Raw genomic sequence first — 72,089 nt, 5'->3', positions numbered from 1 at the left:
ATGGACTGGCTGGCGGGGCTATTAGCAGACATCTTTAACCTCTCTTTACACCAAACCTTGGTCCCTATCTGCTTCAAGAAGACAACCATCATCCTGGTGCCTAAGAAAAGTCAGGTAACGTGCCTTAATGACTATCGTCCGGTGGCTCTGACATCCATCAATATGAAGTGCTTCGAAAGGTTAGTCATGGCCTGAACCAATTCCAGTTTCCCAGATTGCCTAGATCCACTACAGTTTGCCTACCACTTCAAAAGGTCCACAGCAGACGCCATCTCCCTGACCTTACACTCAACTCTGGAACACCTAGACAACAAAGACACCCATATCAGACTCCCATTTATTGACTACAGCTCAGCTTTCAACACCATTATTCCTGCAAAATTCATCTTCAAACTCCTGGGCCTCAGCATTTCCCTCTGCGACTGGATCCTGAATTTCCTAACTCACAGACCACAATCAGTAAGGATAGGCAACAATACCTCCTCCACAATCATCCTCAACACGGGTGCCCCACAAGGCTGTGTCCTCAACTCTTTACTATACTCCTTATGGACCTGTGACTGTGTGGCCAAATTCCCCTCCAACTCAATTTTCAAGTTTGCTGATGACACCACCATAGTTGGTCGGATCTCAAACAACAACGAGATGGAGAACAGAAAAAAGATAAAGAAACTGGTACGCCGACAATAACCTCTCTCTTGGTCAAGAGCTTCAAGTTTCCAAGTGTCCAGATCACCAACAACCTGCCCTGGTCCCTCCACACTGACACTATAGTTAAGAAAGCCCACTAACGCCTCTACATTTTCAGAAGCCTAAGGAAATTTGGCATGACCGCTCTGTCTCTCACCAACTTTTAAAGATGCACCAAAGAAAGCATTCTTGCTGGTTGTATTACAGCTTGGTATGGCTCCTGCTCTGCCCAAGACCGCAAAAAACTACAAAGGGTCATGAATGAAGCCCAGTCCATCACACAAACCAGCCTCCCATTCATTGACTCTATCTACACTTCCCACTGCCTCAGCAAAGCAGCCAGCATAATCAAGGACCCCATGCACCCCACACATAATCACTTCCGTCTTCTTCCATTGGGAAAAAGATACAAAAGCCTGAGGACATATACAATCAACTCAAGAACAGCTTCTTCCCTGCTGCGATCATACTTTTGAATGGACCTCATAATAAGTTGATCTTCCTCTACACTCTAGCTATGACTATTATACCACATTCTGCCCCTCTCCTTTCCTTCTCTATGTATGGTATGCTTTGTTTGTATAGTGTAAGAAACGATGCTTCTCACTGGATACTAATACATGTGACAATAATAAATTAAGTCAAAATCAAATCAAAAATCAAATATCCTATGTTCCTAATTAAGTCTGAAGTGTGTTGATGACAACTTAAGTCATAGAATCATAGAATCCCTACAGTGCAGAAGGAGGCCATTTGGCCCATCAAGCCTGAACCGACAACAATCCCACCCAGGCCCTATCCCTGTAAACCCATTGTATTTCCTCCGCTAATCCCCCTGATACTCATGGGCAATTTGCCATAGCTAGTCAACCTAACCTGCACATCTTTGGAGTGTGGGAGGAAACCAGAGTGCCCGGAGGAAACCCACGGGAAGGACGTGCAAACTCCACACAGTCAGTGATCTGAAGCCGGAATTGAACCCAGGTCCCTGGTGCTGTGAGGCAGCAGTGCTAACCACTGTGTCACCGCGCCACCCCAAGCGCCATTACATAACCAGGATATTTCAATTGGTCTTCTTCAATCCAAGGTGGGTGAACTGATATCTTTCTACATTGTGCAAAATTTTGCCATTTGACGTTCACTCAGTTAATCTATCAATGTCTCTTTGTAACAATTCCACAACATTTTCATAACTTACTGCGTCTCCTAACTTAATGCCTCCTGCCAACCTGAATATAAAACTCTGTTTCTTCATGACACCATTAAAACTGACACCCAATTTCAGACCCCTGGGTTACATTACTTGTCACATGTTGCCAGAGAGTATTTCCTTTTGCAACGTCCCAACTATTTACCATCATGTCACGAGGTTACCACCAATATCTTGCTAATACTCTCATAAGCTGAAGTTTGTCAAATACCTTCTGAAAGTCCAGATAAACAACATCAACACACACTCCCCTATCCACCATGCTAACGACCTCCCTGATAAATGTAACTAGATTGATTATACATGTATTACCCTTCTTAACTGTGTTTTGATTTGCTTTTATCAGATCATACAAGTTCTCTCATTCACTCCCACTGAGCTGGATAGTAGGGAAGTAGCTTTGGAGAAAAATGGTGGGGCTGACCATGTCAAAGACTGCACAGAGGCGTAGGAGGGATAATGCACCATGATCACTGTCAAAGGGTGTCATTTATGATTTTGATCAGAATAATTCCAGTACTATAGCAGGAGAAAATTGATTGGAAAGATCCCTGAAGTTGCAGGATTGATAGTATGGATTTTAAAGGTGATAACACGTTGACTATCTCTGAAGAGATCTGGGGGTTGGAATTGGAGCAGCTGGGAGGTTGGAGATGGGGGCGGCATGGTGACACAGTGGTTAGCACTGCTGCCTCACAGCACAAGAAACCCGGGTTCAATTCCGGCCTCAGATCACTGACTGCGTGGAGTTTGCACATTCTCCCCGTGTCCGCGCGGGTTTCCACTGGGTGCTCTGATTTCCTCCCACACTCCAAAAATGTGCAGGCTAGGTGGATTGGCCGTGCCAAATTGCCCCTTAGTGTCAGGGGGACTAGCAGGGTAAATATGTGGGATTATGGGGATAGGGCCTGGGTGGGAATGTGGTTGGTGCAGACCTGATGGACTGAATGGCCTCTTTCTGCACTGTAGGGATTCTATAATTCTATGATAAATTTGCAGGGACGTTCAGGGAGGGTTTGTTTTTGAGGTGAAGAGGCAGCTGGGGTCAACTCACTATCCATGAGCTGCAAAAGAAAAACACCATCTGAGCAATGACCCAACAGCAAAGCTCCCTGGCTTTGTCCTCCCTTGAAGACAGTGGACAACACTCAACCAATTCAACATAGAGTATGAACAACACAACTTGCTCCTAATTTTAGCACATCAAATGTTCTGCCAGAAATCAAAAACTGCATCAGATGTACTGTCAGTAAATTGCACAAAGATCAATATAACATGTCATCTCATATATATTTTTTAAGGTTTTTAATATTTTATGATCTTACAGCACAGAAGCAGATTGTAAGTTGGTACGTGTGGCCATTACTGTCACTATTTTTAACTGTAGAGCTAACATGGTTGTGTAAATGGATTAAAATTCCCATCTCTGCAAATTAGGTTTGAACCCATCTTAATGTAATGCTCTGCTGGTCACCCAAAAAGATTTGAAATGAAATCAATCCAAACAGTCTCTTATTGGAAATGAGTCAATAAAACTGCCAGTAATTCAGTACTAATTCAGTCTTGAAGCCACAAAGACAAGTGCTAGGAGAGAATAAAATATCATACTAGTGCAATAAGGGTGGGGTTAAAACATTGGGGAATAGCAGAATAACTTAAGTTAGCCATGCTAAGAGTTTATGTGACCTAAGCCTGGTTCATGTTGACAATGAGTGAATAATTTGGAGAAATGTTCTATTACCTAACACCACTGTTTTGAACAGTAAAAAAGAATTTCTTTACAGCTAGATTAATCAATGTCCTAGATTATAGAGAGGCCCGCATGCTTGTGATATCAATGGTAAAGTATTAACGATACAACTGCCTGTTGTCAGTTGTTTACACATTGATCAACCCTATCACTTTAATAGAAGAACAATGGCTGTAACAAGTGTAATAAAAATGCAGGCATTGCTATATAAATTGTAAACTTGCAAAGCTACACGTAACTTTGAGTGTCAATAAAAATGAGCACCAGATTAATAAGTGGTAATGTTTTTCAAGGATCCCCTTTGTTGCATTTCAACATTTCCCTTGTTTGAGCAGTCAGGGTTAAAATATGCTCATTGTGCCACTCATTTTCCAAACAAAAAGCAGACAGGAATGCACTTATCTGTCTTATGTACTTTGCTGGAAGTGTATGGTAACAAGAGTCATAGAAATGTAGCCATTACTGCATCAATAATGGATCTATCAGATGTAAACAACTTTGTGTCAATAGAAGGAGCAAAGCATCTGGAAACACTTCCAAAAATGAACATGGTAAAATTGGTAGTGTTTTTTGTGTACTATGAATAGTGTAAATGTAAAAAGCTAGTTCCTGTGTTTTAATGCTATATTAGTTGTGGATAGCTTTTACATGTCCTGAAAGGCAGGCTAAACGAGGCGGCAATGTATGCTTTAGTATTTCTCAGGGAAATGGCATTAATCCCTGCTTCACTCAGATTTTCAGGGTGTGGATACAGTGAACAGGCAGCCACAGCCACCAAAAGTACAAATCAAAATGTTATATTACATTAATATGGAACCAGAAGCGAGTATTCTTTGCAACGCCACAGCATGCCTCATAGTTACTTTGGGCCACACCTGAGATCACTCCCCACAACCCCCCCCGACCTTCCCCCATTCCCCCCCCCCCCCCCCACTCCTGAGGGCATTCTCAGTGAGGCAAACAGCCCAAAGTTCGTTTTCCAAAATGAATCTGTGGAAAAGGAACAGGTCCAGTAGCTCACCACACTTAGTGAAGTGTGGCTTGAGGCCCAAGTACTGGCTCTCCTCAGCCCTCACAGTTGGAGAAAGCACTGCCACCAATTTCATACCCACAGTTGAGCCCAGGTTGCCAAGTAGGTTATTCCCCTTGTGTTGGTTCTTTCACCCAGCTGCCACAGGCCCAGTCTGGTAGCAAAGCCCTTCAGGACTTGGCCAGCAGTGGTACTACTGAGCCACTCTTAGTGCTGGCATTTGAACCAAGGTACATTCCATGCCTTTGCTAACATCAGTGCTTTGTCTCAGCGGTGTTGGACAGGGAGAAGTACTAATTCGTGAGCTGAGGAAGAGAGAGAGAGAGTAACAAACAGGTTTCCTTGCGTATCTTTGACCTTGTTCCATGATGCTTCACGTCAACCAGAGTCAAAATTGAGAATTCCTTGAGATACTCCCTCCCCATTGTATACCATTATGCTGCCACCTCTAGTGGGCCTGTCCTATCGATGGAACAGGGCACAATCAAGGACGGTAATGGGACAGTGTTGAATGATTACTGAAAGAAATTTGTTTTCTCAATTGTTTTGTCATGAATGTGCCTAATAATAAGCAATACCAAGAATGTAACAAAACAGGTAGAAGCCATCAGCATTTCAAAAGGCATTTCACAGGACGTGAATTTCCCAGTAACAAGACTAGCAGGTTTTGATTTGATTTATTGTCACGTATTAGTATAGTGAAAAGTATTGTTTCTTGTGTGCTATACAAAGAATACCATACATAGAGAAGGGAAGGAGTACAGAATGTAGTGTTATAGTCATAGCATGAGTGTAGAGAAAGATCAACTTAATGCGAAGTATGTCTATTCCAAAGTCTGATGGCAGCAGGGAAGAAACTGTTCTTAAATCGGTTGGTACATGCCCACAGACTTTTGCATCTTTTTCCCGATGGAAGATAGTATATCGGAGGTGCGTGGGGTCCTTGATTATGCTGGCTGCTTTTCCGAGACAGTGGGGAGTGTAGACAGTGTCAGTGGATGGGAAGTTGGGATTGTGTGATGGACTGGGCTTCGTTCACAACCCTTTGTAGTTTCTTGTGGTCTTGGTCAGACCAGGAGCCATACCAAGCTGTGATATAACCAAAAAGAATGCTTTCCATGGTGCATCTGTAAAGGTTGGTGAGAGTCATAGTGGACATGCCAAATTTTCTTAGTCTTCTGAGAAAGTCGAGGCGTTGGTGGGCTTTCTTAACTATAGCGTCAGCATGGAGGAACGAGGACTGATTGTTGCTGATCTGGACACCTAGAAACTTGAAGCTTTTGGACAGACCAGAAGAATTCATTTTCATGCTAATAGGAAAAACCTTAATTAGATAATTGAAGGGGAGGCATACATATGCTAATTTCTTAGAGCCAGAAGTTGAAGGGACAAACAGCAAGTAAACAGAGAGAATGATCAAAGGGAAAATTTGTATGATTGCCAACACTCAGGGCAGCAGCAAAGCAGATTCCACCTAGAAGCTTGGAAACCAGTTCCAGCTAACAGACAAGAAACAAGAGTGCAGAAACCTTTGTGGAGTTATTTAAAATCATATCTTTGCTGAACCAGAAGAGACGTTTCCCAGAATAACTCAATCATATACAGTGTAGTAATTATAAGCTGGCATTTACTTACATACCTATTGGATTAAAATTTTTTAAAGTTTATTTATTAGTGTCACAAGTAAGCTTACATTAACACTGCAAAGAAGTTACTGTGAAAATCCCGTAATCGCCACACTCCAGCACCTGTTCGGGTACACTGAGGGAGAATTTAGCATGGCCAAACCAGCACTTCTTTTAAGCTGCAGGAGGAAACCGGAACATCCAGAGAAAACTCACACAGACATGGGGAAAATATGCAGACTCCGCACAGTGACCCAAGCCGGGAATCAAACCCAGATCCCTGGTGCTGTGAGGCAGCAGTGCTAACCAGTGTGCCACCGTGCCGGATTGGATGTTGTTTGGGAAGATGGAAGTTCTGAAAGAGTTCAGATCTTGTAAATGTACTTTGGATCAAAAAGGATAATTTCGACATAAACTGTGCGGGCATGTTTAGTAGTTCCTATGCATAACAGTCTTAGATCATTGTAGTCCAGTTCGTGTATATGTCTCTTTTCCTTATTGTAATAAATAATCTTTAAAGAGTGTTATACTATGACTGGGCTGGTTACTGTTCTCACTGGGTGACTCCTCACCCCATTCCCATAAACAAAATCATTCACCACTACAAACCATTGTTTGCAAGTTGGGACACCTCGCAGATAACATCAGTCAGGTTTGTGACAATGGGCGGGATTTTACGGCCTCACTCATCCCAAAACTGTAAAATCCCACCCAAGGTCAATGGACCTTCCCATTGTGCTCCGATTCCCGTGGCGAGCGGGGCGGTAAAATTCTAGTCAGTATTTCTTCATATATGTCTTTTCTCAATTGTTTAGCTTTTCCTTTCATTGACAATAACCACTGCTATCTAAATGTCATAAGGTTCTTGATTTCATTCTCCATTCATTCATTTAAATCTGGCCAAACTCTGAGGCACCAAATCCTGGTTCAGTAGAAAACAAAACAGCTCATGCATCATCACCCAGTTTCATTCATACATCACATCACTAAAGTGTTAATTCATAGCATTGTCACCTCCAGATTTCTCAAATCTCTCAACAACCTCCTTATATAAACACTACTTCCCACGCCTGTCCTAATTACCTATCGCCTGTATTTGCCCACCTCTACCTTAACCCTCAACATTATTTTCAAAACCTTCCTTAACAAATTGCTCCATGACTTTATCTCACCTCTACAACATCCTGCAGCTAAACACCCTCAATGTTTTTAAACTTTGGGTCCCTTCCTACTCCAACATATGTGGATAATTCTTCCATGTTCTCAGTAAGTATTTCATCAAGCAATCTCAAGACTAAGCAAGATCTATTCTGAGATACAAAACAGCTGTAGAGGTCCAGCAGAATATATTCCATGCACAAGTGGGAACGAAGCAGAGTCTGTTAACTCAAGTGACAAAGTGTTGAATACCTGGGTTTGAAACGCAACGTCAACTGTTATTTGATTGAGGTAATATCTGGCAGGTTAGTGCATGCGAATTCTTAGGCAGGTCAACAAACGATGGCAGAAATACACCCATCTCAAAAACAAACATTTTACAGTGCAATCTTTTGCATCCTAAGTAGTATCAGAACATTTCAAAGCTGGCTTAAAAGAACCACTCTGGTAAACTTAAGTACAGAAGAAAAGGTATTGGAGAAAGCAATTTTATATAGTCAACGGTATACAACTTACAACACTGACATAAACAATGCTCTCAGTTTTTAGAAAGTCACTTAAGCAATTGTGATCAGGTCAGGATATAGTGCATCAACTTCATCTAATAACAGAAATGATTTTCATTATTCGCTCAATGCAAAAACATTCAAAAAGACACATACCAAACAACATAAACTACAAGAACCATATTATGTTAACTCCATTGGACAAATCTTACAGGAAAATGCTGCACACATTGTCTTTTTTCAAATACACCAAAGAAGAATGAATGATTTTAAATCAGAATTTGGTCATCTTCTTGTGAGTGTCCGCTTTCTTTTGTTCTTGCGCCGCCCCTGATTCCTGAGTCTTTAGATAGGATAATTGCTTCTTTGCATTAGATAACTTCTCTTCCAGATGGGAGGTTACTGTTTTGTCTCTGTAATAGAACAGTAAAGAAAACTGAAACACAGACTGCCAAATGACATTGTGGAGACATGCCTGCTGAAACTCCTTAATGATGCGTTTGAATCTTAACCCTTACTCTGCAGAGCACCGAATATTCCTTTACTATACAAGTCCACCAAGGGACAAATTAGGATTCAACACTGAATAAATCAAACTTTAACACTGTTTCATTCATCTGCAGTAATTTAAAAACTGTCTTTGTAGAGGCTATCTACAAATCCAAACTAAATGACTTTGCTTTATATGTGGACTAAGAAATTACCCATATACAAAAAGAAGGCAACTTGCATTTTTATGTTCCCTATAGTCGCAAGTTGGAGATTCCGTGGAGACAGCAGGAACTGTGCACCAACAAAGAGTCAGGATGGGATGGGGAAAGTAGCAAACACAGGGTTCAGGCATGTGAGTCAATGCCAGGTAAAAGAAGCAGATCTTGAGGCGATGTAGTGAGATGAACGAGTTTGGAAAAGGAAATGCGGGTGGTAAGGGGATGTTGACTCTGCTATCAATGGGCAAGGTGCATGGGGGAACTGCAGTAAGTCCACATTTAGGAGAGCAGGCTGCGAGCTGGTGCACAAGAATACAGGAGGTTGCAGAAGGAGGGTTGTGAAGGATAGGAGGATTTCAGAATCAGTATACTGGGGAATGAGAAGCCTATGGAGATCATTGTAGATGGGAATGACGGGGTAGCAGAGTGAACAGCAGAATTGGGAGGGTGTTAGTTGAGATCAGGGCGCAATGAATATGTGGCTGTGAATCTCAATGGTCATCTGAGTGAGGCATAGATGCAGATGGGCAAGCAACAGGAGGCTGGAGCAGGAAGTCTTCAATTCAAAATGGGATTTCAAACCCAGCTCAGAGCAAAACAGGATGAGAGGGGGTAATTTTCACCTTCACCTTTTAGACACTAGCTTGCCTGTTTAATGGAAGAAAGTTAGGTGAGTTCCTACAATGGGTGAGCCATTCTTGCCAGTTTACTGTCCAGTAAAGGTCATAATTACTTCCCAGGTACCCCCGCCCTGCCCACCCTCAACTAACCCAGGTTGCACACTGAGGAGCTGACAAAGGGATAGAATGGGGGCCGGGGCGGGGGATGCAGGGTTTAAGTGTGGATTTTCCAATATGAATCAAACAGGATGCCCTTAAACCTTCCAAAAACTGAGCCTCACTTCCATTTTCAATAAGTTTTGTGATAACCCTCTACTACCATAAACAATACAATGTAATAACCACAATAGAATCAGACCCACCAAACTGAATTGAGCTCCAATTGTAAATAAATGACTAGATATGGTACCTTCCAACATTTCTTGCGAGTGCCTCCCTAATCTTTGCAATGTCCTTTTCAGTATGCTCAATTTTTTCAGTTATTTGAAAAAGTTGGATATTTAGAGCTTTCTTCGTGCTTTTAGTGCCCCTGTAACGTTCTTTGCTATTTTTTTCTCCCATGGGGAATCCGGTTTGACCTGATGAACTGCTAATCTGTCCAGTACTTCCAAGTTTGTCATTCAAAAAGTCAAACACAGTCTGGCGAGGTTTTCTTTCTTTAACAACACGTGAGCCTCCTTCGCTTTTCCTTTTGTGTTTCTTTTTGTGGAGATGGCTGAGTTTTCCTCCCTTCTTGTTTTGCAATATTTCAGCACATTGATCGAGGGATTTTCCAGGTGGTAAAACCACTGCTTGTACAGGTTCTACTCGACCATCAGCATTTTTCCCCAGACCTAAAAGAAATCACACCCTCCAAATCAGTTACAAGTCATTCTCTTTGAAATGTAGCCAATTAAGAAGCTAAATTCAAAAGAATATCAATAATATTTGCTTTAAAAGATGCATTTTCCTTATTAATATATTGCTTGTTCCCAAGACTACTCCCATACAGAAAATCTAGGATGCAGAAAATAGCAAGTAGATCCATTTGGGTGTGTCCTGACGAATAGGAAATTGCTTAGGCTGTAGGCATCAGAGTTCATTTTGGTTCTCAGCAAAGGCATTAAACACATGTTTTTTTAAAAATTCATTCATGGGCGTCGCTGGCTGGCCAGTATTTATTGCCTGTCCCTACTTGCCCTAGAACTGAGTGGCTTGCTAGGCCATTTCAGAGGGCAGTTGAGAGTCAACCACAATGCTGTGGGTCCTGGAGTCACATGTAGGCCAGACCAGGTAAGGATGGCAGATTTCCTTCCCTAAAGGACATTAGTGAACCAGATGGATTTTTCCAACAATTGACAATGGTTTCAAGGTCATCAATAGATTCTTAATTCCAGATTTGTTTTCTATTGAATTCAAATTCCACCATCTGCCATGGTGGAATAGCTGAGTTTCTGGATTAATAGTCTAGTGATAATACCACGAGGCCATCAGCTCCCCTGGGGATAAATTTTCCGATCCCGCCTACCACAGAAATTGTTGTGGGTGGGATGGAAAATTTGGCAGACCATTTAAAGGTCCGTTGACCCCCAAACGGGAATTTCCAGTCCAGTCTAGGTGCAGACTCAACCGGAAAATCCCACCCTTTAGTCCTTCTCTTCCAGAAGCTGGCGCTTCGACAGTAATACAGCAAGGCTAGTTCGTGTGCAGTCTTACCTTTCCCAAATTCATAGCCCAGTTTAATCATTAATTTGGATCCTATTCCCCGAGTGTGAGCTTCCCAACCAGCAAATGAAGAGCTGCAAGCTGGAGTCCAGTTTCCTATTTCCACAGAGTTTTCATCCAAGACTGTGAAATAAGATCATGGAAGACGAACAGTTACAACAACATAGCACACCATTTTGATTTTTAAAAATGTTTATGGCTTCAAGATGTTTGATTAAAATAACTTACATACATAGCAAATTAGCTCAAGGTATTTCACAGGAGGAAATGTGGGTGTCAAAAAGGAAGCAGGCAAAAACATTTGGGCAAGTGACAGAAAGTATGGTCAAATTGGTATGTTTAAAATAAGACTGCTTCTGGTGCCAATACTACACATACACTGTTCTAGTGTTAGGTCATTGCGAGCAACAGCTTAGGCAGTGGTCAGAACTAAAGGTCATGCTGCTCATGTCAACAAGGTTGTGTCTTAGGCTGCATTCTATAGTTACTAATTGAAGTTGATTGGCCAGAGTGCCTGACACTCTCAGAGAGGGTGTTGGTTTTCCTTCTGGGTCATTGCCACAGCCAGAGATGGGCCTTGGGCAATGAGTTTGATCAGAAGAATCAAGTAGGAGGCTGACAGAGGAGGACTTGAGTGGACGGGAATGAGGAAGGGGACTGGGGAGAGGAGGAGGACTGGGAGAGGAAGAGGACTGGTGTGAGGAGGAGGAATTGAATGTTAGACCCTTGGAGGACGAGAGGGGGGATTTAATAGTGGAAAATGAGGAAATGGCTGAGACTTTAAATAAGTTCTTTGTGTCGGTCTTCACGGTGGAAGACACAAATAGTTTACCGAATATTAGAGATTGAGAGTTGGTGGGAGGTGAGGTCCTTAATACAATTACTGTTACTAAAGAGATAGTGCTTGGTAGACTAATGGAACTGAAGGTAGACAAGTCCCCGGGCCCGGATGGAATGCATCCCAGGGTACTGAAAGAAATGGCTGAGGTAATAGCAGGTGCGTTAGTAGTTATTTATCAAAATTCACTGGACTCGGGGTAGTGCCGGCTGATTGGAAAACAGCTACTGTTACGCCGCTGTTTAAAAAAGGAAGTAGACAAAAGGCGGGTAACTACAGGCTGGTTAGTTTAACGTCCGTAGTTGGGGAGATGCTGGAGTCCATCATTAAAGAGGAAATAGCAGAGCACCTGGATAAGAATGGTTCAATCAAGCAGACGCAGCATGGATTCATGAAGGGAAAGTTGTGTTTGACGAATTTACTGGATTTTTATGAAGATGTGACTAGTGCGGTTGACAGAGGGGAACCGGTGGATGTGGTGTTTATAGATTTCCAGAAGGCATTCGATAAGGTGCCTCACAAAAGGTTGCTGCAGAAGATTGGGGTACACGGAGTTGGGGGTAAGGTGTTGGCGTGGATTGGGGATTGGCTTTCTAACAGGAAGCAGAGAGTTGGAATAAATGGGTGCTTTTCTGGTTGGCAGTTGGTGACCAGTGGCGTGCCGCAGGGATCGGTGCTGGGGCCTCAACTGTTTACCATTTACATAGATGATCTGGAGGAGGAGACTGAGTGTAGGGTATCAAAGTTTGCTGATGACACGAAGATGAGTGGGAAAGCGAATTGCGTGGAGGACGCGGAAAGTCTGCAGAGAGATTTGGATTGGCTGAGCGAGTGGGCGAGGATCTGGCAGATGGAATATAACGTTGGCAAATGTGAGGTTATCCACCTTGGAAGAAATAATAATAAATTGGAATATTATTTAAATGGAGAAAAATTACATCATGCTACTGTGCAGAGGGACCTGGGGGTCCTTGTGCACGAATCGCAAAAACTCAGTCTGCAGGTGCAGCAGGTGATCAAGAAGGCGAATGGAATGTTGGCCTTTATCGTGAGGGGGATAGAATATAAAAGCAGGGAGGTCTTGCTGCAACTATACAAGGCACTGGTGAGGCTGCAACTGGAGTACTGTGTGCAGTTTTGGTCCCCTTATTTGCAAAAGGATATATTGGCCTTGGAGGGAATGCAGAGAAGGTTCACCAGGTTGATACCGGAGATGAGGGGTGTAGCTTATGAGGAGAGATTGAACAGATTGGGTCTGTACTCGTTGGAGTTTAGAAGGCTGAGGGGTGATCTTGTGGAGACATATAAGATAATGAAGGGGCTGGATAGGGTAGAGGTAGAGAGATTCTTTCCACTTAGAAGGGAAACCAGAACTAGAGGGTACAGCCTCAAAATAAGTGGGGGCCGGTTCAGAACAGAGTTGAGGGGGAACTTCTTCTCTCAGGGTAGTGAATCTCTGGAATTCTCTGCCCATTGAAGTGGTGGAGGCTACCTCGTTGAATATGTTTAAATCACGGGTAGATAGATTTCTGATCGATAAGGGAATTAAGGGATATGGGGAGTAGGCGGGTAAGTGGAACTGATTTGCTTCAGATCAGCCATGATCTTGTTGAATGGCGGGGCAGGCTCGAGGGGCTAGATGGCCTACTCCTGCTCCTATTTCTTATGTTCTTATGTTCTCATGAAAAGCACCTCAACTTTCAGTTCATCTTGGACTCAACAATAAGTTCAACACCTTCAGATTACAAACTCTGTTCCTCTATTTTGTTTCCTTTCTCTTACTCTGATTTTTCACTTTCAGTCAACAGCTCACCTCTTACCCCATCACCATTCCCTTCGGCTCTGCAAGATTAACATCTTTGTCATTTAACATCTCTTGTCTTCCACCCTATCGTAGAACCCCTACAGTGCAGAAGGAGGCCATTTGGCCCATCGAGTCTGCACCAACCACAATCCCACCCAGGCCCTACTCCCACAACCCCACGTATTTACTCTGCTAATCCCTGATACTGGGGTCAATTTAACATGGCCAATTAACCTAACCCGCATATCTTTGGACTGTGGGAGGAAACCGGAGCACACGGCGGAAACCCACGCAGACACAGGGAGAACGTGCAAACTCCACACAGTGACCCAAGGCTGGAATTGAATCCCAGTCCCTGGTGCTGTGAGGCAGCAGTGCTAACCACTATGCCGACTATCCTGGACCTTCCTTTTGTCCTAGCCTCACCCAGCCCTTGCTCCAAAACCATTTCATCAGAATTGGTGAAAGTTAGTGATGTAATGTCATCAACCTGAGTCATTGACTCCATTTCTCTTCCATCAGGTGTTGCCAGACGCAAGATTTTGATAATAGTATAACATTTCTAGGGGTTTTGTGTAGGGTGGACTAATGTTTATGCACTTTTAAGTTAGCCACTTTTAAAAAGGTTCAGTTTGAATTTCTGCTGTTGGAATGCATTACAGGAAGGCAATTGTGAGTGAAGAAACAGAATTGTTTTTTAACTAAGTTCCTTTGCGTGTTGAGTTGAAGCAGCTACATACGGTTTTAATGGCCCACAACACAATTGGGTGTTTTTAAAATCAGTTTGAAGGAATGGCCAAAAGCAATCTGAATTTAGGATAACACGGTGTTTAAATAAACCATGTATTGCTTTAATTGATCTGTTCTAGAAGGAAGCCTTTATTTTCAGATACTATAGAATGAAGTGTTATTGACCAGAGAATATGACTTTATTTATGGTTTCTCTGTATCTGGAAGAAATGTGTGGTTTGTAATGGAATGCAAAGTCGGAGGGGATCAGGGGAAAAGGGACAAATACTTGTCTTTAGTCTATATGATTCTAGTTACAGAGGTGGGATGACACAGATGATTTGCACTTCATAGCCAATAGAAGAGATGAACTTGGACCATCTCCAAAAAAGGAAGAAGGAATGAGACTGAGGGATACAAGTTGAAAAATTGTGGTCTTTCTTGGCACTGTGATAAATGGCTTCTGGGGAATGGCTCTCCTGGACATAGTTCAACATCACTTCAAAGCCAAAGAGAGAGACATCAGTTGTGCTGGCAACACCAAGGATTCCTAGGGTCCTGAGAATCTTCTACGCTGTCTTCAATGCTTCTTATTAAGTACATGTAAAATTTTGCTTCATAAATTCTACGTGATTCATAAATACTACTTATTTGTACCTTTTAGGTCAAGCACAAATTCAGGACCCTAGCGTTAGAATTAATGTGGACCTTAGATTTTTTTATTTGAAGTGTTTTATACTTTGAAACCCTGTAATCTTACACAGACCTGCGATGTATTTCCAGCATTTTCTGTTTGTATTTCAGATTTCCAGCATCCACGGTATTCTGCTTTTCGATCAAGTTATCTGCCTGGTTATCTCCCAACAAACATTTGTCAGTGCAGTAATTACTAGCATTGTTACCTGGAATATCTTATGAGAACAGGTTGGAGAGACAGGGCTTGTTTTCTACTCAGGTTTTGAAGAGCGAGGGGTGATTTGATTAAAGTATACAAGATCCTGAATGGTCTTGACATGAAATGGATGCTTCCTCTTGTGGGTGAGTCCAGAACTAGGGGTACCCATTTTAAAATTAGGGGTCACCCCTAAGGGACAGAGATGAGGATAATTTTTTCCTCTGAGGGTTGTGCAACATTGGAATTCTCTGCCACAAGATTACAGTCTTTATAGGTCACAGTCCGCAGATACTCTCAGCTCACAATGGGCTCATTTCTTCCTATTTTGTCATGTTGTAAAGTCCAGTGACGTCAATCTTCCGAGAGGTCCCAAACCGACCTCTAGCAGCATGGCTCACTCTAATGATTTCCTCCTCCAGCCACACCAGGACAAATCTTTCAGAGCCCTTAGGTTCTTGCTGCTTTCCTTTCCCAGCCAAAGGACAAGCTTCCACCAGCATTCTGTACAGCACTTAACAAAGAAAAGTATTTTCCTGCTGTTCCCTTGTCCCATTTTCTCTCTCTTTTGTGCCCCAAAAACTTTGAGACTAAAAGTCTATTCAGTCAGCACAGCTGCCTTTGATTCCAGATGTGAAAACTTGCTCAGCAAGTATCTTGTCTGTGCCCCACCCTGCACCATCCCCTTGTCCCTATGGTAACCTGTTGCTAATCACAACTTTGCAACCTCTTACCAAACCTCTTTCCAGGGTATTCCGCTGTTTTATCTGGAATTAAAGAGGCAATCCCCCAAAATAATTCTCTCATAAAAACTCACATTCATAACTAGGTTTCCACACCCAAGACTTTCCAATATTAAATAAAAACAAAAAAAGCTGGAAATACTCAACAGGTTAGGCAGCATCTGCAGAGAGAAACAGAGTTAATGTTTCAAGTTGAGGTGACCTTTCATGAGAATGACTTCAGTTTAACAGAGTGCAGAAAACACAATGTTCCCGTGTATTCAGCAGGGTCCGGGAGTGCTGTCTAAATAACTAAATGGAGAATAAATCAGGCTCGAACACAACAACTTGTGGTCTCACTTTGTGTGAAACGTGAGACCACCTACCCTATCTGTTCAGCGGCAACAAGATCTATGTATGCATTTCAAAAAAATATTTAATACCAGAACTGAAGTTGTGGAACTAAAATTTGACAGTGTTTTAACTAAACAAATCATAGAACCCCTACAGTACAGAAGGAAGCCATTCAGCCCATGAGTTTGTACCAACAACAATACCCCCCCCCCCCCCCACATCCGTTCAAGGCCATATCCCCGTAACCCCAGTATTTACCCTGCTAATATCCCTGACACTAAGGGGAAATTTTATTATGGCCAATCCACCTAACCTTCATATCTGTGGACTGTCGGAGGAAACTTACGGAGACACAGGGAGAATGTGCAAACTCCACACAGACAGACACCCAAGGTCGTAATTGAACTCGGATCCCTGGCGCTGTGAGCCAGCAGTACTAAACACTGTGCCATCATGCGCCAATATATACAATATTACCAATCATCATCTCTTATTTTTACAGGCATTGCCTAATAATTTTTTAATATTGGCAATATTAGCCAAACAAAATGCCTATTGTTGGGAATGTGCGTGGTGAGGAAGATGTTAAGATGGTGATTTAGGTGGTTTAGACAAGTTGAGGGAGTGGGAAAGTACACTGCAGATGTAGTATAACATGGATAAAAGTGTATTATTTAAATGGTGATAAATTGGGAAATGTTGATGTACAAAGGGATCTGGATGTCCTAGTACATGAGTCACTCAAAGGAGGCATGCAAATACAGCAAATTGTATGTTGGCCTTCATTGCAAGAGGACTCGAGTACTGCAGCTGCATAAGGCCTAGGTGAGACCACATCTGAGTACTGTGTGCAGTTATGGTATCCTTATCTAAAAAAGGATAAACTTGCCATAGAGGGAATGCAGTGAAGGTCCACCAGACTAATTCCTGCGATGACAGGATTGTTGTATAAGGAGAGTTGGGTCAACTGGGCCTGTATTCACTGGAATTTAGAAGAATGATAGGGTATCTAATGGAAACGTATAAAATTCTGACAAGCTGGACAGACTGGATGCAGGGCTATTGTTTCCTCTCGCTGAGGGAGTCTCGAGCAAGGGGCCACAGTCTCAGAGTACGGGGAAGGCCATTTTAGGACAAAGATGAAGGTCTACCAGAAGTCAGCCAAACTGTCCATTGCTCTCTGCATCAGAAGGCTAAAGATCAGGAATGTGCAGGCAGAAATTGGGAAGCAAAGCCTTCAAAAAGTGAATGAGAGGCTGCAACCATTCACACTCAACATGAACATGAACTTCACCTGACCGCAGAAATTATAAGCAGAGCCCATGAATCTACTTAGTGACCTGTTGCCCCATGTAACACGCTGCATGCCAAATACGTGATGGACTACATTTTCTAAAGACAACTGAAATATACTTTATAGTGCTTACCTTTTGCATAACCAAGCTGCCCCTCATCCTCAGAGCTAGAAGATGAGGAAGACTCGTCAGCTCGAGGTATTGGCATAATCCCATCTCCCTCCACTACAATTTCCTTTTGAAGCAAGGAATCAAATTTTACTGTAAAATAACCGTTGTCAATGTCTGAAAAACAAAGTATTCCACACATTAGACAGATTTCATAAATATTAACTTCCTAAAATTGCACATTGTTGGTGAACCCTATCAGTTCAATCAGCACAGGCTTAGAGGGCCAAAGGGCTTTATTTCTGCACTCTCATCTCTTACCTAATCTTTGACAGGCCGCATTTTTGAGATTTCGTTATTACAAAAGTCAAAGCTAAAAACAGGCAGAATAGCAACCCAAGTTTCAACTTTTTTTACAGTTGGTACCAACACAGTCAAACATTCAAGAGAAGCTGTTTAGCAAAGCTGGAAATAGGGTCACTGTCTCAGGTGAAGGAGCTGGGAAGGAGGGGTGTGGTGGGGTAACCAGCTTTTCTCCCCCCCCATAGTGGGTGTGGAAACAAAACAAAAAGCACAGTAACAAGCCTCAAGAAAAAAAAACAGCTGACAAGAAAAATAAAGCTCAGATGCAAGTGGAAATGGCGACTTAATTATTTGTACATTTAAAAATGTTATTTGTACTTAAAAGCGTAATAGTGTCTGTTTGTCAAGGGGGATAAAAGTCAATGGGAAATATTTTAAAGTTTCGTTTTTAAAAAATAAAGCGTGCTTTTTAAAGCATAGCTCATCCAATAAAATCTATTTGCAGTCCAGGAATACGGTAACTTGCATTCTGACTTTTAGTGAATGAAACATTGATCTTTTGAAATGTAGCAATTTGTCCTAAAAATCAAAGCTAATCATACATATACAATTTAAGTTCATTTTCTCACTTAGACTATATACCAACATGTCGATGATTAGCAATTTTCCAGATGTTAAACTGTACAAGGTGATACATGCTGAACAAGTCAAGAAATGTAGATGTAGTGTACTTACCTAAGATTTTAGCTGGATACCAGATCTCATCTTCAGACTTAGCTAAACAGGGTGACCCCACCTCAAGTGAGCTGAGGTCTAGTTCTTCAAATTCCCGCAGTTCAGACAGAGCCACAACCTCTCCATGTGAGTATCTAGTCAGACACAATTATTTTCAGTATTGTAAACTTTCTTCGAAAATTGCATATTTCGCAAAAGTCTTTCGTCATATGTTTTAGTCTAATTTTCTCTCCTCCTCTTCTTTCACGTTTCTTTATTCATTTGTGGGACATGGGCATCGCTGGCCGGCCGGCATTTATTGCCCATCTCTAGTTGCCCTTGAGAAGGTGGTGGTGAGCTGCCTTCTTGAATCGCTGCAGTCCACATGTTGTGGGTTGACCCATTAGGGAGGGAATTTAGGCAGTAAGCATCTCTAGCACCTCACACATATAGCTATTTTTCATGTGATCCAAGACAGTGAGTAATCAACCACTTGGGGCATTAAAACCAGCATGCACATGCATTTTCATCAGTGCCCACTGAATAGAAAGAGAAAGTTCTGACTAATCTTGAGGTTAACTACAGAACTTCCTATGGTTGCTCTCAGGTTTCATGCCCAACATAGACTGGGAATCCTTAAAGAGACCTTCGGGGTCTACGTGGTTTGATTTAATCTACAATGTATTTTAACCACTAAAGGAGAGGGAGTTTCTTCTGGAAGGTTAACCATAATTCAGCTATAAAAACAAATCTTAAAAGTTGACCCTTTTCCTTAGATGCTGGCGGAGCAATCGGGACTAAACATCTTCATGTCCAGTCGCCAGAATACCCCTTATTTACACAGTGGACATGTAAAGAACAATGGCTGCAAATTTGTTGGACTCATTTCCTCCATTTAAGACAGAGAGTTTACGTCAGACATCCTTTGACCGGATGTTGGTACTGCAGTAATTCAAAACAGAGTGACACTGCAATGTGTTAGAATGTAACCAGTGACAAATTTGTTTTGGATGTAATGTGACCAATGGGAACAAGATGTAAGGGTCAGCTGATGGCGTAAAACATGGAACCAATCACAGAGTGATGTAATAGTTAGCTGACCAACTGATTTACTATAAATAAGAAACTATGTAGAATTGTGAAAAGCTTGGAGTGGTCCAGGGCAAGGCCCCAAATTTGGAATAATGATGTTTCTTTATTAAACCCTTTCTTTCATTTATAAGTTGGAGTAAGTTTTGTTGTTATTTCATTAGCTGCATTTTGAAGAGTTCTTCTTAAGAAACACAATGTGCCTCAGGACACAGTGAAGTGCTGGATGAATACGGACAAACACAGGCACACGCACTTTCAATTCTCAACAAGATTTTCCCCTCAAAACAGCAGCAATCAATGATTAAATATAATAAATGCCTGAAGTGAAATCTTACATTCATGAATTCTGTATGCAAAAATCAGCTAATAAGATATGCACAATTTACAACAACTAAATTTTTCAAGTCCCAGAGGAGAAATAGATGGGTAGTGAAGGGATGACCAAAGGCAATATTCCCAAGTCAGACTTTCAGAAAGCCTTTAAGGGCAGAGAAATAAAAAAGGTGGTGTTTAGGGACAGTGAAGTTGAGGCAGAGTTGTTTCCTCTCACATTCTGAAAGACATGCTAGTTAGATGCATTGACCCGAACAGGTGCTGGACTGTGGCGACTAAGGAAATTTCACAGTAATTTCATTGCAATGTTAATATAAGCCTTACTTGTGACTAATAAATAAATTTTACTTTAAACTTTATACAGCCCATTTAATGTAGTAAATCATCCTCGGCTGCTTCAGAGAAACATAACCAAAACTAAAATTGACATCAAGCTGAAGGAGACGGGTTTAGAATGTGACCAAAAACACAATTAAAAAGTTTTGGGGAGCATTTTAAAGGAGAACAGAATAGACTGATAGGTTGAGGGAGGGAATTCCAGAGCTTAGAGTCTAAATGCACAAAAGTGCTGCTACCAATGACTGGGAATTGGAGAACACACAAGAGGCCAGTGTTGGAAGAATGCAGAGTTTGTGATGAGCTGTAGAACTAAAGCAGATTACAGAAATAGAGTGGGGCAAGGCGAAGGATGAATTTGAATAGGAGATGCGATTGTTTTTTAAAATCAAGCCATTGGCAGACGGAGTTAATATGTCAGCAAGTTTTGGCAGGAATGGGTGGCTGAACAGAACTTGGTTTAGGTTAGGATGTGGGCAACAGAGTTCTGGGTGAGCTCACTTGTAGATGACACAAGATGGGAGACAAGCCAGTAAAGCATTGGAATAATTGATTCTGGAGGTATCAAAACATTGATGAGAATTTCAGCAGCAGATAAGAAAAGTTATCTGCAGGTTGTGCAAGTAGGGGTCTTTGTGTAGAAGAGGATGTTGTTGGAAACTCAGGTCACAATAAAGCACCAAAATCTGGTTTTGCCTCAGGAAGCTTCTGGCAAGGGCCAAGATATTTGCTGCCAAAGATATGGAAAAGGAAGGTGGGAATAATGCACAAAAGCATGGTATATGAAGACCAAAGGCTTACATTAACATTGCAATGAAATTACTGTGGAATTTCCTTAGTCGCCACAGTCTGGCATCTGTTCAGGTCAATGCATCTAACTAGCCTTTCAGAATGTGAGAGGAAACAACTTGTTGTTGCCTCAACTTCACTGTCCCTAAAAACCACCTTTTTTATTTCTCTGCCCTTAAAGGCTTTCTGAAAGTCTGACTTAGGAATATTGCCTTTGGTCATCCCTTCACTAGCCATCTATTTCTCCCCTGGGACTTGAAAAATTTAGTTGTTGTAAATTGTGCATATCTTATTAGCAACCTGGCTGATTTTTGCAGTATGAGAGGTATGGGATCAAGAATAGTTTAAATATGCCGGGGGTTTCTGGGGGGGGGGGGGGGTCGCTAGAGAGGTCAGTTAGGGGAAGAGTGGTGAGCAAGAGAGACATGAGATTTTAAACAAAGTCAATAAAAAGTGGGAACTTGGTGTGCAAGCATATCATTATGATAGTACAGTGATTCCCAAAAGGTGCGGCGCGCCACACTGGTGTGGCGAGAGAGGATGGCAAGTGTGGCGGGAAGATTCAAGGACAATCAAAGAAACATTTAAACATGGTTTAAACAAGCATTGTTTTATACTTTCTGGATGTCCCATGATCATATTATAAAGTAGTTGTGTTCTATGTTATGAATCAAGCACTGCTAGGAGTTGTTTTTTTTGGTTTTTGAATGTATTTCGTATCAATAAAAAATTTGGTGTGGCGCGAGCAAATTTTTATTCCGAAAGTGCGGCCCAGTGAAAAACGTTTGGGAACCACTGTGATAGTACCTATAGGTAAACTCATAAAAATAAAAGGAAAATGAAATCCTTGGTTTTGTACTTAAAAGGTGTAAAGCTCACAGCAATGATCGAATGCTGAAAATATATAACATTTTAGTTGGTACATCAACTACAGCCTATCTGCAATTTTGAATATGTAGTTACAGGAAGGATATAAAAAGTAGAAAATCTGTGGCATAGATTCAGCAACATGTTATCAGGGCCAACGGATTTCAATTATGAAGCAAGGTTTGAGAAGTTCGCTTATTTTCAACTGAGATCAATGTGGTTTTTTGACCTATATGTCTTCAAGGTTATGGATGTTTTGCTGAAGCAAGTAGTTACAAGTACACCACAAAAAGAATTAAGGAGAGCTAACAAAAAAATTTTTTACAAATGGTGGTTAGAAACTGGATCTCTCTGCTGCAAATTAATGTTTGGAGGCGAATCCATATTTTTTCTTTCAGGGGAAAAGATGGGATTCCCGAGTTTTCAATGTGCAAGGTTGTAGAGAAATTGAATCTGGAGATAATTAAAGTGTGGACAAAGGTTTCAATAACAGCAGGAGTGAGGCAAAAGCAATAGTTTAAATTTAAATTTAAGTTTATTTATTTATGTCACAAATAGGCTTACATTAACACTGCAATGAATTTACTGCGAAAATCCCCTAGTCGCCACACTCCAGTGCCTGTTCAGGTACACTGAGGGAGAATTTAGCATGGCCAATGCACCTAACCAGCACGTCTTTCAGTCTGTGGGAGGAAACCGGAGCTTCCAGAGGAAACCCACGCAGACATGGGGAGATTGTGCAGACTCCGCCCAGACAGTCACCCAAGCCAGGAATCGAACCCAGGTCCCTGGCGCCGAGAGACAGCAGTGCTAACCACTGTGCCACCGTGTGCAAAGGTGAAAGTTACAGATGATGGATAGGTATGGAGTTTGTAGCTTTGTCAATGATTTAACAGGACACCAAGGTTTTACATACACTCAGCGAGCACATTATGTAAAACAGTGACTGGATACAGGCAAGGGCAAGATACAGAATGTTTGGCTCATTGGTTTTCCCATTGCTCAACTGGAGGAAGTTTCAACCTATCCACAAATTGTCAGATAGTCTGGCAGTGAGGTGATGATCAAAAAAGCAAGGCCGATAGTGGAGAGGTACAATATGGTATCATTGATTTTAAAGCAACTGAATGTCACCAAGCTCAAACGTTAAAGAAAGAACCAAAATAAGAACGGTGTGATATTCCAGTGGCAAAAGGAGAAGCCAATACTAGGGGTGTCCTGGCTAACCTAGGGCAAGTAGAATCATGCATGGGCAATCCAAGGTGGAGCTCATGCTCCATCTGGGGGATGGGAACCAGAGTGCCAGAGCAGATAGTGAAGCAGGGGTAAAAAGACAGGTTAGTTCAAGCAAAATCACAAATGGAAGGGTTGAGTGTGGTGGAAATAATCTTTTGAGGTGTGTCTATTTCAATGCCAGGAGTATTGTGGGGAAGGCAGATGAGCTGAAGGTGTGGATAGACACATGGAAATATGACATTATAGCCATTAGTGAAACTTAGCTACAGGAGGGGCAGAACTGGCAGCTCAATGTTCCAGGGTTCCAATGTTTCAGGCGGGATAGAGGCAGAGGGACAAAAGGTGGGGGGGTGGCATTGTTGGTCAGGGAAAACGTTACAGCGGTACTCAGGCAGGATAGATTAGGGAGCTTGTCCACAGAGGCCCTATGGGTGGAGCTGAGAAACAAGAAAGGTATGACCACATTAATGGGGTTGTATTATAGACCACCCAATAGTCAGCGAGAATTGGAGGAGCAAATCAGCGGAGAGATAGCTGACAACTGCAAGAAACACAAAGTTGTGATAGTAGGGGATTTTAATTTACCACATATAGATTGGGACTCGCATACTGTTAAAGGTTTAGATGGGGTAGAGTTTGTAAAATGTGTTCAGGAGAATTTTCTACATCAGTATATAGAGGTGCCAACTAGAGAGGATGCGATATTGGATCTCCTATTGGGAAATGAGTTAGGGCAGGTGATGGATGTTAGTGTGAGGGAACACTTTGGATCCAGTGATCATAATGCCATTAGTTTCAACCTGATCGTGCATAAGGATAGATCTGGTCCTCGGGTTGAAGTTCTGAACTGGAAAAAGGCCAAATTTGATGAAATGAGAAGGGATCTGGGAAGTGTGGATTGGCACAGGCTGTTCTCTGGTAAGGATGTAAATGGAAAGTGGGAGGCCTTCAAAGGAGAAATTTTGACAGTGCAGAGTTTGTATGTTCCTGTCAGGATTAAAGGCAAAGTAAATAGGAATAAGGAACCTTGGTTCTCGAGGGAGATTGTAACACTGATTAAGAGGAAGAGAGAGTTGTATGAAATGTACAGGCAGCAAGGAACAGATCAGATGCTTGAGGAGTATAAAAAGTGCAAGAAGCTACTTGAGAGGGAAATCAGGAGGGCTAAAACAAGACATGAGGTTGCTTTGGCAGACAGAGTGAAGGAAAATCCAAAGAGCTTCTATAGGTATGTTAGGAGCAAAAGGATAGTGAGGAATAAAATTGGTCCTCTTGAAGACCAGAGTGGTAGACTGTGTATGGAACCAAAAGAGATGGGGGAGATACTAAATGGTTTTTTTTGCATCCGTATTTACTGAGGAAACGGGCATGGAGTCTACGGAAATAGGTCAAACAGGTAGGGAGGTCATGGAACCTTTACAGATTAAAGGGGAGGAGGTGCTCGCTGTCTTGAGGCAAATCAGAGTGGATAAATCCCCAGGACCGGACAGGGTATTCCCACGGACCTTGAGGGAAGCTAGTGTTGAACTTGCAGGGGCCCTGGCAGACATATTTAAAATGTCAGTATTCACGGGGGAGGTGCCGGATGATTGGAGGCTGGCTCATGTTGTTCCGTTGTTTAAAAAAGGTTCCAAAAGAAATCCGGGAAATTATAGGCCAGTAAGTTTGACGTCGGTGATGGGCAAGTTATTGGAAGGTGTGATAAGGGATAGGATCTACAAATATTTGGATAGACAGGGACTTATTAGGGAGAGTCAACATGGCTTTGTGCGTGGTAGGTCATGTTTGACCAATCTATTAGAGTTTTTCGAGGAGGTTACCAGGAAAGTGGATGAAGGGAAGGCGGTGGATGTTGTCTACCTGGATTTCAGCAAGGCCTTTGACAAGGTCCCTCATGGGAGGTTAGTTAGGAAGGTTCAGTCGCTAGGTACACATGGGGAGGTAGTAAATTGGATTAGACACTGGCTCAATGGAAGAAGCCAGAGAGTGGTTGTGGAGGATTGCTTCTCTGAGTGGAGGCCTGTGACTAGTGGTGTGCCACAGGGATCGGTGTTGGGTCCATTGTTGTTTGTCATCTATATCAATGATCTGGATGATGATGTGGTAAATTGGATCAGCAAGTTTGCTGATGATACAAAGATTGGAGGTGTAGTGGACAGTGAGGAAGGTTTTCAAAGCTTGCAGAGGGATTTGGACCAACTAGAAAAATGGGCTGAAAAATGGCAAATGGAATTTAACGCAGACAAGTGTGAGATATTGCACTTTGGAAGGACAAACCAAAGTAGAACGTACAGGGTAAATGGTAGGACTCTGAAGAGTGCAGTTGAACAGAGGGATCTGGGAATACAGGTACAGAATTCCCTAAAAGTGACATCACAGGTGGATAGGGTCGTAAAGAGTGCCTTTGGTACATTGGCCTTTATAAATCGGAGTATCGAGTATAAAAGTTGGAGTGTTATGGTAAGGTTATATAAGGCATTGGTGAGGCCGAATTTGGAGTATTGTGTACAGTTTTGGTCACCTAGTTACAGGAAGGATGTAAATATGGTTGAAAGAGTGCAGAGAAGGTTCACAAGGATGTTGCCGGGACTTGAGAAGCTGAGTTAGAGAGAGAGATTGAATAGGTTGGGACTTTATTCCCTGGAGCGTAGAAGATTGAGGGGAGATTTGATAGAGGTGTATAAGATTTTGATGGGTATAGATAGAGTGAATGCAAGCAGGCTTTTTCCGCTGAGGCTAGGGGAGAAAAAAACCAGAGGGCATGGGTTAAGGGTGAAAGGAGAAAAGTTTAAAGGGAATATTAGGGGGGGCTTCTTCACGCAGAGAGTGGTGGGAGTGTGGAATGAGCTGCCGGATAAAGTGGTAAATGCGGGGTCACTTTTAACATTTAAGAAAAACTTGGACGGGTTCACGGATGAGAGGGGTGTGGAGGGATATGGTCCAAGTGCAGGTCAGTGGGACTAGGCAAAAAATGGTTCGGCACAGACAAGAAGGGCCAAAAGGCCTGTTTCTGAGCTGTAATTTTCTATGGTTCATGGAAGTAGTGGTTGACCATGCTTCCACACGGAAATTAAGGGGCAATAACATGTCAAAGTTGCAATTGCAATGGATAAACCAGGATAGCCTCAGTGCTGTGGTAGAAGGGGATGTCTTCCTAACAGAATTTGCAGACAGCCAATTGTGGAAGAGATAAACAAGGAGCTTTGGTGGCAATAACATATTCAAATAACTTAAAAGAAAATAGAGGTGAGAAGACAGTTTGACTGGACAGTGGAATTTGTAACGCACTTTGAGGAAGTGGGCAATGACCACAATCTTGAAGGCAAGGAAAACAATTCCTTTCTAAAAGAACCTTAGACAAGCTAGTAAGTAAGGTCATTGAATGGAGAACGGAACAAGGAATCAGATACAGTAGCTAATGGGGTGACAGAGAGAAGCAAGCGACCATAAGGAATAGGGACAGGAGTAGGCGATTCAGCCCTTTGAGTCTGCTCCACCATTTAATATCATGGCTGACCTAACACTTACTAACTCAATTTTCCTGCCTTATTTCCGTAACCCTTAATTCCCCCTACTGATGAAAAACCTATCGATCTCAGCCTTTGTATCATAGGAGAATTGGGCAAAAGTGAAGCAGTAGCTAAGGGAAGCTTGGCACAAGGTAGGAAGCATGAGCTGCGAAAGCCATGTAAAGAGCTGCAATCTAGGAATTAGCTCAAATGTTTTAAATACATGGGTTGCTATTGTTTTGTCTTTCATCTTGAAATGCAATATAGGTAATTATTTCTTGTACCAGACAGAAAGAGCAACTGGAACACCTAATTTTCTTTGTATTAAATAAAGATTTGATTTATTGTCACGTATTGGGATACAGTGAAAAGATCAGTGTGATATGGATTGAATTAGGATTTCACCAAACTCCATTAATAAATTCCAGGGGTTATTTAGATGTTAATTTGTTCATTTTTTAAAATCCTCCTGAATTTGGGGCAAAACAAATTTTCCATTGTTTTCTTACTGTAAAACAGGTCTGGAGGTACACACATTTCACCCATGGCATCAGTGCAATTGTTAGCCATGCTGAAATGATGCATACACATTGTTTTAACTTTTGGAAGTAAAATAAAGTACAATGAGTTTGGGATTTTCTTTTAAAGGGATCTAGATCATATTTCACTAATATGAGGTTTAGATAGTTTGAAATGAAATAAACATTAACCTTTCATTCCTACCTACATTTGGAGCAAAATCCAATTTACGACCTACAATAATATAAAAGCAAAATTCTGTGGATGGTAGAGATATGAAATAAAAACAGAAAAACTTAACAGGTGCGGCAGCATCTCCAGAAAAAAGAATTAATGTTTTGAATCATTATCAACGTTATTGACTATTCAGCAGATTGAAGGTGCTCACAAAGTTATGGGCGGCACGGTGGCATAGTGGTTAGCACTGCTGCTTCACAGCGCCAGGCACCCGGGTTTGATTCCCAGCTTGGGTCACTCTCTCTGCAGTGTTTGCATGTTCTTCCCGTATCTGCGTGGGTTTCCTCCGGGTGCTCTGGTTTCCTTCCACATTCTGAAAGATGTACACTCTTCACATTTTTTTAGTGCGTATGGTTCTGCAGTCCCACATCCATTTAACCCTTTATTACATAAAAATTACAGGACAAAAGATGACATTTAACCACTATTTATGCTCCACATGAGCCTCTATTCCTTCCTCTCATCCCATCAACATATTCTTCTATTCCTTTCTCCATCATGTACTTTTCTAACTTAAAGGAATCCATGCTTCTTGTCTCAATTACTCCTTTTGGCAGCAAGATCCACGTTGTATCAAATCTCTTGGTAAAGAAGTGGGTCCTGGTTTCTCTACTGGATTTATTAGTGTTCAGCTGTCATCTATGGACCCTATAAATTATTTAATAACCAGGAGCAAAGAAAATATCAGAACCAAAGCTATATAACTCACTGCCTTATATTTGCATGACTTTTGCTGCCCAGGGCTTATTCTGTTCTGACACAAAAACAGAAAATGCTGGAAAATCTCAGCAGGTCTGACAGCATTTGTGGAGAGAAAGAATAGAGCCAATGTTTTGAGTCAGGATGACCCTTCGTCAGTTTATCCGCTTTTGTTGTTTATATTTCTTTCTAAACTTTTGGGTGCGTTCCCTCCCCCTCCCCCCCAATATTTTCTTAATCTCATGACCAACATGTGTTTCAGCTCCTGGTTCTTTGTCTCCTTTGTATTTCATGGGATGAGGTTTGACATTTAAATAATTAGCACTGCTGCCTCACAGCGCCAGGGGCCCGGGTTCGATTCTCGGCTTGGGTCACTGTCTGTGTGGAGTCTGCACATTCTCCTAGTGTCTGCATGGCTTTCCTCCGGGCGCTCCAGTTTCCTCCCACAGTCCGAAAGACGTGCTGATTAGGTGCATTGGCCATGCTAAATTCTCCCTCAGTGTACCCGAACAGGTGCCGGAGTGTAGCGACGAAGGGATTTTCACAGTAACTTTGTTGCAGTGTTAATGTAAGCCTACTTGTGACACTAATAAATAAACTTAAAACTTAACTTTTGAAAATGGCAGTCAGGGTTTCCTGCCCTCCCCTGTCCAGGTGAATCTTTTCAAAGCCTCTCTGTCAGGTTAGAATCATAGAATCCTACAGTGCAGAAGGCGGCCATTCGGCCCATCGAGTCAGCACTGGCCACGATCCCACCCAGGCCCTATCCCCATACATTTACCCTAGCCCAGTGGTTCCCAAAGGGTGCGGCGCGCCACACTGGTGCGGCGAGAGAGGATGGCAAGTGTGGCAGGAAGATTCAAGGATAATCAAAGAAACATTTAAACATGGTTTAAACAAGCATTGTTTTATACTTTCTGGATGTCCCATGATAATGTCAAGGACAGTAGTGGGAACTTGTGTATGGAGTCAGTAGAGATAGGCGAGGTGATGAATGAATACTTTTCTTCAGTGTTCACCAAGGAGAGGGGCCATGTTTTTGAGGAAGAGAAGGTGTTACAGGCTAATAGGCTGGAGGAAATAGATGTTCAGAGGGAGGATGTCTGGCAGTTTTGAATAAACTGAAGGTCGATAAGTCCCCTGGACCTGATGAAATGTATCCTAGGATTCTTTGGGAGGCAAGGGATGAGATTGCAGAGCCTTTGGCTTTGATCTTTGGGTCCTCGCCGTCCACGGGGATGGTGCCAGAGGACTGGAGGATGGCGAATGTTGTTCCTTTGTTTAAGAAAGGGAATAGAAATGACCCTGGTAATTATAGACCGGTTAGTCTTACTTCGGTGGTTGATAAATTGATGGAAAAGGTCCTTAGGGATGGGATTTACGATCATTTAGAAAGATGCGGATTGATCCGGGATAGTCAGCACGGATTCGTGAGGGGCAAGTCGTGCCTCACAAATTTGATCAAATTTTTTGAGGAGGTAACTAAGTGTGTTGATGAAGGTAGGGCAGTTGATGTCATATACATGGATTTTAGTAAGGCGTTTGATAAGGTCCCCCATGGTCGGCTTATGATGAAAGTGAGGAGCTGTGGGATAGAGGGAAAGTTGGCCGATTGGATAGGTAACTGGCTATCTGATCGAAGACAGAGGGTAGTGGTGGATGGAAAATTTTCGGATTGGAGGCAGGTTGCTAGCGGAGTGCCACAGGGATCAGTGCTTGGTCCTCTGCTCTTTGTGATTTTTATTAATGACTTAGAGGAGGGGGCTGAAGGGTGGATCAGTAAATTTGCTGATGACACCAAGATTGGTGGAGTAGTGGATGAGGTGGAGGGCTGGTGTAGGCTGCAAAGAGACATAGATAGGATGCAAAGCTGGGCTGAAAAATGGCAAATGGAGTTTAACCCTGATAAATGTGAGATGATTCATTTTGGTAGGAATAATTTAAATGTGGATTACAGGGTCAAAGGTAGGGTTCTGAAGACTGTGGAGGAACAGAGAGATCTTGGGGTCCATATCCACAGATCTCTAAAGGTTGCCACTCAAGTGGATAGAGCTGTGAAGAAGGCCTATAGTGTGTTAGCTTTTATTAACAGGGGGTTGGAGTTTAAGAGCCATGGGGTTATGCTGCAACTGTACAGGACCTTGGTGAGACCACATTTGGAATATTGTGTGCAGTTCTGGTCACCTCACTATAAGAAGGATGTGGAAGCGCTGGAAAGAGTGCAGAGGAGATTTACCAGGATGCTGCCTGGTTTGGAGGGTAGGTCTTATGAGGAAAGGTTGAGGGAGCTCGGGCTGTTCTCTCTGGAGCGGAGGAGGCTGAGGGGAGACTTAATAGAGGTTTATAAAATGATGAAGGGGATAGATAGAGTGAACGTTCAATGACTATTTCCTCGGGTGGATGGAGCTATTACAAGGGGGCAATACTATAGGGTTCGTGGTGGGAGATACAGGAAGGATATCAGAGGTAGGTTCTTTACGCAGAGAGTGGTTGGGGTGTGGAATGGACTGCCTGCAGTGATAGTGGAGTCAGACACTTTAGGAACATTTAAGCGGTTATTGGATAGGCACATGGAGCACACCAGGATGATAGGGAGTGGGATAGCTTGATCTTGCTTTCAGATAAAGCTCGGCACAACATCGTGGGCCGAAGGGCCTGTTCTGTGCTGTACTGTTCTATGTTCTATAATATTATAAAGTAGTTATGTTCTATGTTATGAATCAAGCGCTGCTAGGAATTGTTTTTTTTTTGTTTTTGAATGTATTTCTTATCAATAAAAAATTCGGTGTGGCACGAGCAAATTTTTATTCCAAAAGTGCGGCCCAGTGAAAACAGTTTGGGAACCACTGCCCGAGCCAGTCCCCTGACACTAAGGGACTATTTAACATGGCCAATCCACCTAACCCGCATATCTTTGGACTGTGGGAGGAAACCGGAGCACCCAGAGGAAACCCACGCAGACACGGGGAGAACGTGCAGACTTCGCACAGTGACCCAAGCCGGGAATCGAACCCGGATCCCTGGCACTGTGAGGCCTCAACCGGGATATTGGGTTCATGTCACACTATTTGTAACCCCCACAGTTGCCTGGACTTGCAGAGTCTCACTGGCTGTCTTGTCTGGAGACAATACACATCTTTTTAGCCTGTCTTGATGCTCTCTCCACTCACGTTGTTTTGTTTCTTAAAGACTTGATTAGTTGTAAGTATTCGCATTCCAACCATTATTCATGTAAATTGAGTCTGTGTCTTTATATGCTCTGTTTGTGAACAGAATTCCCACTCACCTGAAGAAGGGGCTTGGAGCTCCGAAAGCTTGTGTGGCTTTTGCTACCAAATAAACCTGTTGGACTTTAACCTGGTGTTGTTAAACTTCTTACTGTGAGGCAGCAGTGCCAACCACTGTGCCACCCAAAGTTGCCCTCAGAGTTTTACCTGCAGGAATCCAGGAAGCGGCAGCTGCCACTCAGGTAGAAGGGACAGGGTTTCATTGCTCTCTGGGTGGGGTGGATCCACAGGACGCGGACCCTGGCCTCGGGGGTCTGCTCGCTCTCCACCCCCACCACCATGGCGTTGTGATACTGCAGCGGCCCCCAGGCGGGCCGATAGGGAGCCCGGACCTTGGTGCCACCGATCTCCCCGGCCTCAGTCTCCTCGCCGCTCCCCTCGGCCTCCGGCCGGCCCTCCTGGGCGGCCTGCCCGCCATCCAGGGCCGCCTGGAAAGCGGCGTACTCAGCGTCCAGCAGCAGCCGAGCTCCGGGCCCGTCCTGAGGTCTGGGCGGGGAGCCGGAGGAGGAGGAGCCCGAGGCCTGGCGGTGCAGCTGCTCCAGCAGCTGGCTCTTGCGCACCGACAGCAGGCTGGACTCGGTCAGGGCCACCAGCTGCCGCAGGTCGGCCTGCAGCTGGAGCAGGTCGGCCCGGGCCTCGGCCTCGGCCTCAGCCTGGGCGCCGGCTCCCAGCGCCGCCTCCACCTGCTGCAGCTGGGCCTTGTAGACCTCGATGGCCGTCTCCAGACTCGCCTCATCCATGGCCGGCACTCCAGGCTGGGAGTGAGGGCAGTCAGACAGCCTGAGCTACCACCTCCATCCCTAACAACACAGCACTCCGGAAGGAGAAGGTAGCAAGCGAGCAGCCTTTGACCCTGCAGCTGGCTGGGTTTACACTGCCTCAAACTCCAGACAAATGGTTAACTTCCCATCAGCAAAGACAACAGGAGCAAATAAAACACCAGAACCAAAGCTATCAGTCTAGCAATTGCATAAGATTTATGCTGTCCAGAACTTATTTTGTATTTTAAAAATTTATTTCCAAACATGTTTTTCAATGTACATTTGATTTGATTTATTATTGTCACATGTATTAGTGTACAGCGAAAAGTATTGTTTCTTGCACGCAATACAAAGCATACTGTACGTAGAGAAGGAAAGGAGAGGGTGCGGAATGTGGTGTTACAGTCATAGCTTTTGATTTGATTTATTATTATCACATGTATTAATATACAGTGAAAAGTATTGTTTCTTGCGCGCTATACAAAGCATAGTAAAGGAAAGGAGAGAGTGCGGAATGTAGTGTGAAAGTCATAGCTTTTGATTTGGTTTGATTTATTGTCACATGTATTAGTGTACAGCGAAAAGTATTGTTTTCTGCATGTGATACAAAGTATACCGTACATAGAGCTTTGATTTGATTTATTATTGTCACATGTATTAGTGCACAGTGAAAAGTATTGTTTTTTGCACGCTATACAAAGTATACCATACATAAAGAAGGAAAGGACAGAGTGCAGAATGTAGTGTTACTGTCAGAGTTAGGGTGTAGAGAAAGGTTAACTTAATGCAAGGTAGGTCCATTCACTGTTAGAGAGTTTAAAGGAGTTAGAATGAAGTTTTAGAAGCATAGAACGAGAGTAAAAGATAGAAGGTATGCTGGACACAGCTTGCAAGAAGTCACCACACTCCAGCACCATCTTGGGTTAGCTGGGATGTAGAGGAAGATCATGAGGTAGGTCCATTCAAAAGTCTGATGGCACCAGGGAAGAAGTTGTTCTTCAGTCGGTTGATACATGACCTCAGACTTTTGTATCTTTTTCCCGAAGGAAGATGGAAGAAAGCCTGTCCAGAGTGCGTATGGTCCTTCATTGGCTGGCTGCTTTTCCAAGGCAGCAGGATGGGAAACTGGTTTGCGTGATGGACGGGGCTTCACAACCCTTTATAGTTTCTTGCGGTCTTGGACAGAGCAGGAGCCATACCAAGCTGTGATACATCCTGATAGGATGTTTACTATGGTGCATCTGTAAAAGTTGGTGAGAGTCGTAGCAGACACGCCTCCTGAGAAAGTACATGTTTTTATCTCCAACCTGTATTTCAAAGTAACTTCATTGCAGCGTTAATGTAAGCCTACTTGTGACACTAATAAATAAACTTTAAACTTTCAATTATATTATTTCTGTCACCCAGTTCCTTGGATAACCTTTTATATAAATAAGTGCATTTGAAAAGCATCTCTCATATTCCCAAGACATCATAACATTTAGTCAGTCAGCTACTTTTTTGAAGTGCAGTTTCAAAAGGCAAAACAATTTGCCCACAGCTAGGCACTGCAAACAAACAAGAAATAGAAGATCAATCATTTGAAACAAAAATAAAAAACACTTGAAAACACTCAACAGGTTAGCCTGCATATACGGAGTGAAGAGACAAGTTGATGCTTTGGAAGTAGACCCATCGTCAAAACTGGCTCTGTTAAGAAGCAATTGCATTTTGGAAAATGTTGCTGAAATCACACAGAACAAAAATGTTATATAAATATAAGTTATTTCTTTAGTCAAGGGATAAACGTTTGGTTAGGACCAGAAGGCTCCTCCCTCTGTGACTGGATCCTGAACTTCCTAACTCACAGAACACAATCAGTAAGGATAGGCAACAACACCTCCTCCACGATCATCCTCAACACCGGTGCCCGACAATGCTGTGTTCTCAGCCCCCTATTATACTCCTTATACACCTATAACAGTGTGGCCAAATTCTCCTCCAACTCGATTTTCAAGTTCGCTGACGACGCCACCGTAGTGGGTCAGATCTCAAACAATGATGAGACAAAGAACAGGAATGAGATGGAGAATCTGGTAAACTGGTGCGGCAACAATAATCTCTCCCTCAATGTCAACAAAACAAAGGAGATTGTCATCGATTTCAAGAAGTGTAATGGAGAACATGCCCCTGTCTACATCATAGAACCATAGAAAATTACAGCTCAGAAACAGGCCTTTTGGCCCTTCTTGTCTGTGCCGAACCATTTTTTGCCTAGTCCCACTGACCTGCACTTGGACCATATCCCTCCACACCCCTCTCATCCATGAACCCGTCCAAGTTTTTCCAGCATTTACCACTTTATCCGGCAGCTCATTCCACACTCCCACCACTCTCTGCGTGAAGAAGCCCCCCCTAATATTCCCTTTAAACTTTTCTCCTTTCACCCTTAACCCATGCCCTCTGGTTTTTTTCTCCCCTAGCCTCAGCGGAAAAAGCCTGCTTGCATTCACTCTATCTATACCCATCAAAATCTTATACACCTCTATCAAATCTCCCCTCAATCTTCTACGCTCCAGGGAATAAAGTCCCAACCTATTCAATCTCTCTCTCTAACTCAGCTTCTCAAGTCCCGGCAACATCCTTGTGAACCTTCTCTGCACTCTTTCAACCATATTTACATCCTTCCTGTAACTAGGTGACCAAAACTGTACACAATACTCCAAATTCGGCCTTACCAATGCCTTATATAACCTTACCATAACACTCCAACTTTTATACTCGATACTCCGATTTATAAAGGCCAATGTACCAAAGGCACTCTTTACGACCCTATCCAACTGTGACGTCACTTTTAGGGAATTCTGTACCTGTATTCCCAGATCCCTCTGTTCAACTGCATTCTTCAGAGTCCTACCATTTACCCTGTACGTTCTACTTTGATTTGTCCTTCCAAAGTGCAATATCTCACACTTGTCTGCGTTAAATTCCATTTGCCATTTTTCAGCCCATTTTGCTAGTTGGTCCAAATCCCTCTGCAAGCTTTGAAAACCTTCCTCACTGTCCACTACACCTCCAATCTTTGTATCATCAGCAAACTTGCTGACCCAATTTACCACATTATCATCCAGATCATTGATATAGGTGACAAACAACAATGGACCCAACACCGATCCCTGTGGCACACCACTAGTCACAGGCCTCCACTCAGAGAAGCAATCCTCCACAACCACTCTCTGACTTCTTCCATTGAGCCAGTGTCTTATCCAATTTACTACCTCCCCATGTATACCTAGCGACTGACTAACTAACTAACCTCCCATGAGGGACCTTGTCAAAGGCCTTGCTGAAATCCAGGTAGACAACATCCACCGCCTTCCCTTCATCCACTTTCCTGGTAACCTCCTCGAAAAACTCTAATAGATTGGTCAAACATGACCTACCACGCACAAAGCCATGTTGACTCTCCCTAATAAGTCCCTGTCTATCCAAATATTTGTAGATCCTATCCCTTATCACACCTTCCAATAACTTGCCCACCACCGACGTCAAACTTACTGGCCGATAATTTCCCGGATTTCTTTTGGAACCTTTTTTAAACAACGGAACAACATGAGCCACCCTCCAATCATCCGGCACCTCCCCCGTGAATACTGACATTTTAAATATGTCTGCCAGGGCCCCTGCAAGTTCAACACTGGCTTCCCTCAACGTCCGTGGGAATACCCTGTCCGGTCCTGGGGATTTATCAACGGGGACGAAGTAGAAAAGGTCGAGAGCTTTACGTTTTTAGGTGTCCAGATCACCAACAACCTGTTCTGGTCCCCCCATGCCAGTACTATAGTTAAGAAAGCCCACTGAAACCTCTACTTTCTCAGAAGACTAAGGAAATTTGGCATGTCAGCTATGACTCTCACCAACTTTTACAGATGCACCATAGAAAGCATTCTTTCTGGTTGCATCACAGCTTGGTATGGCTCCTGCTCTGCCTAAGACTGCAATAAACTACAAAATGTCGTGAATGTAGTCCAATCCATCACGCAAACCAGCCTCCCGTCCATTGACTCTGTCTACACTTCCTGCTGCTTTGGCAAAGCAGCCAGCATAATTAAGGACCCCACCCACCCTGGGCATTCTCTTTCCACCTTCTTCTGTCGGGAAAAAGATACAAAAGTCTGAGATCACGTACCAACCAATTCAAGAATAGCCTCTTCCCTGCTGCCATCAGACTTTTGAATGGACCTACCTTGCATTAAGTTGATCTTTCTCTACACCCTAGGTATGACTGTAACACTACATTCTGCACTCTCTCTTTTCCTTCTCTATGAATGGTATGCTTTGTATAGTGCGCAAGAAACAATACTTTTCACTGTAACAAACCCGTGGGAGGCTGGTTTGCATGTTGGATTGGGCTACGTTGACGACCTTTTGTAGTTCCTTGCGGTCTTGGGTAGAGCAGGACCCATACCAAGCTGTGATACAACCAGAAAGAATGCTTTCTATGGTGCATCTGTAAAGGTTGGTGAGAGTCGTAGCTGACGTGTCAAATTTCCTTAGTCTTCTGAGAAAGTAGAGACGTTGGTGGGCTTTCTTAACTATAGTGTCGGCATAGGGGTACCAGGACAGGTTGTTGGTGATCTGAACACCTAAAAACCTGAAACTCTCGACCCTTTCTACTTCATCCCCATTGATGTAGACAGGGGCACGTTCTCCTTTATGCTTCCTGAAGTCAATGACAATCTCCTTCATTTTGTTGACATTGAGGGAGAGATTATTGTTGCCACACCAGTTCACCAGATTCTCTATCTCATTCCTGTACTCTGTCTCGTTATTGTTTGAGATCCGACACACTACAGTGGTGTCGTCAGCAAACTTGAAAATTGAATTGGAGGGGAATTTGGTCGCACAGTCATAGGTGTACAAGGAGTATAGTAGGGGGCTGAGAACACAGCCTTGTGGGGCACCGGTGTTGAGGATGATCATGGAGGAGGTGTTGTTGCCTATCCTTACTGATTGTGGTCTGTGAGTTAGGAAGTTCAGGATCCAGTCGCAGAGGGAGATGCTGAGGCCCAGGCCACGGAGTTTGGAGATGAGTTTCGTGGGAATAATAGTGTTGAAGGCTGAGCTGTAGTCAATAAATAGGAGTCTGACATAGGTGTCCTTGTTATCTAGGTGTTCCAGGGTTGAGTGCAGGGCCAGGGAAATGGCTGTGGACCTGTTGCGGCAGTAGGCAAACTGTAGTGGATCCAGGTAGTCCAGGAGGCTGGAATTGATTCGTGTCATGACTAACCTTTCGAAGCACTTCATAATGATGGATGTCAGAGCCACCGGCCGATAGTCATGAACAACATCACTGAAATTATCATAGAATCCCTACAGTGCAGAAGGAGGCCATTCGGCCTATCGAGTCTGCACCGACCACAATCCCACACAGGTCCTAGCCCTGTAACCCCACATATTTACCCTGCTAATTCCCTGACACTAGGGTCAATTTAGCATAGCCAATCAACCTAACCCGCACACCTTTGGACTGTGGGAAGAAACCAGAGCACCCGGAGGAAACCCGCATAGGCACAGGGAGAATGTGCAAACTCCACACAGACAGTGACCCGAAGCCAGAATTGAACCCATTATTGAACCTAAATCATTGGCTGTGAAGCACTTGGGGACAGTAAGAGGTCTCACAACAACAAATTTAAGTCCAACAGATTTATTTGGTATCAGGAGCTTTCGGGGCAGGTGATGAAGGAGCAGCACTCCAAAAGCTTGTGATACCAAATAAATCTGTTGGACTTTAACCTGGTGTTGTGAGACTTCTTACTGTGCCCAACTCAGTCCAATGCCGGAACCTCCATATCATCACTTGAGGACATGAAAGGGTGCCTTTCAAATACAAGTTTTTCTTGTATGTATGTGAATTGTAAAGTATTTGTACAATTCTGCTTCAAATGTGCAGAAATATTCAATAGGTTTCAATCACTTATTTTGATTGGTTTATTGTTGCATAAAACGTAGAGTACAGAAACAGGTCATTCAGCCCAACTAGCCCATACAGGCCTCCTCTCATCCTACTTCATTGAATATTATTTAAGTACAACTTTACGTTCCTTTCTCTCTCATATGCTTAACTAACCTTTCAATGCATTTACGATATTTGCCTCAAACATTCATTTTGCACTTTCTGGACTAAGACATTTCTCCTGATCTTCCTATTGAATTAATCACCCCTTACTTTTGGTCTGCTACACACATGGAAACATCTCCACATAAGCTCTAAATTGAAGTTATTTTTTATCAAATGCTGCTTTCATACCAGCTTGTTTCAAGCTGGCACCCATTTGTGATTAAGGGGCGAGAGGTCTGTAAATCCAATATCATCACCGAAGAAACTCTATAATTTAGTATAAAAGCAAGACTATGGATGCTGGAATCTGAAACAAAAGCAGAAAATGCTGGAAAATCTCAGCAGGTCTGGGTGCACCTATGGAGAGAGAATAGAGCCAATGTTTCAAGTCAGGATGACCTTTCAATGGCTCACCCTGACTCGAAATGTTGGCTCTATTTTCTCTCCACAGATGCTGCAAGATCCATAATTTAGTAGTTTAACTCTGGAACGCATTGTCTGACAGTGTGGCAGAGACAGCAGGGTCAATTGAGGCTGCTAAAAAGGAATTGGATCATTATCTGAAAAAGAGGGAAAGAAATTGCAGGGCAATGGTGAAAATAAAACCAGGGGAGTTGCAATAGGTGAGATGTTTCTTTCCAAAGCGAATGTCCTCCTTCTGGGTTGTAACCATTTCATGATTCTAATTTCAAGATTGCAGAAAGGGCTATGACTTTGTGCCACATACAAAATCAATCTGCGAAGAGCATAAAAGCGGAAATTGCTGGAAATGCTCTGCCGGGCAGCACGATGGCACAGTGGTTAGCACTGCTGCTGCCTCACAGGACCCGGGTTCAATTCCAGCCCCGGGTCACTGGCTGTGCAGAGTCTGCACATTCTCCCCGGGTCTGCGTCGGTTTCCTCCCACAGACTGGAAGACAGGCTGGTTAAGTGCATTGGCCATGCTAAATTCTCCCTCAGTGTGTCCAAACATCAGAGTGTGGCGACTAGGGGATTTTCACAGTAACTTCATTGCAGTGTTAATGTAAGCCTACTCGCGGCGCTAATAAATAAACTTAAGCAGGGCAGGCGGCCTCTCCGCAAAGAGTGAAACGGTCAGGGCTGTCACCTTTCACAATCTAAAAATGGCTACCGGTTAGCTCTGCGCATGTGCATTCCCCATCCCCCCTCCCGCGGTGCTGGCGCCAGGGAGTGTGGGTATTGTAGTTTTAAAGCGCCGCCTCCTGTCACAGGGCAGCGCCGGAAAGACTACAACTCCCAGGAGGAGGTTCGCTGCAGATCCGGCCTGAGCAGTGGATGTTGCCGGACAGAGTGGAACTGGGGGTTTCGCTGCACAATTTGGAGTGCGACCCCAGCTCAGAGGAATTTAAATGGATAGAGAGACTTGAAGGTAAGAGTCCTCCCTGGCAGAGGTTACCGGCGGTGAAAGGGTGACCCTTAAAATCGAAAAACGTTGGAGTATAGAAGAGGCAGTGAGGGCAGTTGGAAGTTTCATATCTCGTTGCTGCCATTAAATACAGAGAGGATTGACATATGGCAACTTTATGGGTTAAGGGCTGCCTTGCATTTCTAAATACTAAGAATTGAAAACTGTTCTCTGTTCCTTTTGTTTGGGAACTTCAACTTCTGTAAAGACAGATGGTACATTTTTCAGAACTGTAGATTTTTTTTGTCCAATTAGACTTTTACTGATATTGTCAAGATTAAATGAGAGTTCTCATCTAAAATAGGCAGGCATAGAATCCCTGCAGTGCAGAAAGAGGCCATTTGGCCCATCATGTCTGCACCGACCACAATCCCACTCCTATCTCTGGAACCCCACATATTTACCCTGCTAGTCCCCCTGACACTAGGGGGCAAGTTGGCATGGTCAATCCACCTAACCCACAGATCTTTGGAGTGTGGGAGGAAACTGAAGCACCCAGACACATGCAAACTCCACATGGTTACCCAAGGCCAGAATTGAAACAGGTCCCTGGCGCTGTGAGGCAGCAGTGTTAATCACTGCCACAGTGCTGGCTGATAGTCTGGGGAATAATTAGAACTAAATAATAGTAGCTAAATTATTTGAACATAATTTGGGTTAAAGCACGCTGAATCAGGTGTGACTACATTATGTCTTGAGGCAACCTTACTTAACAAGCAGGATACAACAATTGAAATGATATCTCTGTCCTGGGAACAATTCCAATTGACAGTTGCTACACCTTAAGTACTTAATTGGCTGCAAAATGCTTTGAAATATTTGGTGGGCATGAAAGGTGCTATATAAATGCAAGTCCTCCTTTTGGTGGAGGACACTTGCACAGTAGTTTGACTCCAGGTTGCAGCTATACAATTTCTTATCACCATTGTGCTGTGACTCTCATCTCATTAATTGTATTCCCCTTTGATTCCTGGAATTTACATGAACTCTATTGCATTTTCCTGGGCAAACATGGGCCTTGAGCTGAAGAAACATTTTAAGCCTTTGTGCCCCAGCACCTTATCATCTAGCACATTCTAATTTGGCCTCGGAAGCCTGTTTTCACAGCTACTGCATGCTTGGTAAACAAATAACTCTTCACAGTCCAATCCAGTACATTCATTCAGACTTATTATTCAAACTGTGTCAGACTGAAGTTACAGAACAATCTAAAACAGTGCGGAGAGAAGGGAAAGGGAAGTGGAATGGTAGAGCTAGATTGAGGGGTGGGTATGGATTCATCCTGATGTTAGAAATGGCACCCATAATTTTTTTAAAAAGCAATATTTTTCAATGTTATATATATAATTTTTATGTTGATACTTCTAAAATATGAGTGGGATTAATGACGTAGGAGGATGGGTATTGGTAGAGAAGGCCATATTGGGGACAGGCACCATGATCGTGGCTGAAGCGAGGGACAACAGCTTTGAGGTGGGGTGGGGAGTAAGATGATGATGGGCAATTGTGACCTTAGGGGCACAGTTAACTATATATATATTCATACAATCCTAGAGTTTTACAACACAAAAATAGGCCCTTTGGCCCATCATTTCAGTGTCAGCAATCAAGCACCTATCTATTCTAATCCCATTTTCCAGCACATCTGTAGCCTTGTGTCCTATGGCATTTCAAGTGCTCTTAAATGTTGAGGGTTTCCGCCTCTCTCACCCTTTCAGACAGTGAGTTCCAAACCCCCACCAGCCTTTGAGTGAAAATGCTTTTCCTCAAATCCCCTCTAAAACTATGCCTCCTGGTATTGGCCACTCTGCTAAGGGGAAAAAGTTCCTTCCGTCTACCCTATCTATGTCCCTCATAATTTTGTACACCTTGATCAGGTACCCCTCAGCCTTCTATGCTCCAAGGAAAACAACCCCAGCCTCTCTCCATAGTTGAGGAAGCAGCTATTGGGGGAGGAGGAAAGGCAGACATTGAATGGTGAGAGTGAGTCGGGAAGGTAGTGCCACTGGAACGAGACTAACTAAGTCAGTGAGGGGAGATGGCAGTGTTTGCTGCAAGTAATGCGGTGTGAATGAGTGGCTCAAGTAGCGATAGTGGAAATATTATTTTTAAATATAGGATTGTGGGATGTCAGAATGGAACAGTAAGAATATTTATAAATCATAGAATCCTACAGTGCAGAAGGAGGCCATTCAGCCCATTGAGTCTGCACCAACCACAGTCCCACCCAGGCCCTATCCCCATAACCCCATGCATTTACCTAACTAGTCCCCCTGACACTAAGGAGGAATTTAGCATGGCCAATCCACCTAACCTTTACATCTTTGGACTGTGGGAGGAAACCGGAGCACCCGGAGGAAACCCATGCAGACACAGGGAGAACGTGCAAACTCCACGCAGACAGTGACTCAAGCCAGGAATCGAACCCGGGTCCGTGACGCTGTGAGGCAGCAGTGCTAATCACTGTGTCACCGTGCCGCCCTTATTTACATTTATTAAAAGTGATTTGATTTGATTTATCGTCACATGTATTAACATACAGTGAAAAGTATTGTTTCTTGCGCGTTATACAGACAAACATACTGTTCATTGAGAAGGAAATGAGAGAGTGCAGAATGTAGTGTTACAGTCATAGCTAGGGTGTAGGGAAAGATCAACTTAATGCAAGGTAAGTCCATTCAAAAGTCTGACAGCAGCAGGGAAAAAGCTGTTCTTGAGTCGATTGGTACGTGACCTCAGACTTTTGTATCTTTTTCCCGAAGGAAGAAGGTGGAAGAGAGAATGTCCGGGGTGCGTGGGGTCCTTAATTATGCTGGTTGCTTTGTCGAGGCAGCAGGAAGTGTAGTCAGAGTCAGCGAATGGAAGGCTGGTTTGCGTGATGGATTGGGCTACATTCACGACCTTTTGTAGTTCCTTGCTGTCTTGGGCAGAGCAGGAGCCATACCAAGCTGTGATACAACCAGAAAGAATGCTTTCTATGGTGCATCTGTAAAAGTTGGTGAGAGTTGTAGCTGATATGCCAAATTTCCTTAGTCTTCTGAGAAAGTAGAAGCATTGGTGGGCTTTCTTAACTATAGTGTCGGCATGGGGGGACCAGGACAGGTTGTTGGCGATCTGGACACCTAAAAACCTGAAGCTCTTGACCCTGTCTACTTCTACAAAGTGGCACATTGCAACCAAAAAAAGGCAAAATTCAGATCAGAAATTTCATTTCAATTGATTGGCTTAGTGAATAGGTTGTGACTCTGACCCCTGTAGTACGTTACTGAAAGTACAGTACCCTCACAGACAGCATACTTAGACTGGTAGCTACACTTGGTTGCAGCCGTGATTACAGTATTTCTCGATATATATGTATAAATTCCTTTATTGTTAAAGCTATTGTGTATTATTAGCAATACCAGCAATGGTACTTTTTACAGAAAGTATTCATGCCAAAGTATTTGTATAAAAACACTGCTGTCAGAGTCCAAGTTTCTCTGTGAAATTGCTGTAGTACCGGGTATATAACTTTGACATTTATTTATAATGGAAATATTTGAAAAGCATATCTATTTTGTTTTGTAGGATGTACACACTACTATCTGGCCTGTGGAAGTACATGTTCCAGAAGGATGAGTATTGCATTCTGATCTTGGGATTGGACAATGCAGGCAAAACTGTGAGATGATATTTGTGGCATTTGGCATGCCTTCATAATAATTGACTTTGTGATTAGTTAATGTTAAAAATGCGTGTCTCACTTTTCTATTTTCTTTATCTCTCTCGCTCTTTCTTTCATGTTGCACATATTCATACTTTTACCCGGGCACATGCTTCTGTACTCTCTACCTCTCATCATAACTCCTCTTCTGTGTCAACGTCGTTACATTGGTTAAAATGGCACATTTCTGTCTGTAGTGGCGTGAGGTTTTCACCCCCTTTCTTCCCTTTGATACTATAGAGTTCTTGATTTTTGAGTCTACCACAGAAGTCTGTGGAGGCCAAATCACTGAATATATTTAAGGAGGAAATAGATTGATTTGACATTGGCTTGCAAATGTTGGTAAATTTTATTGAAAAAAGCTTCAAGTCAAGTTCGCACAGTGCTCTAAAGTAATGTAGGAGTTGACAGAAACCAGATACCATATTATTCCCATTTTTTTTGCACTAAAAATGATGTAGTACAGTATTTCAAATTAATCATATAAGTGCAGCAGGAAAGCAGTGTTTAAAAACTGAATTCGATAATCAGATGAGTAAATGGTCTTGTGTTAAGAGGAGTGAACTGTAATGTTGTTTCTGGTAATAGACTATTGAAGAGGCTAAAGAATGATCTTATGGATTCAGCTTGTGTTCATAACAGGCACAGTTTGGGAACGACATTCTCTTTTGTGTGAATCTTTACATCTGTGATGTATGTAGTAACAAAATTAGAATCAAGAATCTAATATTGTCACATGGATTGAGAAATTGGTTAGCAAACCGGAAAGAGAGAGCAGGAATAAATGGTATTTTTTAAAGTAACAGGCAGTGACTAGTGGAGTCCCACAAGGGTCAGTATTTGGGCCCCAGGTATTCACCATATACATCAATGATTTGGATGAGTGAACCAAAAGTGATGTTTCCAAATTTGCTGATGGCACAAAACTTGGTGGGATGGTGAGTGGTGAGGAGAATGTTAAGAGGCTACTAGGTGATTTAGACAAGTTGAGTGAGTGGAGAAAATCAGTGTAATGTAGATGAATGTGAAGTTACCCACTTTGGACGGATAAACAGAATGGCAGAGTATTATTTAAATGGTGATAGACTGGGAAATGTTGACGTTCAAAGGAACTTGGGTGTCCTCGTACACCAGTCACTGACAGCAAGCATGCAGCTACAACAAGCAATTAGGAAGGCAACGATATGTTGGCCTTTATTGCAAGAGGACTCTAGTACAGGGGCAGGATGTCTTACAGGGCCTTGGTGATACCACAGCTGGAGTACTTTGTGCAGTTTTGATCTCCTTATCCAAGAGAGAATATACTTGCCATAGAGGAAGTGCAGCGAAGGTTCACCAGACTGATTTCTGGGGTGGCAAGATTGTCATATGAGGAGAGATTAGGTCAATTGATCCTCTATTCAGTGGAATTTGGAAGATTGAGAGGGGATCTAATTGAAACATAAAATTCTGACAGGGCTGGACAGACTGGATGCAGGGATGTAGTTTCCTCTGCCTGGAGGATCTACACGAGCGTCATGGTTTCAGGATACAGAGTAGGTCATTTTGGATTGAGATGAGGAGAAATTTCTTCTGAGGGTGATGAACCTATAGAATTCTCTACCACAGAAGTCTGTGGAGGCCAAATCACTGAATATATTTAAGAAGGAAATAGATTTCTAGAAGATGTCAAGGAGTATGGGGATAGAGTTGAGATAAATGATCAATCATAATCGTGTTGAATGGCGGAGCAGGTTTGCAGGACCAAATAGCCTATACCTGCTCCTATTATCTATGTTTTTATGTGATAATATTCTGTAGATCACTGCTGTTGTAGAGGTGTCAAAGGCATCAAATAGCTCAATTATGATGAAAAAAATGATTTGGAAAAAGAAGTGCCTTTTGTTTTGTGGTCTTGAAATTTCATTGTGATCTAATTTTATTTTAACTTTTTGTTGTTTGACCAACATGTACAGACCTTCTTGGAGCAGACAAAAACCAAGTTCAACCGAAACTACAAAGGAATGAATTTATCAAAGATCACTACTACAGTAGGCTTAAACAGTAAGTTTGTAGCTTAATTATGTGTTTAAGTAGTCTTTTTCCATAGAATATCTACATGTTGGCATTGATGCACTGTGACTATGTACGAGAGCTTTACAGCATATAGTATAGAATTTTGCCTGACCAAAGGTCTGAAATCTGTGCAGCAAATATAGTCTACTTTTTCCCTCAAAAGGCAAATCATGTATTGCAGGAGTGAAACAGTAAGAATATTCCAAAAAGCTAATCATAAGATACCAAACTCAGATTGTAAAACAGTTAAGTCTTTAACAATTAGCAGAGATCAGTACAAATATACATCGAGGTATCTCGAGATTCAATCTGGAGCCAGTCTCTTCAGAGGCTGGGTTCGTATCCCACTGTTGCAATATAGAAACTTTAGGGGAGGCAATGGCCTAATGATATTATCGCGAGACTATTAATGTTCTGGGGACCCAAGTTCGAATCCTGCCACGGCAGATGGTGGAATTTGAATTCAATTAAAAAAATCTGGTATTAAGAATCTACTAATGACTATGAAACCATTGTTGATTGTAGGAAAAACCCATCTGGTTCACTAATGTCATTTAGGGAAGGAAATCTGTCGGCCGTACCTGGTTTGATTTGATTTTTATTGTCACATGTATTAGTATACAGTGAAAAGTATTGTTTATTGCATGCTATATAGACAAAGCATACTGTACATAGATAAGGAAAGGAGAGAATGTAGGGTTACAGTCATAGCTAGGGTGTAGAGAAAGATCAACTTAATGCGAGGTAGGTCCATTCAGAAGTCTGATGGCAACAGAGAAGAAGCTGTTCTTGAGTCGGTTGACACACTTCCTCAAACTTTTGTACCTTTTTCCGGATGGAATAAGGTGGAAGAGAGTATGTCCAGGGTCCGTGGGGTCGTTCATTATGCTGGCTGCTTTTGCGAGGCAATGGGAAGTGTAGACGGAGTCAATGGGTGGGAGGCTGGTTTGAGTGATGGACTGGGGCTTCATTCACAACTCTTTGTAGTTGTTGCAGTCTTGGATATAGCAAGAGCCATACCAGGCTGTGATACAACCAGAAAGAATGCTTTCTATGGTGCATCTGTAAAAGTTGGCGAGAGTCCTAGTGCACATGACAAATTTCCTTAGTCTTCTGAGAAAGTAGAGGCGTTGGTGGGCTTTCTTAACTATAGCGTCGGCATGGAGGGACCAGGACAGTTTGTTGGTGATCTGGACACCTAAAAATTTGGAAGCTCACGACCATTTCTACTTCATCCCCATTGATGAAGACAGGGGTATGCCCTCTATTACGCTTCCTGAAGTTGATGACTGTCTCCTCGTTTTGTTGACATTGAGGGAGAGATTATTGTCATTGCACCAGTTCACCAGATTCTCTATCTCTTTCCTGTATTCCGTCTCATCATTGTTTGAGATCCGACCCACTAGGGTAGTGTCATCAGCAAACTTGAAAATCGACTTGGAGGGGAATTTGGCCACTGATCTGGCCCACATGTGATTCCAGAGCCACAACAATGTGGTTGAATCTCAACTGCTCTCCAAGGGCAACTAGGGATGGGCAATAAATGCTGGCCAGCCAGCGATGCAATGTCCCATGAGTGAATAAAACAAGGAGCACTCTTGAAGAATAAATACTGAGAGTACAGCATGCATAAGGAAAACTTTAGGAATCTAAATGAATAAACTTAGAAGAAAAGTGGTGAACTTTTAATTAAATTACCAACGGTTATGGGGAACAGTGACAGGGCATATTGCATGAGAAGAGAGTGCTGATTGGTTGACAAGTAGAGTCTGATTGGTGGAGGCATTGCCATGAAGAATGCAGCAAGGAACAGATATTTGCCCAACTTTGTTCAAATTCAAACCGGACAGGTCAACTCTAGTCAAGGCATTGTCCTGGGGAATGACCCAGTGAGTAATATTTTCTAAGCTTTTGTTTAGTTGAAGAAGGCGCAATGTCTGGACATGTTCCTTCTGTCTGCACAGGACAGGGCCCTGTTTGTGAATATATGTGCTTCTAGCATGAATATGTGAGCCACACTGCTTACGAACCAATGATTCGTGGATCATATCAAGAAGCATGTTCCTTTGACTATTCACAACAGACGAAGTACCGAGTATGCAACCAGTCATGCTTGCAAACCATGGTGTTCAACATTAGATCTGATTCTAGTAAAATTTCTCTGTATTTGCATCTTTCCTTAAAGAAACCAATACTGTACACTGTAATCTCACCAATAACTGAAGCATAACCTCCCAACTCTTGTATTCAATCCCCTTTGTTATGCTAACATTCTATTAACTTACTCACTGTACCTACATACTCTTTGGTGATTCATACACTAGAACACTCAGATCCCTCTGCATCTCAGGGCTCTGCAATCTGTCACCATTTTTTTTTGTCCTGTCAAAATGGACAACCTTACATTTTCCCATGTCTGTGCCAGGTGGAATGTCATGGGCTCTCATGCACACAATCAATTAGAAATTATGAGAATTGCTGGCATTTGTCTCCATTTCTCATCTGAAATGTTATTTGAGTTATTAATACAAGATTACTCCACTAGATTTATAACAAACATGCAATAAAGCTTAAATAAAAACAGAAAAAGTGCTGGAAATGTTCAGCTGGTCAGGCCGTATCTGTGGAGAGAGAGGAACGCAGTTAATATTTTGTATATTTTTACCAGAACTGAAAAAAGTTAAAAATATAATAGGTTTTACATAGATGAAATGGAGGAGGGTGGGAAAGGGACAGAAGGGAACGTCTGTGGCAGGGTGGAAGATGGGGGACATTAAATGACAGAGTTGATGGTGCAGCAAGGGGCAAGTAAAGAAATGAAAGGTGGATCCAGAGGAGGTGCAAAGGGCAGAATAACGAAAAGCAAGATTAAACCTGACACATGCAATGAAAAGAAAACACAATGGGGGAAACAAAATGACTCCATGAATAGGGAGGTTGATGGGGCCGAGTGTGAGGACAGGGGATGCCCAATAATGTTTCTGGGAGTGGTGGTTGCAGAAGTGCAGGTAATGGGTCAGACATGATCAAGGACCCTGTGCCTATTTATGTTTATTTTGAAGTTGGCAAGTGACCAATGAAGTCCAAAAACTGATGAAAGATGTTGTGATGTGATACTTTGGTTGTGTGATGATGCCTGGTGTTTGGCAATGTGTTGTGTCACTTTATAAAGTGTTGTCCTTCCTGCTAATAATTACTTCAGTTTACAAACGTGAAGCAGTCAACCACAGTAGTGCTCAGCAATTTTATTACTCACTGGTTCATACAAGCTCACTAAACAGACAAAATTCAATTTTGTTCATTTTTGAAGTTGGCACCATTGGCGTTGGATCAGCACGTCTAATGTTCTGGGATCTTGGAGGACAGGAAGAGCTCCAATCATTATGGGACAAGGTATTGTTGGTTAAAACTTTGTCAATAAATGTTGTGCTTGAAATGTGCTTGAATCAAAAAATAGATAAACTGATTGGAAAGCAACCAGTATTCAACTGCAGTACCTCAATATGTTTTATAAGGGAAATGGAACCAGTGCTGAAGAAGAGACATATTGGACTCGAAACATCAACTCCGTTTCTCTCTCTACAGATGCTCTCACACCGCTGAGGTCATCACAAATCTGACACTGTTCTTGTCCAACACTCCCGTGCATACAAGTTCTAGCAGGGGTTTCCAGAATCCTCGGGAACAGGAATAATGTTTGCATTCTATTCATTGACTAACTGGAAATCAAATTATAGTGTCCTTATAACTTCCCTCACTGAGATCTGCTAATTCAGTACTGAAATTGCATACAGTTCAGTGTTATACCTTTAGCCTCAAAGCCATTGAGGAGGGCAGAATCTGTGAAAAAATCTAATACTGCGATTCTACCATCATACGAACATACAAATTAGGAGCAGGAGTTAGTGACTTGGTCCTTCAAGCCTGCTCTGCCAATCTATAAGATCATGGCTGATCTGATTTTTTAACCACAGCCTCTCATTCCTGCCCACTGCTGAAAACTTTTCATCCCCTTGCTTATCAAGAATCTCTCTACCTCTGCCTTAAAGATGTTCAAGGACTCTGCCTCAACCATCTTTTGAGGAAGGGAATTCTAAAGTCTCTCACCCTCTGAGAGAAGAAATTTTTCCTGCTCTCTGTTCTAAATGGGTAACCCCTCATTTTGACCCTTTCTAGACTCTCCCAAAAGAGGAAACATCCTTTCCACATCCACCCTATCAAGTCTCCTCAGGGTCTGGTATGTTTCAATCAAGTCATCCCTTACTCTGCAAACCTCAAGTGGATACAAGCTTTTTCTGTTCAACTTTTCTTCATATGACAACCCTTCCATTTCAGGCATTAATCTAGTAAACCTTCTCTGAACTGTATTTGCATCTTTCCTTAAATAAATAAACCAATACTGTACACTGTACTCTAGATGTAGGAGGCGATTCTAACATCCCACTGTGTTAACAAATTAGCGCAGTGGGCTGGGAGATTTCAGCAAGGCTGGATTAACGTGGTCTGCGCTAGGCATCTGGCCCCGATCGCCTCTCCCAGCACCAGATTTCTGGGCCGTCAGCTCCACGCCGGAAATGGGCGCAGAGCTATGTTAGGTATGCAGGGGGGGGATGTTAATGTTATTTAAATGTGATTAGCGGGCCCAGGACTGAAGTCTCACTCCAGTGGAGTTTAGAATAGCTTCCCACTTTCGGGGAGGTAGTGGCCCTACCCCGCTAGAGTGAAGAGGGGCAATCTTGAGGGTTGGGCATGGGCGGGCAGGGTACCTCCCTGGGCATTGGCACCCTGGCAGTGTCTGTCTGTGCCCTTAGGTGCTGCCTGGGGGCACCTTGGCAATGCCTTTTGGCCATGGGGCAGTGCCAAGGGGGAGACAAATGGGAGGCCCGCTGCCACTCTGCATAGGGATCAGTGAGGGAAGGAAGGAGGCCGGTGATCAGGGTGGGCTGGGGAGAGCAGTCAGCTTACTGGGGGGTTGGCTCTGCTGGGGGGAGGCAGTCGGAACTGATGGGGGGGGGGGGAAATCGGTGGTGAGGGGCTGGAGATTGTGGCGGGCCAGGAGAGGTGGGGGGAGTTTCAGCTCGGCCTGGGAATGGTCAGGGGGCCAGCAATCAGGTTGTGTGGGCGGATCGGCGCATGCGCAGTGACCTGCTCAGTGACCTGCTCAGTGTGCTGATTTCAACCTCTCCTGCGGGAATAGGCCCCACCCCCTGAAATTTAATGATGTTTACACTGGTGGCCTGTGCAGTGCAGAGTGTGGGAGATTCTTCACTGAGCTCCCACTGAAAAAACCCGTGTGAGTTATGCCAGTTTTCACGCAAATTCAAAACTTATAATTTTTCTGGGAGAATTTCAGCCGTAATCTCACCAATAATTGAAGTATGACCTCCCAACTCTTTTATTCAATCCCCTTTGTAATAAATGTTAATATTCTATTAGCTTACTCACTGTGCCTACATACTCTTTGGTGATTCATACACGCGAATACTCAGATCCCTCTGCATCTGATTTCTGCAATCTCTCACCATTTATATAATTATTTTTTTTGTCCTGCCAAAGTGGACAACCTCACATTTTCCCACACACACCATTGGCCAGATCTGTGCCCACTCACTTAATCTACCTATATCCTTTTGTCACCTATTTATGTCCTCTTCACAACTTACTTTCCCACCTATCTTTGAGTCATCAGCATCCTTAACAACCATACCATTGGTTCCTTCATCCATATCGTTTATATAAATTATAAAGAGTTGAGGGCCCGGCAATCATTGCTGAAGCACATCACTTGTCACATCCTGCCGACCAGAAAATGAGCCATTTATGTCTACCTTCCGTTTCCTTTTCGCTAGCCAATTTTCTATCTATGCCAATATGTTAGCCACTACATCATGGGTTTTTATTTTCCACAGTAACCTTTGAGGCACCTTATCTAATACCTTTTAAAAAATCAATGCAGCACATTCACAGCTCCCCCTTATCCACAACACTTTGTTACTTTAGATAACTTCAATAAATTGGTTAAATATGATACCCCTTTCACAAGACCATTTTGGCTTTGCCTGATTATCTTGAACTTATTCAAGTGTCTGTTATAATGTATTTAACAATGCTTCTAATATTTTCCCTGTGACAGTTGTTAATCTAACAAGCCTATACTTTACTCTTTTTGAATAAAATGAATTACATTAGCTATTTTCCAATCTAATGGAAGGCAGTGAATTTTGGAAAATCAAAACCAATGCTTCATCAATCTAACTAGCCATATTTAGGACCCTAGGATGAAATCTATCAGGACTTGTGAACTTGTCAACCCTCATTCCCAACAGTTTACTAAGTACCACTTCCCTGGTGATTGTAATTTTCTTGAGTTCTTCTGTCTCTCCCAATTCCTGTCTTTCAACTATTTCTGGGATGTTATTTCTAATCCCTATGGTGAAGACTGATGCAAAATATTTATTCAATTCATCTGCCATCTCTTTATTTTCCATTAACTCCCCAGACTCCCTTTCTATAGAATCAGTATTCACTTTGTTAAAACTTCTGTTTTACGTATCGATAGAAACTTTTACTATCTGTTTTTATATTTCTAGCCTTCTTTCCCTCGTACTCTAATTTTTCCCTCCCTATTAATCTTTTCATTGTTCTTTGCTGTTTTTTTATATTCGGTCCAATTATCTGACCTGCCACCCATCTTTCCACAATTTATATGTATTTCGTTTAAGTTTGATGTTCTCTTTAACTTTTCTAGTTAACCACAGAAGGTGGATCCTCCCCTTGGAATTTTTATTTCTCATTGGAATGTATCTATTCTGTTTATTCTGGGCAAAGGCAGCATTTATTCTGAAATGTCCCCTTAAATGTTTGCCACTGCAGCTCTATTGACCTATTCCTTAACCTAAATTGTCAGTTCACTTTCACTAGCTCTGCTTTCATACCCTTGTAATTGCCCTTATTTAAGTTTAAAATACTAGTCTTAGACCCACTCTTCTCTCCCACAAGCTGAATGTATACTTCAATCATATTATGATCACTGCTCTCTTGGGCACATCCACTTTAAGGTCATTAACTAATCCTATCTTGTTGCGCAATACAGGGTCTGATATAGTCTGCTCCTAGGTTGGTTCTAGAACTTGCTGATCTATGAAATTATCCTGAAAACATTCTATGAATGCATCATTCACGGTACCTTTGCCCATCTGATTGTTCCAGATTATATGAAGGTTAAAATTCCCCATGATAATCTCTATACCCTTCTTACAAGCTCCCACTTTTTATTCTTTAATGCCCGTCCTATCTTGTAATTACTGATAGAGGGCCTTGACATCATCCCCACAAGCAACTTCTTGCATTTATCATTCCTCACCCCTACCAAAGTCTCTTCCATATCCTGGTTTCCTGAACTTGGGTCATCAGTTTCTAACGTGATAATGTTATTTATTTAACAGAGTCACCCATCCACCCTTTCCCAACTTCCTATCCTTCCTAAAGAAATCCTTCAGTACTCTGATCCCAATCTATGTCATCCTGCAGCCATGTTTCCATAATGGCTCTTAATGTGAATAGGGGTAAATATGTGCATTCAATTCATCTGTTTTATTTCAAATGCTGTGTGCATTCAGGTACCGAGTGTTAAGTTTTGTCCTGTTATTTATTACCTTTGTAACCTCTAGCCTTATCTATTGGTTTATTCTTAAGGCTTGTACTCTGTCTCTTCCTATTATCATCTGTTTATCATTTCCCACATTAATATCTTTCTCTCTTTTCTTGTCTCTACCCTTTTGATATTTGACATTTGATCCCTTGCCCTCACTATTTTGCTTGGAACCCTATTTCTCTAGTTAAGCAATTCATATGAACGTTCAGGTGTACACTGTCCCAACAGTACAGTTACATCTGTACTGTGCTAGTGCCCCAGGAACTGGAACCCACTTCTCTCCCATCTGTCTTTGAGCCACGCATTCATCTCTGTAATCTTATTTGTCCTATGCCAATTTGCATGTGCCTCAGATAATAATCCAGTGATTATTAGCTCTGCTTCTTAATTAGCTCCTCATACTGATTATGTAGGACCTCTTTATTTGTCCTGCCTGTGCCATTGGTACCAACATGGACCATGACAACTGGATCCTCCTCCCCCACCCACCGTAAGCACCTCTCCAGTCCTGAGCTGATGCCCTTAGCTGTCTGAACTCTTGCTCTTTGCTGCAGAGACCAGTTTCTGTTCCCCTCACTATATGGGCTACACTGCTGCCTCACAGTTCCAGGCATCCGGATTCAATTCCATTCTTGGGTGACTATCTGCGTGGAGTTTGCATGTTCTCCTTGCGTCTGTGTGGGTTTCCTCCAAATGCTCTGGTTTCCTCCCACAGTCCAAAGATGTGCAGGTTAGGTGTATCGGTCATGGTAAATGTGTGGAGTTACGGGAAGAGGGCCTGGGTAAAAGAATCAGTGCAGACTCGATGGGCACTGTAGGGATTCTATGATTTACTGTCCCCTGCTATCACTGCATTCCTGTTTGCTTCCCCTGCTTAAATGGCATCCTGTACCGTGGTGCCATGACCAGCCTGCTGATCCACCTTTGCAGACCTCACTTTTGTTGTGAGCACCCCAAACCTGTTTGACCACTTCAAAGTCTGAGGCTCCTCCACTCCTGCCTGCTCGGTCTCCTTACCTGCCTCACGGTCTCATCCTCCTTTCCCTCACTGCTGTCCAAATCAAATGATTCTATTCTAAGAGGTATCGCCATCTTCTGGTCCAAAGTATCCAGCTGTTTCTTCCCATCCCTTATGTTGTTTAGTGTCTGCAGCTCAGCTTCTAGATCAGTAATACAGATCCAAAATTCCCCTAGCTGCTTATGTTTTTGCAGACTTGTTTGTCCTGGACCGCCTTGGCCAGAATCTCCCACATTCTACAGGTGCAACATAACACCTGTCCTTCCATTTTTATGTATATTTAGTTAACTTAATTTAATTACTTTACTAATTAACTTAGAATAATTCCTATGTATAGCACACCCCTTTCCTCCATACACTGAATTCCCACATGAACCTAATTCATTACTCGGTCTCTGTCTCACTCAGGTGTCATCTCCTAACTCTTGCACACCCCTCACTGATAGTCAATAATGTTTCATGTTACGTGCTTTCTTCCACGCCTAGAACCACCATTTTGACTGTTGATGGCTGCCTTTTTCTTAAATCTGCTTTTAAAAAAACACGTGTTCAAGTGGTTATTGGATAAACATATGGATGATATTGGAATAGTGTAGATTATAGGGGCTTTAGATTGGTACCACTGGTCGGCGCAACATCGAGGGCCGAAGGGCCTGTACTGCGCTGTAATGTTCTATAAGTAAAGCACTGGCCTAAATTTTAGCTTTCTAGGTGGCTAGAATTTTAAAAGCCAAAAGTTATGTTAAACTTGTATCAAAATTTGGTTTGAACACATTGAAGCACTATGCACAGTTCTGGTCTCCATGTTATAAATAGTATATAAAGGCACTGGAGAAAGTGCAAAAAAGATTTGCAAGAATGAGAAAAGATTGAGTAGGCATGAGTTCTTTACTCCAAAACAGAAGGCTATGGTCAGACCTGATAAGAGATCTTTAAGGACAGGGTGGATTTAGGTATGTTTTTATTCATGCGAATATCCAGAACTAAATGCCATAGATATAAGGCAATTAATAAATACAAACAGGAATTCAGGAGGAACCTCTTTACTGAAATAAAAGCAAAATATTGCAGTTGTTGGAGACAAGGTGAAAGAGATACATGGGTTCTGAAGAAGACTCAAGATGTTAACGCTGTTTCTCCCTCCATGGATGCTGCGAGACCGACTGAGTTTTTCCAACACTTTCTGTTTTTACCTCTTCACTGACATTGGTTGAAATGTGGAACTTGCACCAACAAGAAGTGGTTGAGGCAGCTGCCATATATACATTTAAAGGGGGTTAGTAAGCGCAGGAGAGAAAAGGAAGTGAGAGTGATACCGATGTGGTTAGATTAGGAGGGGTAAGGCGAATTTGTGTGGAGCATTGATGCTGGCATAAATCAATTGGGTCAAATGCCCCAGACTTTCTGATGTAATTCACTGAAAAGCAATTTGTTCTACAAAACCGTGGTTAGGCTTCATTAGGAATATCATGTTTATTTCATAGAATAAAATCGTAGAATCCCTACAGTACAGAGATTATTTGTCTCTAGAAATGCTACAAGGTATAATATCACTATTATAAAACCTCCCACTCACTGACCCAACATCACAGGCGATCTATTTATCAAAAATACGATTACTACAAATTGACCGCTGTCAAGTTGTCATCCTGAAGATTGTGCTTCAAATGTTCAAAGTCTGTACGAATTTCTGTTGTAATCCCTTTGCCCTAGTTTGTCCCAAAACAGAATGTAATACATTGAAGAAAGAAAATAAACTTCTGCATCAGAACTGATGCAGTCAGATTGCAGCATAATACCCCAGTCGGCAGAGTGAGAAACACTGGACAAGGGCCTACCGAGGCAGCAGATCACTAATCCGCCAACTAATATCCCCTGCACAAATAATTATTTTTTTAATGAAAACAGCTTTTGATGAAAACAGGACAAATGGTGCTCAGGACGGCACATGATAGTGATAATCAAACACAGAAATGGCAGGCCAAAAGAATTGAGAAAAATTGACAGTGTATCTAATTTATCTATCTGGCTCTTATGTTAATGGTTTGGTGATTACTGCACCCGCTTAAAAAAATTTAATTGAAATGGGCTCAAAATACCAAAGGTATTTCACCGGTAGACGACACAGTAAATGTAGCATAGCAGTTCCAATTGGAAACAGTAGGGTGCCACATATCAGCCCAAGTGCGACTATTGTAAGGTAAAGTCACCATAGTCCCAGATGACCATAGGCTGGTGGTGATTTAACTTGAGGACCACCACACCTCAGGCGAGAGGCAGGGTTGAGAATGCAGGCCTTCCTGAATAACCTCAGCCAGTGCGGGAATTAAACCTGCACTGTTGGCATCGCTCTGTATCACTAATCAGCTGTCCAGCCAACTGAGCTAAACCAACCCACAAAGAAGCGTTAACAGAAATAAACTTGATGGGGTTTGCATATAGTTGCAGGCTATGAACACTAGATGTCACTGTGGTTCTATTCCAGTAAGAGGTCTCACAACACCAGGTTAAAGTCCAACAGGTTTATTTGGTAGCACAAGCCACTCTCGCACGTTCTATTCCAGCACAGAAAATCAGTGAGTGATGTATTAAATTCAGTATTACTTGTATTTTGTTGTACTGTGGACACTTTCAATGTTAAAGGTATCATACAAGGTGACAGCAATAACTATGTTATAGTGAGACTATATCACACTGTATGCTATCTGACCAAAAATTAAGTTTAAAATTTGAAAGTAATCCAAACTTTTTTTTCATTCATGGGATGTGGGCATCACTGGCTGGGCCAGCATTCATTGTCCATCCCCGAGGGCATTTAAGAGTGAGCTACATTACTGTGGCTCTGGAGTCACATGTAGGCCAGACCAGATAAGGACAATAGATTTCCTTCTCTGAAGGACATTAGTGAACCAGATGGGTTTTATGAGAAACGACAATAGTTTAATGGTATTCCTGTTAAATTACAATGGTAGGATTCACACCGAGGTCCCCAGAACATTGCCCTTGGTCTCTGGATTACTTGTCCAATGCCACTACGCCACAGCCTCCCTTAAACTGATGAGAAAAGAGGGCAGGTGAGGGGAAAGGAGAGAAACAGCAATGAGAAGATCTCTTGCCACTCATCGCTTGCCCTCGGGAGGATGGAATGGGAGGGAAAGTAAAGGGTGAGTCAGCGATTAGTGGAGCAAAGAACACAGGGTATACAGATTTATTGGACAGCTCAAAAGGGAAGATGTATTGGTGGTGAAAGGGAGGCCGTGGAAAGGGGAAAGTTAATGGGTATGGTACACAATGGGAATAATGAGATTGGCGAAAGGGATGAGAATGGAACTATTGAGAATCACATTTTCACATTAACTTCAGGTTGAATGTAGCCTGCATCTGTTGGTGACTCCATCATGTCACTCCAATCTGAGAGGGTAAAAGAAAAAAAACTGAGAGAAGCAAAAGAGGGGAAACAAAAAAAACCAATGTGAAAACAGCAGGGACATTTAAGAGAGAACAAAGAACAGTACAGCACAGCACAGAAACAGGCCCTTCGGCCCTCCAAACCTGTGCTGATCGCATTGTCCTATCTAGACCAACCGCCTGTTCCCGTCTGTTCATGTGTCTTATCCAGGTAAATCTTAAATGTCGCTAACGTATCTGCCTTAACCACCTCACTTGGTAGTGCATCCCAGGCCACCACCACCCTCTGTGTGACAAAATGTCCACCGCACATCTCTACTGAACCTTTCCTCCCTTACCTTCAACTTTTGCCCCCTTGTAATTGTCATTTCTGCCCTGGGAAAAAGCTTCCAACTATTTACCCTATCTATATCCCTCACAATTTTATCAACTTCTATCAGATCACCCTTCCGTATTCTCCATGTGTGTGCAATGTAGTAGGAGATTGACTAAAATTTGGTACGTTGATCATGTATTGTGCCACAGATTCCTTTTGTAGATTATGTGATGACTTCAGCCAGGCTAATGAGGTTGGCTTGCTAGAGTATGAACGCAAAAAGAGGTACCTGTTGAGTCTTAATTAGTGGTTAAATCAGGGAGCCTCATGCTCCCTATTTAAAGCAGGTGTGTCAGACTCCCAGCCTGCATTCAGCAGGGAGCAACTGGAGAGCTGGCTGTGTACAGATGTATGGGGTAAATAAACTAACTTGGTGACAGGACTTTCGCCTCCATGGAGTTATTACAGATTGGTTTTGTGATGAGTATTTTCAAAGTTAAAAGGTACCACACTGACTCACAATAATTGCTATTTTATGGACCAATTAAATTGAGATTGGATTCTTACAAGTCACTCAAAATATTTGAAGGTGCCATTAGCCCCACGATCTTCTGAGCTATTTGCATTCACCAACTTCAGCCTATTAAGACACTTTACTCATTGCACTGTTGCACATCCTAGTTGCCCTTGAGAAGGTGGTGGTGGTGCGCTGCCTTTTTGAAATGTTGTAGTCCATTTGGTGTAGGTATACCCATTGTGCAGTTAGGAAGGGATTCTATGATTTTTGACAATGAAGGAACGGTGATGTATCTGCAACTCAGGATGGTATGTATCGATTGAACTTAATAGTTGTGGAGGAGATGGGAAGATTAAGGAGGTAAGCAATGTTGTGAAGGTACGAGAAAGCAGTCTTAATGACAAAAACATTTGGAAAAGAAACACTGGTTTGGGATTGAGTGATGCCCACTGAATCCACGCCTCTAAACCTGAGCGGCAGTTCAGGGTGGAGGTAGTCAGGAGATGATGGAAGTCAAATGATGTCAGATTGGACTGTCAGTTTTCTCTCGTTACCAACTTAGACTTATCTGTACATTTTAATCACTATTGATAGAATCTTATGAGATTGCTATCACTTAACTCTACATATTATGAACTCTTTTTTTCATTTTAGTATTATGCAGAATCCCATGGTGTAATATATGTAATTGATTCAACTGACGAAGAAAGATTGTCTGAATCAAAGATAGCTTTTGGTATGTATAAAACAAATAATATTGTTTTATATTGCTGTTTTGCAAGCAAGTAAAATTAAAGTAGTTTTAAAACCTGTTTTATGTTATTTCCATTCATATAGTATATATATTTAAAGACATTTTGCAGCTCTTGAGAATTAGTATAATGTGCAGTGTTGTTCGAAGATCATTTATTCAGGATTTTGGCTCCAAACAGTCGTCTTCGATTTGGTTCGTGAGTCAGGGTGGTTTTGAGTGCTCATTAAGATGAGAAAGATCAATGCAGGGCTGTGGAAAAATATTTTCCTTTTATGTATTGTGTGCCAATATCAAGCATGTGGATTAACAGAAGCAAAGACGAGATCTAGGATAAGTGCATTTCTTCTACTCTGCTCGTAACTTCAGCATCTATGTGACATGGCTTTCCTTGAAAGGCTGCTGACTATCATAAATGGTGCACTGTTTTGAGACTGCACATAATGGCTTCGTGCAGAATCTTTGCAGCAGATCAAGGGGAGATTTTTTTCTCAACCTGTCTTGGCTTCAAGCCTAGGTCCCTGAAGTGATAGGTTTACATGCTAAAGCATTGTACCACCCAGTCCACTGGTGGCTTAAAAAAAAATGCCACACTTGCGTAGTAACCCCTTCCTATGGGGATTTGTCATTTGTTTTCTTAGCTCCATTGATGATTTGGAATGTCCTAAATAAATGTTGAGGCTTGATATAAATATTTGTTCTTTAGTAAGATGCTGTCAATGTGCCTGAGGTGTTTAATTACATCAGTAAACGTTATATCTCCTCAGAAAAAATGATCACTACTGAAGTACTTGAAGGGGTTCCGTTGTTGGTGTTGGCTAACAAACAGGATATTGAGGTATTTTTTAAAAAAAATTTCAACCCTATTTTTCTTCAATTAATTTTCTAACACTGTGGAATTTACCTAGGTCAGAAAGTTTGTCATAAGGTATGTAACACAGCAGGCAAACCTGAAGAGGCGTCATTTAGCCAAACTTTCCAATGAAGATTGGGGAACACAAGAATATAAGAAATAGGAGTAGATCATATGACACCTTGAGTCTGCTCTTCCACCTCAATTACATTTTTCTTACAACTCTCCATATCCCTTGATTCCAGGAGAGGTTAAAAATCCTGTAAGAACATAAGCCATGGATGTAACTTTAAATGGCCACAACACATATCATTTGAAATTGTCACACTGCATGTCTCATGTTCCCTAAAGTGCTGGCTAGCAGACAGGAACCAAAAATCCCCTTCTCCCTTTGGACAATTCAAGATTCTTCGTGAAGAGAAGTTTAGTGCAACTTAATTCTCATTCATAGAATAGAATCCCAACAGTGCAGAAGGAGACCATTTGGCCATCAAGTCTGTACCAACCATAATCCCACCTAGGCCCTATTCCTGTAACCCCGCATATTTACCCTGTTAAACCCCTGACACTAAGGGGCAATTTATCATGGCCAATCAACCTAACTCGCACATCTTTGGACTGTGGGGGGGGAAACCGGAGCACCTGGGGGAAACCGGAGCACCTGGAGGAAACCCACGCAGACACGGGGAGAACATGCAAACTCCACACCAGACGGTGACCTGAGGCCAGAATTGAACTCGGATCCTTGGCGCTGTGAGGCAGCAATGCAAGCCACTGTGTTCTGTCGTTATTCATTTTGTTTACCAATTTTCTTCTTCATAGAATCCCTGCAGTGTAGAAGGAGGCCATTCGGCCCATCAAGTCTGCACCGGCAACAATCCCACCCCAAGCCCTACCCCACAATCCCACGCAATTCCTCCGCTAATCCCTCTAACCTACGCATCCCGGGACACTAAGGGGCAATTTAGCATGGCCAATCCACCTAACCCACACACCTTTGGACTGTGGGAGGATACCGGAGCACCCGGGGGAAACCCACGCAGACACGGGGAGAATGTGCAAACTCCACACAGACAGTGACCCAAGCCGAGAATCGAATCCAGGTTCCTGGCACTGTGAGGCAGCAGTGCTAACCACTGTGCCACCGTGCCGTCCTTCTTATCTCATCAAACTTTGCTGAAGTACTGTTCCAAGGGCATTGACAGCTCTAATTTCACACCCAAGTAGCCATTCTTGAACTATAAGCTTAGACAAAATGTGTCATTCAGTAGGCTGTTCAATCACTGGAGACATCAAAGCCTGCTTGGCCTTGTGTTTTCACATTACTGTCTAGCTGAGATAATTGGATAATTATCAGGGACACTACAATCTTATTTTTCTCCTCTGTCGCCTATGGCCACTAACATTGACTATGGTGCATAGCTGTTGGCCTGGCTAAAATCAGCTAACTGATTAGACTAGCAATTAAATATCACCAGCTCTAATTAAATATTGGGAAGAATATACCATTACTTGTGTTACCTGTGCCAAACTCCATTTCCTAGTTGCCAACTCCATTCCTCTCCTTGGTAACAGTTTGAGATTGTCATTGAATCCCTACAGTACAGAAGGAAGCCATTTGACCCATCAAGCCTGCACCGACAACAATCCCACCCAGGCCCTATCCCCGTAACCCCACATATTTACCCTGCTAGTGCCCCTGACGTTATAAGGCAATTTGGCATGGCCAATCCACCTAACCCACACATCTTTGGAGTGTGGGAGGAAACCGGAGCACCCGGAAGAAACCCATGCAGACATAGGAAGAACGTGCAAACTCCATACAGACTGTCACCCAAAGCTGGAATTGGACCCGGGTCCCTGGCGCTGTGAGGCAGCAGTGCTAACCACTATGCCACTAGTCATTAAACCTGTCTGCTTGCAACCTTGGCGTCACATATTTCCCAGAGATGAGTTTCCAACCTCATATTCGTGCTATTACTAGGACTGCCTATTTCCATCTCCTACAGCATCGCCTGACGTCTCCATTTCAGCTCAGCTGCTGCTGAAACTCACTCTTGCCTTCATTGCGTGTGGACTTGATGATTCCAATACACTCCTGGCTGGTCTCCCACATTCTACTCTCCATAAACTTGAGCCTATCCAAAGCTCTGCTGTCTATGTCTTAACTCACACCTGCACTCCTCTAGTTTTGGCCATTCGTGCAACCCTGATTTTAATCGTTTAACCATTGTTGATCACACCTTCAGTTACCCCGGCCCTAAGCTCTGAAATAACCCTCCAGAGACTTCTCCATCTCACTTTCTCACTTTCCTCCTTTAAAGACACTGTTTTTAAAAATTATCTTTTCGTTTGGGTATCTGACCCAATATCTCCTCATATGGCTGAGTGACATACCTAGTTTGCTAATGGATTTATGAAGTGCCTTGAAATGTTTCGTTACATTAAATGGAAATTTAGGTTGTTGTTGTGAGCACTCTAGTATCTGTTGCTGAGTGCTACCCAATGCCCACAATAAAGGAGTTTTCATTCTTCACTAGAGGGGAATGGAATTGTATAAGTTGCCAAACCAGTAAATACTTTCAGACCTCACCGTCTATTTGACTAAATTGCATACAATGGGCCTAATGTTACCATTGCGTCGCGCCCATTTTTGGGCATGAAAACGTGGTAAAGTCAGGCGTGAGGCCATTAACGCAATCCGTGTCCGCACAGATGCCCACTTTACCAAGGCCCGGGAATGGCTGCGATCCAATTCGCGCATGCATTTAAATTGAATTAATGAACCACTCAACTTTATCAGCATTTCCCCCTTTACCATCGCATTCGCGCGCCCAGATTCGGTGTGAAACAGACATGCTCGGCAAAAGGTCTGTTTCCAGCGCTCCAGCTGCTGAAGAGGTAAGTTCGGAGCTTCCAACGGCTCTCTGACTCGGATCGGAGGTGGGGGGGAGGAGGCGGGCCAGATCATTCTCTGGTGAGGGGGGGGGTGGGGGGGGAGGAGAAGGGAGGCCCAATCATTTTCTCATGGGGGCAGGGAGGAGGGGGCGGGTCAGATGAATCTCTGGTGGATGGGGAGGAGGGAGGCCCGATCGTTGTCTGGTGGGGGGGCGGAGGGGTCCGCTGCCACTCTGCGGGCGATCGGTGCGGGGGAAAGGGGGCGGGGGGGGCGCGGTGTGGATAAGGGGGAAAGTTATGTTGTGAGGGTGATGTCTGTGGGGGCCATCGCTCCCGCTTTTCACTCCTGGGTCACTCTATCTGCTTTTTGCGACCTAAGAGCAATGTGACAGGGGCACAATTTTCAATTTTTTTTTCTAACTGCGCACGTGCAGTTCAGAGCTCCGATCGTTTCGGGCACACTAAGCCCCGCCCACAGAGCAATTCAGACTCGCAAATTTTTTTTTCAGGCTGTGTGTGTATGGGGGCGCCTGGGAACAGATTTCCAAGTCGGATCTGAATTGCGCCCAGATTCAGCACTTGGAATGAAAATGGTAAAATCGGGCCCAATGTTTGCATTTGCATAAAATGGCTTGCTCTTCCCCTCCAACACTGATTTTGAGACAAACCAAATAAATAAATAACTATATCAAAATTGAGCCACAGCATTCTTGTAATGAGCATTTTCTTTTTGATTCTTTCACTGGGTATGGGCATCACTGGTAAGGCAATCATTTGTCACGCATCCCAAATTGTCCTTGAACTCAGTGGCTTGCTAAGGCATGTCAGAGAGCAGTTAAGAGTCAACCACGTTGCGGTGGGTCTGGAGTCACGTGTAGACCAGATCAGGTAAAAACAGCAAATTTCCCTCCTTTAAAGGACCTTAGTGAACCAGAGATGTTTTGAAGACAATTGACGATCATTTCATGGTCACCATTACTGAGACCAACTTTTCATTCCAGATTTATGTATTAATTGAACTTGAATTCCGCCAGTTGCTGAGGTGGGAATTGAATCCATATCACTAAACCATTAGCCTTGGTGTCTGAGTTGCCACTGAACTAGCATTAGCACCACATGCCACCCTCATCCCAATTTAAATAAATTTGTGTAAACCCAGTCAATTTTCCTAACAAAAATAATTACTCTTCTTGCAAACAAACACTTTCCAAATTTTAAAATTTATGCATCACAAACCTGTTTATTTTGCCAATGTGGAATTAACACTGATTATGGTATAGATTTTTTTTGTAAGAGTTGGGATGACAATCCTCCTTATTTTTCACTTTTTTGGTGGTTTGAGCTAATTTAGCAAAACGTTAACGCTTCATTCTTTTCCTGCGACTAATAGACCTGCCTTTCAGTGGGAGACATAAAAACAGCTTTTAGTGATTGCGCTCCAAAAATTGGGAAGAGAGACTGTTTGGTGCAACCATGCTCAGCACTTACTGGGTGAGTAATGATCGATTTCTTTCATTGCACATTTCTGGTTGGATAGATGGGTTGGGGGAGAGAGGAAGAACACATTCAATATGACTGTTGTAGCAAATATGTTAGTAAATCTTGTGAAAAAGGAAGGATCAGAAACAACCTCACACCATTGAAACACAAGAAGGTACTTTTTGAGTCACTGAACACAGCAGGTTAATGTACCACGGCTTTGAAGATGACAGCAGAGACACCTATTAGTTGAGGGCATTCAGGGTAATTCCTGAGTGTGAGTAAGAAGTTGATTGAAGAATTGTCTTTGGAAACTAGAGCATATGTTAAGAGTTACATTGGAACTTTTTTCACTTACTCATGGGATGTGAGCTTTGTTGGCAAGGCCTGCATTATTTACCCAACTGTATATGTCCTTGAGAAAATGATGGTGAGCCACCTTCTTGAACCACCGCAAATATGAGGAGAAGAACGGAGTTAGGTGTCTCTGGGTTGGATATAGAATTTTAATTTCTAACTGACATCAGTGACCTTAATTTAGAAACTTTCAGTAAACAGGAGATGTGACAGTGATTTCAAGAAGGTTCAAAAATGAACTGGGCTCAATTTGCTTGTACAGAGGAATTGCAAATTAAAGTTAACATCGGCAAACATGAAGTACTGCAAATAGTGAATGTTGTTGATTTTCTAAAGAATGAAGTTGAAATAAATTGAGAGACTTATAGACATATCACTAATTGGGCAGGAGTTTCTGTGCTGGTTCACTAGGTTTCGCAGTGCAAGCTGTCTGAAACCAACACAAAAGATCACGGAAAGTTAAGCACAAATTGAAATTGCATGACGTTCTATGCTTTTCTAGCACTATTATGCTAGAAGTCTTCCCCATCCATAAAACATACCACAACCCCAGATTGAATTAAAAGTTTCCACTAATTGCACCTACTCGCAGGCCTTCAAGGCAGCTCTTAAAATTCAGCGTCTTCGAGATGCAAGGGATTGGCAGGGAACTTTCAAAAGCTGTTTTTTTTAAATTGACAAAGCAATTTGCTTTCTACACCAATTTAAAAAGTAAGTTGTTCTGTACATCTTTTATTTGAGTAATTTTATTTATTTTAAATCCGGGAACCCACAAGTGGTGGAGTAGACCGTCTGATTCAAAAAGCTTATTATTATTCCTGATGAGCCTGTTTTCAGTTGTATGAATACAACTGCACCAGGTTAACATTCTGAAATCTACCAATACGTTTTTTATCCACGTTTCCTCAAGAGTCATATGTCAAAGTGCTGCCAACTTGTGATGATTTATGAAAGATCTTGGGCATAATTTCCCCCAAAAAGTTCTAAGTGTCACAACAGCGTGAAAACGGGAGTCCTCAACGCCAATCTTTTGGGTGAGCTCGGCACTGCAATCTTCTGGCACTCTGGCAATTCTTTTGACAGCTGGGAGCTTTGCACTGGTAGGATGCGTGTGGGGGGGGCTTAAGTATGCCGGTGAAGCCAGTTTCGGGGCACCCCGACCTGACAGTGAACTGGGAGACCCCCTCCTATCCCGTTCCCCCACGGGCATTGGACCCCCCCCCCGTATCCCCTCCCTCAATCATCAGCAGCATTGTCAACCCACCCCTCATACCAACACAGGTTACTGGCATCAGGACTCTCCCAATGAGTCTTCTGGCAGAGCCATGATGTACTCTCCTCGCCACCCCCCCCCCCCCACCCCCAGCCCACCCCTGTATGCACCCGCCCCCCGCAGAGCAACCCCCATCATCATACCTCCACACTACTTAGGCCCCACCCCCTTGGTGCTGCCCTGGTACTTAAGGTGCCCAACTGGGCACTGCCAGGCTGACTGCCCAGCCATGCCCCCCGACCACCCAGGGACCTTGATTGCCTCCAATCCCCTTCAGTGTTGTCATGGCGCCAGATCCTCACTACTGCAGAGCATTAGTGATTCTCGCCAGCATGACATATCGCAGGCGTGGGGAGGAAGCACCCAGGAGGGTGAAAGCAGACATGCTGAATCTGGTAAGTATATTAAAATGTAGTCATTTCTATGCAAATGGGCTTCAGCCCCCTTCCTAGGCATGAAGCTGTTCTTGCCGGCAAAAAAGGGATTGCGCCCATTATGTTCAGCGTTACGCAAATAAGTTTGAATGTAAAATTGAGAGGGAGAAAAATCAAAACTAACCAAATTTGCCAATGATTGCCAATTGCATCTAAACTGGAAGCTCATGACACTAGTTTCAGCCTGTATAGAGCAGCAATTAACACACATAGATATTGATAAAAATCAAAATATTTGCAGTTTTCACCCTTGCTTGAATGGTGATTTTAACATAGTAAATGGTACAGGATACATTAATCCAATCAATGACTCAACTGAGTAGCAGAACTAGGGCAAGATAACACTGTTGCACACATGCAGAAAAAAGACAGGATTAGGGCTGATATTAGGAAGCTCTCCTCATGGAATGCGCGATGCATGGAGTGAAGTTTTAGCTAGAGTCGTGCAGGCAGAAACCCTGGAATCATTGAAGAAATTTTAGGGCTCTTTTAGGACCTCCTTGGATGGCTAAACTGAGATCAGTCAAATGGCTTTCCTCATCTGTAGCTATTTGGTGATCTTCTAATGGCAAAATGGGAGGAAGAATATGTGCCAAATGATGAACTGGAGAAAAAAGGAAACGTGATCCAATATTGAGTTTTTTTATGTGGTTTGTTCTTTTGTATTTGGCCCAATTTATTTAGATTGGTGTCGGGCAATATGGTAGTGCTTGCTGTATGTCGTGTGTCATTATTAACATTGAATATTATGGGTTCATAAATGTTATATTTTGGCATGAAAAAAATAGATTATTGCTACAGTATGCTAATTTCATAGTATTCTAGGAAGAAGTGAGCAGACATTAAATTGATGAGTCATTCAATGATGAAACAAATGTCCACTACATGTACCACAATGCATATTTTTCTCCTCTATTTCCCCATGCCCAAAAGTAACTTGTAATCTTTTTGCCAACAGAAAAGGTTAAAGGAATATGCTTAAATTAGCTGTAAATGTTTTCAATTTATATAATTAATATATACATGCACATGTTTTCTTAATTTTATGTAGTTAAGATTCTTGATCTTCCCTGATTTGAATATTCCCCAATTTTGTCTTTAATAGTTTACAGATTTCATTATATTAAAACATTTTTTGTCTTCCTCTAGACAAGGTGTAAATGATGGAATTGAATGGATGGTCAAATGTGTGATCAGGAACATTCACAGACCACCAAGGCAAAAGGATATCACATAAAGCGTTTCTTTCAAACCTCAGACTGAGCACAAAATCTCCTGTCCTATCAGAAATGCTGAAAACTAGTTCAGTGGATCCCAACCTGTTCGAAGAATCTCCGACTTTCTTGGAAATACTCCAGCTGAAAATACTCTCAAGTTCTCATTACTCACTGATTGTGACCGATTATGTCACAGTTTCTATGGCATAAACCACTATCATGCTGCGATAATACTTCCCACTGCATTTGTATTTCCTTCTCATTTTGTGAATCTTTTCTTTAGTGCGTATATTCTACCATTGATTTATTTTGTTGGAACAACTAATTCTTATTACAGTTTTACAGAACACCCACCCCATCCTCCCATCTTTTTTCTAAATGCGAGGGAAGAAGCTTCCTGATAGCTCATGGAGTTTATTTATGGAGCAGTTGTAAAGTGCAGATCAGGAATGATCCGGGCTTCATGCTGGTTTTGATCAGTTAGCTAATCACAGCTGGAGCAATGACAGAACCATAGCACCGCTGGGTTGGTGAGGGGAAAATAGCCTGGATTCTGATATCTGATTCCACAGAGCATTCCTTTCTTTGAAGTGGACCTGCATCGATGCAAGCTCAGGATAAGATTGGGCTTGATGTCCTCCACAGATATCATACAGAGAATCATTCATGAATAACATCCACTTTAGTAAGGTACCAAAACACATCTGAGACCATTCAATGTCCCAGTGAGCCTGTTGGAATTGAGGGAAGAAGATTGTAGAAGGAAATAGCGGAGGAGGATTTTGTTTGCAATTGGTTTTGGACTTAAGTTAGACCAGTATTTGTTTTACTTGAGTTAAAATGTAGGATAATACAATTTGTTACAGCTAGCAGTGGTTTTAGATCCTGCATATTTACTGAAAGGCTTCAATTGGAAACAATGTTGTCATGAGATATTCTAGATAATTGACCAGATCCTTTCCAGGAAATGTTTTGTGTCTACTTAGTGGCTGGAAGATCAACGCTGCCAATTGCTCTAGGAAGCTATGGAATTCCCTGTGTTTTGTAAGGCTGCAACCAAATGGTGGTGATGTGTAGAGTGAGAGATTGAGGAAACTGGAAATGTTACTATGCTCGGCACAATTCTGACGCTTTGTGAACCACTGAACTGGTTGGAAGTGGCTGGTAATGAGTGTGCACTTTTATATCAATGTGTCTCTTTGTTTTGCTGACCTTGTAAATGATAAATCTGGGAGATGATATATATTTAACATCTGTGACTGTTCAAATACATTTGGTTGCAACTGTGAAATGTTTGCAACAGGTTCCTGCAAAAGGCACTTTTTTCAATGTTGGCTCAGAACAAGGATTGGGGGCTACTTATCTGAGCAACAGTATACTTTATTACTGAGACAATTGTAAAATGCAGATTTTATTTTGCTGTGCTAGTATTCCTTCAATTTGGAAGCACTAATCCAGAAAAGTGGGAACTCATTTTGGCAGTCAAACATTCTATTTCCTTATTTCAAATAAAAATGTATCAGTAACATGGGTTGAAGAAGCTGTGATTTATGTTGTAATGCATTCCATTTGGTATATTAAGAAAATAAAAATGTTCTTTGTTCTAAGATAAAAGTTCTGCTCCAGTGATTGGAAAAAGATGGATCTTTCTATGTTGCTTTCACACACTGGATTATCTGCAAATTTTGTAGGATATGTGGTTTTCTTTTACTTAGCCCAAAATGCAACTGAGCATTTTTAATTTTTTCTTTTCACATTCCAGCGGGATAAGTAATCTAGATGGCTAGAATCTGGTAGAATTTACTATGCGTAGCTTTGATCTAGAAGACTAACAGGAGTACTCAGTGTTCACCACAGTTCTGTGCTTGATTTGCATTCCAGATCCTAATCACTTGCTGTATGAAAATATTCTCCTCATGTTTCCTTTGTGGTTTTTTTTTTCCCCATTCACCTTAAATTGGTGTCATGTTGTTCTCGACCCTTATTGTTTTCAGTTCTTGGTATAAGCTCTCTACCTTTGCCAGTAATTCCAAACTCCATATTGGTCAGATGCTTTACGATCTTGCTGTCGAATCCGAGATGAGTTTTTGCCCTCGTGTCCTCTCCGGCACAAAGAACAGGCCATTCCACTTCCATAATAGCACTCAACCTCAGCTCCACTCCGATCTGAAATCTTCAGCTTTGTCTTTGTCACCTCCAGTCTTAATTACTTCAATGCTGTCTTGGCCGACCTCCCTTCCTGCACACTTCGTAAATTTCAACTGTTCAAAATTATTTGCTGCCCAATCAAATCTCATGCCTATTCACCCATCAGCCTTGCCTTTGCTGACCTACTTTGATTTCTGGTCCCTCGGATTTAAACTTTTCACCCTGTGATTAAATTTCCTCATGCCCCACCTAATTCCCTCATGGACCCATCTTTTTCTATAATAATCTAGCTCCACAACATCCACCCCAACTCTCCAACAATTCTCCATTTCTCTGACCGACTTCTTAAGCCTCTCCTTCCCTTTGCACCAACACCCCTCCCCACCACCACCACCCATTGCTTGTCGTGTCTTCAGCTACCGAGGCTCAATAATATGGAATTCCCTTCCTAAATCACTTCACCTCCCTTTCCTTTTATTAAAAGGCTCTCCTCAAGTCCTACCTATTTGAACAAAGTTTTGATCACGCTTTCTTCGGCTAGACATTCATTTCTTTGACTAAGTCTCTGTGAATAACATCACTTTTTAATTACCTGAATAAGTATTTAGGTGAGTATAAACTTTTTGTTGAAAGGAGAGCAAAATGCTGAGGTTGCCTGGCTACTTGTGGGCTGCAGCTCCATTGTTCTGTGTCTGCTTTTTTGGCAGCGTAATGCTATTTGCCATTGTCTCTGATGCTCCAGGTAAAATGGAAGGATACAAGCTAGGTTGTGTTTGACCTTTTTCCAGAAATGTACTTGCTTGTATCCTACAGAATTGGGTGGAGACTCTTTGATTTATCTCCAGTTCCAGTACAAGGCAGTTCTTTGGAAGTTAACCATTGAATTAAAGTTACAGACTATTTTACAATATCATGCTTTGACAATTCCCAGTAAATTCATTGAGTCATCGAAACAAGTTACTTCTATTCCGCTTTACTGGGTGTTCAAGTATTTGTATGTGTGACTTTCTGCCAGTGTTTTCACAGCATTTCAAAGGAAGAATGTGTCATTTTTCAGATGTATTTATGTGGAAGTTAGCTGTAAAAATGCAGGATGGTCATCTGCATGCCAATTAAAGATAGAAGGCAATAATCTTTCTTGCAGTTGCACAATTATAGCTGATAAGACTCTCAGCAGTAATGTAGCTGTGCTACACACACGAATTATAACCAGCTTTGACCTCGCCATTGGAAAAAGTAGAATCTGACCGCAAATTATTTTCCAAAAAAATTCTCATTCTTTAAAATTATTTTTATGGTCATCAAGAAGTCTGCTGGAGAATGCAACACTTTTCTGCTGTTGGCTACGAATATTGGCATCAAGTAACAGGGTCATCAAGGTAAGATGCATCAGAACAGAGCTCCCTTCAATTGGTCAAAGATCATGCAAGTCAAAAACAATGTAAAAGTTTCATATTTTCACAATAGCTGCTTCCATGACCCAAGTAGTATTGCCAGTACTCCTGTTTTCTTTCAGTAACTTTGTGCTTTGGATCTCTTTGCATTGAAAACTTGTGAAGAGTGCTTCAACCCATTTTAAATGGGGCCCTTGAATCCAATATTGAAAAGATATGATTTAATTCCCCCCCCCCATCAGATTGAATTTGAACTCCGATCTCCGGAAGTAAAAAGGACAGTGTTCGCATATCTTTGATTTTCCAAAAATATACTTCATTCATTAAAATCTGCAAGAACATTACAAACATTCCAAAATGGCCACCTCACAAAATGTAATGTTCAGGTTCTTTACATACATCAAGTTACACTCTGAGATGCTTCAATACAGTCAAATATATTGTCTTAATCTTTTTGTACATCAGACCATATCCTGACAACCATCACTTTTATTTGTTATTGCCTGTGTTGCCAAACCCAGTGCCCACCTGGCATCTTGGCGGTACCTAGTTGCCCAAGTGTGCCAGGGACAGTGCCAAGGTGGTGGGCCTGAGTAGAGATGGGGCTGTGACTGGGGTGGGTGGGAGCTATGCACTCTGGGTGTCTATGCACGGTTTG

At 42.5% G+C, this 72,089-nt stretch overlaps 2 protein-coding genes across 2 annotated transcripts; one reads left to right on the top strand and one right to left on the bottom strand.

The window, feature by feature from the left end:
- Positions 1-7,935: 7,935 nt before the first annotated feature.
- zgpat (zinc finger, CCCH-type with G patch domain) lies at positions 7,936-32,554 on the bottom strand. Its single transcript, XM_078236498.1, has 6 exons — positions 31,814-32,554; positions 18,784-18,917; positions 17,770-17,922; positions 10,995-11,126; positions 9,709-10,132; positions 7,936-8,382 (listed from the first exon to the last, which is right to left on the bottom strand). The coding sequence occupies exons 1-6, from the start codon at positions 32,404-32,406 to the stop codon at positions 8,244-8,246; spliced, it is 1,575 nt and encodes a 524-aa protein (XP_078092624.1). The 5' UTR covers positions 32,407-32,554; the 3' UTR covers positions 7,936-8,243.
- A 6,860-nt stretch (positions 32,555-39,414) lies between these two features.
- arfrp1 (ADP-ribosylation factor related protein 1) lies at positions 39,415-69,532 on the top strand. The gene is made up of 8 exons (XM_078236496.1): positions 39,415-39,920; positions 43,524-43,617; positions 45,615-45,702; positions 49,025-49,107; positions 59,282-59,363; positions 60,146-60,216; positions 64,520-64,620; positions 67,822-69,532. The coding sequence occupies exons 2-8, from the start codon at positions 43,525-43,527 to the stop codon at positions 67,907-67,909; spliced, it is 606 nt and encodes a 201-aa protein (XP_078092622.1). The 5' UTR covers positions 39,415-39,920; position 43,524; the 3' UTR covers positions 67,910-69,532.
- The last annotated feature ends 2,557 nt before the right edge of the window (positions 69,533-72,089 follow it).

Source organism: Mustelus asterias, chromosome 20 (assembly GCF_964213995.1).
Source record: "Mustelus asterias chromosome 20, sMusAst1.hap1.1, whole genome shotgun sequence".
Lineage (NCBI taxonomy): Eukaryota > Metazoa > Chordata > Chondrichthyes > Carcharhiniformes > Triakidae > Mustelus > Mustelus asterias.
The sequence above is the reverse complement of the archived record's forward strand: the minus strand, read 5'-3'. Positions and strand labels throughout refer to the sequence as shown.

Bases quoted from the DNA above. Each gene is read 5' to 3' on its own strand.
- zgpat (XM_078236498.1), bottom strand. From the start codon at position 32,406: ATGGATGAGGCGAGTCTGGAGACGGCCATCGAGGTCTACAAGGCCCAG. The intron at 18,918-31,813 runs GTAAAACTCTGA...GTGTCTGACTAG, and splicing joins CGCTTCCTGGATTCCTGCAG to ATACTCACATGGAGAGGTTG. The intron at 17,923-18,783 runs GTAAGTACACTA...TTTGTTTTTCAG, and splicing joins GTATCCAGCTAAAATCTTAG to ACATTGACAACGGTTATTTT.
- arfrp1 (XM_078236496.1), top strand. From the start codon at position 43,525: ATGTACACACTACTATCTGGCCTGTGGAAGTACATGTTCCAGAAGGAT. The intron at 59,364-60,145 runs GTATGTATAAAA...ATATCTCCTCAG, and splicing joins TGAATCAAAGATAGCTTTTG to AAAAAATGATCACTACTGAA. The intron at 64,621-67,821 runs GTGAGTAATGAT...GTCTTCCTCTAG, and splicing joins CCATGCTCAGCACTTACTGG to ACAAGGTGTAAATGATGGAA.